The following is a 60,948-nucleotide window of genomic DNA, read 5'->3' on the forward strand; positions in this document are numbered from 1 at the left end:
GCTTGCAGAATAACACTGCTCAGTTGTAAGGAGATTGTTTTAATCCCCTGCCTGATACAGAACAGCTCAATCTGCGACTTTAAGGACTCCTGAATAAAAATCCTCCCAAATATCCAATACGACCAGCACAAGCACAATAAAGTCTGTACTAGGACACTGATATTTCTGAAGGTATTTCTGAAGGTATTTCTTCAGATCTGAACAAAGTCTGTATTTGAAAAGATGGTCTCAGAAGGGTAGTTCTGGTTGCATTAGGGGCCCTGCTAAACAAATAGCTGTCATGACTAATTAGGTCAGCGACTTATGGAAGTCGGTACAATGCCAAAGCTTTAAGAGGGATGAGGCAGCGCATTACAACTTCAGAAAACGCAATTACCAAGCAAATCTGACACAGAAAGGTTTCCTCCCCAGAGGGCAAGCCGCAGGGTGCTGGCACTTTGCATGACCCAGAGCCCTGTCACCTGGGGCAGGTGGGTGGGATTACTGCAATTCAGTTGGGGTGAAGCAATTTCAAGCACAAGACCTCGGGAAATTTGCATCAGAACGGAAAGAAACAATAGGGACCATTAGTAACATTTTCAGCCAAAAAGAAAACCGAAGTTTTTTCCACTAGGCCTAAGGCTCCGCTGCCGCGGCCGGTCACGTCCCACCTCTGCCGCGGCAGGCTCCTCACAGTTCCGTCCCGCGCTGGCAGGAGGCGGCCGCCGCTCCCCGGGGCCTGCTGAGGCGCTTCCTCACACAGAGGGGAAGGCCTCGGTGTCCCAGCCCCAACAAAACACAGCCCTGGCATCGGTGCAAGCATTTACAAAAATTCACAAGTTAAAAAGTCACACACTGGCCCCTTAAGCCACTGCCTCCCAGCCCCCCCGCAGGCTGCCCCGTCCCCTGGTCTGGCGGGAAGGTTCTGGAAGAACCCTCTGGCCCCTGCGCCGCAGCCCCTCCTGTGGTGTCACCACGCTGGGTAGCAGGGTCATACTCTTAAATAAGCTTCAAAGGTTTACATTTCAAAAGAAGCATGCTTGCTCCTTCACTTGTATCACATAAAAAGAGTCAAAGACATTATAAAGCAGGAACCTGCATAGTTTATCTGTTGAAAGTCATTATTTTATGAAAAAATCATCTGGTTTTATGAGACACCTACTTATCCACATACACAGCTCTCTCCTGCTCCCGGCCAAGCCCACCATTAGCTGCCTGGCTCTGGGAAACATCAAAACAAAGACCTGAAGCACATTTAAAACAGCAGAAACCTTTCACGCTAACAGAACATGGAAGCAGGTGGTACATAAAAAGCAGTACGGTAACAACCAGTAGTAACCGGTATTATGACTTGGTTAAGAAACATTTGTCTGTTTCTCACAGATTAGTACACACTATCATAATTCTCCATCTCAGCAGCCTGCCCTGGGGAGTACTGGAGACCCTCCATCCAACTGCACGAACAGTTTTTATTACAATTTCTTAAGCCATTAGCATATTCAGTGCCAGACATATGCTAAAACACTTAAAAATATAGTGAGACACTAGATTTAATGGTAGTTCACAAATTAACTTGCCATCTTGTGGCCCTAACCTATACTGATCAGCACCATCCTTTCATAGCTGCGCTAGGAGGTTCTGCTACAATGCCTGTAATGTTTCCTTAACGCTATTTCTGCTCATTAACCAGTTGCATGGGGTTTACCCCCTCCCTCCATTCTCAAAGTGGAACAAACTCCCTTCTATGTCAAGAAGCCTTTATCCCCCCTCTTATTTTATTACGCAACTCACAATATGAGTCTGGGCAGATAGCAGCATCTTGCATCTTCAGCTTTTCTGTAGTATGAAGCAGCTCCCCAAAGAAATGGCTCCTAGCATGGCCAGAACCGTCCAGCGGTAGCATGGCCTTTGCCAAGAGTGCAAGCCATGCTTCCATGGAAATGTGACAAGGAATCAGGAGTTCAGCATCGTGAGTTTAATATCTTTTGTTCTGGAAACTAAAATCAGATTATGTCCACTGAATGCAGTGTGGGATTTTATTTGGGATATTTTGGGAGGAAGGGCAAAGGGAATGGAGTAGGGAAGTCCAGTATATTTTATGTTGTAAAAACAGAAAAGTGATTCTTTGCTTTTCCTGTCCTCTTGAGAGTCCCCTTGGTTCGTATATGAGTAGAAAGTACCATGCTAAAATAACTGTATGTGAGAAAGGGTCAAGGTAATTGTAATCTCATTAAGAAAAGCGTGCCGCCCCCCATCCCCGGAAGACAGATGCAGCAGAGTACTATACTATTGCAAAGGCCAAATGTCTGTATTTTAATAAGTTAGAAGAAATCCAGATATAGAAGCCATAGAGTCACTGAAATGTTAACAAGTTAATATATTTTAAAGCAAATATAACACAGTGTACACATAAAAACCATTTAATACAAAGTGAAAACCATTAGATGCACCTACTAATGCAGATTTTTGGTTATTTTCAGCTCTTTCACTGAAACTTGGAAACAATGCTCTTCATTTCAGTTACACCAGGTTAAGTGGTGAAACTGATCTATAGCAGGCAAATCACTGCCTTGTCATTCACCTGGGAAAGACAGCACCACTGCAACTGATAGTCTCTCCAGAAGGGCATCCAAATGAAACAGGCTGTGCATGTCTGCCCCACTCGCTAAGCTATACAAGAAACCAGATGTGGATTGATTGCTGCTTCTGAATAGTAAAGCTCAGTAAGTGCATCCTTGCTGTACAAAAAAAAATAATTAAAGTGACAACATAGAAAACTGGCAACAGATAACCATGTCTGCCTAAAATATACACATATGATACATAATTATGGGCCATGCTGGCCAGTACGTAAGTCTGTTCAGGAGCAAAGCTTTAATTGCACAGATTAGAAAACCGAACAAATGCTTTTACAGAGCAAAGCACAAGCTTTGGTTTATGCTTAGACAGTGAACATTAAACCTTCCATTTTTATTATAACATCTATTATGAAAAATGGCTCCTTTCACTGCTACATGCAATAGTTGTTTATGAATAAGCACTTCATTCCATGCAATGAAATGAAGCTCAGTGTCTTATTCAATGAACCCATTAGCTGTATCTAGACTGGGAATGCATTAAATCTTTATGAAAAGCTACTGAATTACAAAAAGTTTTACTTATTTCCTTCACAGTTCCCCAGCCCTCCCCCCCATTTTTAAAATGCTGCACATATAAAAATAACTCCAATATGGCACAAAAGTGGGATTCTCAAAGAAAGGCAAAGGATAAAGGGGCAAAGGGAAGCCTCCACTGGCAACATCAACAAATTGCATACGGTCCAAGAGGAATTTGCACCCTATACAAAATGAGCTTCCCTGTGTTCCAGTTCTTGGATCCTTTTTGGTCTCAGTCTCTGGTAAGTAGGCTTCAGATCTGTGGGGTGAATATCCTCTGAGCTAGTTTTTTGTTCATTTGTGTTTTGTTCGGGATCACCTGATGGAAGTGCAGAGCTCCTAGCCAGTTTCACAGTATTATCCTGGTGAAGCACGGAGCTAGCACTGGTTGGTGCACAAGCTTTAGCGAAAGAACCCTCTTCATTTTGTTTTGATTTGTTAGAGGGTGGTTTATAAAATGTCCCTGGGGGTGGTTGCAATGTTCTTGGTGCCCTGAAGGCAGCAAGAGGATTGGCATCAGGACCATTCCCTTCTGTTGCTGTCCTTCCTGACCTGACAGAAACAGAATATGGCTTACTAGGAAGAATGACATTAGCTGAATTGTTACCAATGCTGCATGATGAAGATAAGCCACCTGCAGTTCCACTCTCAAGTGCTCGGTTCTCCTGGGGCACATTAGTCACGATCATTGCTGTCCTTGCTGTGATATCATACTGTTTATACTGCTTGTCCCAAGTTTTTCGCAGCATCTGGGTGTCGTAACAAGGAAGTCTGCAGCAGGTATTAACAGCAGGGAGCGCCTTCACTTCTGAAACTTCTTCAATAGTAGGGCTCCTGCCAAGCTTCTCTGGACTTACTGCTCCTGCATTTCGTGAATTTCTTTCATTCAAAACACACGGAGGAAGTATTCGGTCTACAGGTAGGCTCACAGGACGAGTAGCTGGTTTTGTCCTTAGAACCCGCAATGGAACTTTGGTAATCTGACGGTTAGGTTTTGCAGGAAATAAGTTAATTTTACAGCTGTCTTCACCTAGAGAAACAAATGAATCTTTGTCTCTCTCTGAAGCTGGACTCACAGCATGACCTAGAAACACACAAATAAATGTGACTGGATCTTTGTACCAAATATAAAGAGAAGTCAGCAAGACTTTCACCAACAGAACATGAACTTTATTAACGATCCCTTGACAGCTGGTATTTTAATGGGATAATAGTTTTTAGGTATACCTTGTATACATACTAGGAGTATCCTACTCTAACCAAATGCTAGCATTTCAATAGCAGTAAAACACATACTGTACAGATGTAACCGAGGAAGACACTAAGGAGAAAACGGGCAGAGACACTACACTTTTTTTTTTGGCTGGTGCTCTCCCATCCCTGAATATTTTCAGTTTTAATGTGTTTCAGAATGTTGCACTGTTAATGTACAGGACATGACTTAAATGGTAACATCAGCTGAAAATCAGCATAATTAAAAGGGATCATGTGTAGTTATGCCTAAATAAAGTAGATAAAAGCATACCTACATTAAAACAAACCACTGTAGTTGCACAGGCAGGTAAACAGAAAAATCAAATCTTATAGAAGATTTATAGTTAGGTTAGCAAACCTGGCTCTTTTGGAGCAGGAATATTAATATCCAAAATGCTGGTAGCTGATGATTCTGTCAGAGAATTACTCTTCCCAGAGCCTTCTGGTTTCGTTCCAGTGAGTGGCGATGATACACATTCTGGGGGAAAACAATGGTCAAAACATGTTAATTGCTTGATACTGGTTTGCAGCAGCATAGTGAATTTCAGAAATTCACAGTCACAGCATAATTATCTTTTTTTTTTTTTTAAAAAAGGGAGAAACCAAAACACTGTTGTATTCTCTTACCAAATACTTTAAGCTCCGATTCCATGAACACAGGTTTCTTGAAAGCCTTTAGAAAGATTTAATTCTGTTTCTCTTACAGAGATAAACAGTATATCAAGCAGTGATAAGCAGGTTTTATCACTTGCTTCTGTCTAAACTGAAGAGCTGCATGCACTATAATCTAATGCATCCATGACTGCTTATTCACCCACCCCAAGACTTAATAAAAGCGCACTAACCAGTTACAGATGTATCTACTTGTTCTTTTGTATTCTTGCTATTGTTTGATTCCAAAAACAATGCAGCCGTTTCTGAAGCTCTGCTTTCACTTGGAGCTATCAGAATACCCTGTTAATGAAAGTCAGAGCAAAAGTAAATGAGAACTCAAGAGGAAAGGCACTCCTTAACAAAAAAAACCCACAAAGATTTAATAGAAATGTGCTCTGCAACGCTGCAGCATTTGACGCAGAAGTTAAGATGGCACAGGTAGCATTGCAGCAGCATAAGAAAAGTCACTCACTTCCTTTACAGCAACAAACGACTTCCTCTGCTGCTGTGGCTCCCTCTCTTCTGCTGATAAAGCAGCTCTGACTGTAATGGCAGTTTCTTCAGACTGAGACGTGCTCAGAAGTGGTTTCAATGAAACATCAAATATCTTTTCATAGTATGTTATAAGCAGCTCCACTACCCGGGCCTGATATGGGTAATCCACAAGTGACGACAAAGAAACTGTAGCATCTGTTTGACGTGGCCTGATCAGAGTTGGGCCAAATATTATGCCAAGGTTGCTGGCTGACATTTTATTTTCATCAGACTGTTCGGTAACCCTGCATAAAGAGGGGGGAAAAAAACAACCCCAAACCCCAAGAGTTAGAGGGTTTTACTACTTCAGAAATATTTAGGTATTAAAATATTATCTTATGTCTGAAGAGGCTAAAAGGCAATAAAAACCTGAAGGTGGGTTAGGTAAGCAGGCAGAATGGTTAATGTTATTTGTGGCTATTTGGCATTTCTGGGGTTGAGGAAAAGAACGTCTCTCTTGTTCTAAGTAATAATATAGCTGTGGCCCAGTATTACCCATTTTTATTGGTAGTCATCAGCTTGGTACATCCTCATCACACATCATCATACAATCCAGCATTTGGAGGACAAGGAAGAGAAATGTAACTGGAGAATGGATATTAACAGACATAATACAAGTTTCAATTTTCTGTTAATAGCCACCAAATAACTGCCCTATCTGGGTCATATCCCGATTTAAATCACACCTAGATCCCTGCAGCTGCCACTAGTTACTACTTGCTGACCCCAATGCTAGCAGAGAATCAAGAATAATGGTGCTCAGCTCTTTCCACTTCATATTCTTCTCTCACCTGAGAATTCATTACATTGGAAAAAGAAACAGCAACAGAACAATGTCTTCTAAGGCATATGTGACTTCCTCCTCTACAGTCATCAAAAGGGTACAAGAGTTTCCTAGTATGCAGCATGTAGCAGTTTATTTTTCAACATCAGTTTGCATTTAAAGTCTTTTCTCACCTGTGAAGGTGTCCAATAAGGTACTGAAGAGTGTTATAGTTTGGTACAGGCAGTTGTTTCAGAAGATCTTTAATTTTAATGATGATCCTATTCAGTTCAATACAGATTGACTGTCTTTTCTTTGATTTGGGGCTAGCTTGTTTAGCGTCCAGTTCCTCATTAACATTCTGGCTTTCTTTTGCAAGTCCAATGAACTCATTGTAAAGCCGAAACAAAATCAAGGGTTCTGGAAGCTGAAGAAATAAGAGCATTTCAGAAATACACTCAAGCCTGAATTTTAACTTCTTTGTTTCCTTCCTGTTTTTCTTCAACTTTGTCTGGTCTAGCATCTTTCCTTAGATGATGACATTGTTTAATCCTTGTTCATTAGCTCAAACCGCAATTTGTCAAATCCAATCCCAGGTAACAAAACCACTGCTCCCTACACCTTTCTCCGGAAATCTTTTGCTAGCCCTTTCCTGCAATAGCTTCAAGACTGAGCATTTATCAATACAGGTACAGATTTCAAGAAAGTGATTGCTGTGAGGGAGGGTGTTACACTGCATATGCACAAATACCATGACAATAGAGTAGTTATTTTTCCAGTCTTTGATAGTATATTACATATGGTATCAAATTTGGTCCATATTCCATTTTTTTTAATTGGATTTTAGGCCACATAACATTCATTTTCATACTGAGAGAATACTTAAATCACAATTAAAAATGAATGTTAATAATAAGAAAATTACAAAAAAAGACAAACATCTCAAACCTGACCTGGCTATTTGCATTGCCCCAGCTTAGATAAAAGGAAAAAGTAGGAAGACTAGATAAACCTCAAAATAATTAGTTTTAATAATTAGTCTCAAATAGGGTTTAACTCAGGATTCTGTCTAAAAATGTCTTAACTGCATGTTTCTATCTCTGTTCCTGCATTTAAAATGAGCAGGTTTACTTAAATTACACACCAACAGATCAGCTACAAAGGAAGTAATAAGACCAGAAGAAAACATGTTATTTGACTTTTTTTTTTAATTATGAGCCCTATTCAAAATACAGCACAGTGCCTCAAACCGGCACCCCCGCATGATGTATATAATATGCTACCTTTTTACTTGAATAAGTAGGCCGAGTACATCTTTGTAATTTTTCAAAAGCACTTAACTTAATGGTGATGATCATAGGATTGGAATGCTCATCTCTGACAGCCAGTGTAAGGAAGAGGACAGGACCATGCAGCTAAGGATTATTCCTTTCGGGGTTAACAAGTTTTCAGAGTGACTCAGGAATTTCACTGGGCAACATCCCAGCCTCATTTTTTCAGATACATACTGAAACTGTTTTGGAAAACTCAATCATGAACGTTTAAAGCTCCATTTTGAAATAAAACGATGGATAATCCTTCCATAATGAACAAGTCATCATGACCACCATGAGCATCTCATGACATTTTTGTTAGCATATATTAACAGCAATATATTAGCACCTGTCTGCATGAGGAGGCAAGAATATGGGAATGTTTTAAACTTCACATAAGACAGGCAAATTCAGTAACCAGAAACATTTTAGGAATTAAAGCTTCACTACAAGTGGATAAACAAAAGCTTGTTCTGCATATAATACTAATATTTAAAAAGACATTATGCTCATGTGGAATACAGATTGTAATACCAGCAGTCAGTAATCTCACAGCTTTCCCTGCCCCTGTCACAGGCTCCATGTGAAAATAAAAGAAGCCTACTGCAAATATACAAGGCGCTCATTTAATCTGCTGCAGGACTGCTGAAAAGGACTTTTTTTTTTTCCCCTCTTGTACTGAAGAAGTATACTACACTACTTTGGTTTTCCATCTGACCTCTCAAGTACATACCTGTCGGAGATACAACTTAAGAACATTGCTGATATCATGTGCATAGAGTTCTGAGAGCTCGACCAAATCCTTTCCATTTTCAAAAGCTTGACAAAGCTTTTCAACTCTTGATTTGGCTCCATTCACACGATAGATGCCCTGAAATTACAAGACCAACACAATTCTATTTTAATTTGAAAGGCAAGCGTAAAACACAGATGATATCAACAGTACAGCATTAACATCTTAAGAGATTTTTTTTTTATTTAAAAGATCGTTCATACTTAAGTTTTAGAAACAAACTTGAGCATACCTTGACATTCAGCGCTCTGCTTTCAATTTCTGACGTACACTTTTTGATGATGAAAGGAATGCCATCGGGAACATTTTTAGCAGCTTGGGCAAATTCCACTCCAAACAAGTGAAGCCTTCCATGAAGTTTTTTGTGCCCACATTGAATAGCTAAAGTCTCTAAACATTTTTTATGGCATGCAAGTGAACACTACAGGGGAGGAAAAAAAAAAAAATCACGTGGTTTGATACAACCTGACACCGTAAGAAAGATCTCTGCTGTTTGTCACCCCATACGTGAGCAAAAGAGAAGATTTATTAGCCTGTTGTGCTTTTGCTTTGAGTTCATGATGATTCTACGAGCCACAAAGTCTGTACTTTTTATACAGAAAAAGAATGCAAGTTTCCAAAACTCCCGACTTTACATAAATCCCAAGCAGCAGTTTAAACTACTTTTCAGCTTACCTCCTCACATTCAGCTCCGTGAAATACCACTAAGCTGTCACATTCTCTGCATTTAGATGGAGCTCTCAGCTTCCGTAGTTTGTGTGTTTGTGCTGCTTTGGACATACTAGCATTTCTAAAAGGTCCTGGAGAATTTGCAGTTTCAGATGTCAGATCATTTAAACCTGGAGAGAATTTCTCTGTTACAGTCATTCTAATATCTACTATCGGGATAGGGTATATATTCTGATTTTTTACAACTGTGCTGCAGAACACAGAATTCTGTAAGTAATAGCAACTATCAAAGTAATCAAAAACATTTAAATCACAAGGAAGCAAAACAATGTTACAGTTTATATAATGGACACATTAACTATCAAATAATCTTACATAAAAGTAGAATCAAACAATCAGTTTTGCATTTTTAAGTATTTCAGTTTTCTCATTTTCATTAAGGGCATGTGAAAATATTAGGACATTTAATTCCATCTGCCCTGCAGTTCAAGCAACTATTCATGAAAGTTTCATTCTGTGTATTTCAAAATCCTGTACTACAGGATGAAAGGTGACATTATGGTTTGGCCTGTAGTGTTTCTGAAATACTTAAAAAAGAGTATTTTGCAGCAGGGAAGAACTAACACACACTCACAGTAGAACCCGTATAAAATAAAAAAGAATCACTGATTCTCAGTCTCCTATGATAACATCAAAATACTTTCCAGAGGATTCTAAAACAGAATAGCAACTGGTGCTTTTTGTGACCAATTTTTTTTCCAAGCAATTTACTTAAAACGCTATCAACAACTCTGTGAACCAAAGTCCTTTCTTTTACGGATAAAAACTTAAAATTAACACATACAGTTAATTGTCCATAAAGCTTCTTAAAAGCTCAAGTATTGATTAAACAATATCACTGCAAGTGAAAGTTTGCATTCATTAACGTGTTGCCATGCTTTAAATTTGGATCTAAATTAGTATTGTTAACCACAGGCTCATTCCTAGAAGGCAAAGTATATATTTAGGAAATAAGTATTAACTGAAGAATTTCCTAAAGGCTTTACTGAGCAAGTGCCACAAGTATTTCAGAACTAGTTTGTAAGTTCTGCAAACATCCCATAGAACTATTTCTGATAATCCAGTTATTCAGGTTTCAGTACCTGTGTCAACATTGTCTTTATATACTCAAAATTAATTTGAAAATTAGAAAAGGTCTGGTCAAATTTGGATCAATTTTTTTTTCCAATTTGCCAATTACCAACTCTCTGTATCTGTGCATTTCACTTCAAAGTTTAGAAGTGATCTTACATACCTCGGTGCCATGCAGCTAATTTTAAATGCAAATGTCTGGAGGGAATGGTTAGTGGATCATTTGTGTTTACCTCAGGAGGGTGAAGACACTAGAAACGTTCAAAGGCTGCCCATACAGTTAATCTAAACGTACGAAGACAATTCTGCACCGCTTCATTAAAGTGACCTGAACATTATTCCTCAGCTCTCAACCTCAAGTGGATGCACACTGTATTGAAAAACAATGCTGTTGGTAATCACAGCCTTGTTAATGTACTTTTCTTAAGCACATTAAAAAGAAAAGCCACACTCTACAACAAAAAGCATCTTCTGGGGACTTCAGGTATGGAAACAACATTACCACAGTCTGAAGGAGATGGTGGCTCTCTTTCATCAAGATCATCTGCAGATGACATAGTACCAGTGGAAGGTGTTCGGGGAAGTCGTCTTTTAAAATCCCCTAGCAGATGAGAAAAATTTTCAGGAAGCTGTAAGTATCAGTTCCACCCAACTGCTCATTTTCATTACAGGCTCTGTCCAACACTTGCTAAACTAACAGCGATGTCTTCATTAATGTAAAACAGTCCAAAGAAAAGACTTCAAATTAGTATAGCAGTGAGTGTAGCTGTACCTGGGCTAGCAGATGGAGAATCCATGGATCGTGACTCGCTGCTTCCCCCCGCGCTTTCAGAATCGCTGCACATTCCTCCACTCTGGTTGCCAACTGACCATGATCTGAACGGTGGTGGCCCTCGCACTGCTTTTGGAAAGAAAACCCGCAAATTCCAAATGTCAAGGACAAAATTACTTTCTTTTCTTTTTATTTAAAGACTAACTATGATTATATTCAAAATAGAAAAATGTTGCAAAAGTTACACGAACATGCAATATAGTGAAAAAAACCACAGCATGTATTCCTGTAAAAGCTTCAGGATGCAAGAAAATGAATTTCAGAAACTTGACACTTATGCTTTTGCAAAAGACCCGAAATCAACGTAGTATTTACAAAACCAATGGAATTTAAATTGCTAAAGTTAATTGAAATAATTTAGTACCCTGAGCTTGACAGTACCTGCTGTTTGAATTGCATCTCACCTTTCTTGTCAAAGAATCTAGGTATACATACAGGCAGTTTTCCATTTGTCCTTATGCTCAAGTACATGACTGTTTTTATAGGCTTCGAACTTTAAAATACAATTTTTTTAACCTCTTCAGTGCTACATTTCTGACAGTGAGACATCAAGCACCTGTTTTTTTCTGGTATTTTTATTTAGAGACTGAACTCCAGATGAAATACAGAAGAACTACCTTGGATATCTGTGCTGCTGGAAGATCTCTTCTCTCCAATCTTTTGCGAACGATGATAAATTGGGCTTCCCACATCATCTAATGTCTGAGCAGGAAAATCTCCTGAACACTGAGATAAGTTACCATGGGATGTATGGACACTGTTGGTTGATTGCTTATTAAAAACCCTTCAGAAAGAAGAAAGTAATTTGGAGAGTGAATAAGACAGAATTAAATGAAAAGCAATGTATTTTTTTATCCCTGGGCACTAAAAATACTTAATTGCTGTTCATGAACATACATATTTGACATGTAATTATTAAAGCCCAAATTAAAGGGTGGCAATTTATTTTTAATTAAACATGTACAATTTCCCAGTGCTTCCTCACCCCCTGTAAATCAGCTTTTCCACATCTCTGCAAGGTATTATGACCATTTCACAGACTTTGAAAAAAACAGCAAATTTGTTCGTCTAAAGATCAGAATAATTCAGAGGCTATTGCATCCTACTTCTATGCTTTCCTCCAAAGGATTCTCTGCCCAGCCATCAAGACTATTCACCTATAAACACGTAGGTGTTAAAATGCTGGGCTTTTTTTAAAAGCACAGAAAATATGTTGAAGCTGCCAGAGTGCTTATAGTCAGTCCATTGTGAAAATCTGCTCTCAAGACAAGGACAGAAAACTGTTAACAGTAGTTGATGTAAAATGCTGAAGCACCCTGTGGACAAAATGGTCTGCTAGCCAAGTTTAGCAGTCAGGAAGCTGTTCTTTAATCAGTTCTACCCTATCCAGCTGAAGGAAAAAAAAAAGCCTTAAAAACATTAAAATTTGCATTTGTCCAAGTTACTGCCCCTGAAATAAATGCAGACCTAAACAATAAAAATGATCACTTCAAGTACACGAAGAATCACAAGGCCATGTCAAAGAAAATAAAAGGTGGGGAGAGGGGAGGAGAAAAAACACACTCCTATAAATCTTAAGCAGTAAATAGCTGGGAGAGCACACAAAGAGTTTGAAATTTCATGCTCATCAGTTTCTCAGGGAGCTGCATAGTTAAATCCCCCTAAGTCAAAGTTTATGAGCATAGCCTAAACCAGTCTTAAAAGGCAGGAAATTTACAGACAAGAACTAAGAATCTCAGCTTTAACTTTGAATTTCCTGGCTTTTGTTGGTAGAAGTCTGACTCAAGCATTAGGTTTTTTGTATTTAGTTTCCTTTTTGAAAAACGATGACGACACTTTCCTGTAGAACTGCGAAACACACAGATTGGAATGGATATTCTGGTGCTTTAGTGCTAAGATGACTATTTTACAAGAAGTTAAAGGTGGAAAAGCATTTGGCATACTGACACGAGGAGTTGTCTTTTTGTCTTGTAGTCTTTACTTCCACATTAGCTGTATCTTTAATAGATTAACAGTAAAAACTGCCCTTTCACACGGGCTGGAATAAAAATAATTAAGTTATAACATAGGGACATGTGGACTCTAAACTTTTTTTAGTCACGTAGCGTGAGACAGAAATCGAGCAACACTTCCTGCCAAAGAGTTGCCAAATGTAAACAATATGAAAGAAGGTACTGTAGCAGCAAGGCCTGCAGAAGAGGAAAACTACCTCCTCAGACTTTCTAAACTGATTATCAGATACTACTGCCACACCACACTACAGAGTTCAAAATTTACATTTTTTCATATTAACTAGTATTTACATTAAAACAGTAACAAATCAATTCTGGCACAACTGTCAACATTTTAGCAAGTCTTATTACACAAAATGACATTCTGGTTCAGAATTTAAAGTCAGGTTTTAATGTCAACATTATATATGATCTACCAAAAGGTGAGTCAAAGAAATAGAGAATGGTAAAACACCGGGATTCATTTAATTCCTCCAAAAATGTTGTTTTACCATTGAACATGTGTGCCTAGCATTTAATTCTAAACCAAGCAAATGCCACCTGTAGTTTGGGACTCACCCATCAACCTGGGAACTCTGGGTTTCAAAAGAACCCGATTCAACAGGAACACTTTCCTTTGGCAAACTTTTCACAAACTCTGAATACTGCTGACCAGGGTCATAGAGTTTGGCACTCTCACAGAGGGACTGGCAGTTAACTGGAAGAGATACAACCTGAGCGTGCTGCAGCTGGAACAGGTTAACTGTTGCCTGTTGGGAGAAAGAAAATTTCAATATTTGTAGATCATTTACTAGGTATTTCACTTGCACTTTGCTCAACCCAAATTAATATCCCAACAGAAAATTATTTAACAGTAAGACTGGAAAAATTCTAGAAAATAGTAACATTTGTAGGGATGGACTTTGTGCAAGATTCCTCAAAGTCAAACACAAAAACTTAATCTGTAGCATAGATATTAGTATTCCTCTTCTCTCTAGGTTATTGAATCCTCCAGGTAGCAAAGGCAGTTCTAATGGCTTCCCACTTTGGGTTGATCCAGATAAACAGCAAGGTTTTTTGCTACCAAAAAGGCATTTTTCATGCTCTGGAGGGAATTTCAGTCACTACTACAATGATGAAGTAGTTGGAGTTCCAAACCCAGATGAGCTCCATATCACCCTGAGACAAGAAATGGACAAAACTCCTTGTCCCAATAGAACAGATTAACTGAACACTTTCTTTGTTAAATTACATAAAACTTCTAAAATATTTTATCACAAGGCAGAGACCGGGGAAGGGGACACTGCATGGCTGCTTCTTCAGCTTTGGGATTGCAAAGTAGTTCGCAATTTAGATATACCTGAACTGACAAGTTTGTCTAAGCTTCTACTGGTGTTATGGGTTGGTTTTGGGTTGCTTGGGGCAGGGTGTGTGTGCGTGTTTTTTTTATTTTCCCTCCCCACCCCAGCATTAAATTGTCTTTGTCTCATCTAAAAATGTACGCATCTATTGGCATAATGCGCTCCTAAAGCTTTTTTAAAAACTGTGTATGTAGATACACTGTTTTGACAACCCTTTGCTTATTTACATGTATTAAATTAATACATTAAATTAGTCACAATGGATCCTGTAGTAATTGAGACTGTCATCAGGATTAGCAGGCCCCATGCTGCAGCGTGTTAATGGCTCAAGCACAGAATGGACAAACATCTTTGCTAATGCACTAATGAAAATAGTGGGAATGGGAGCTGTAGTCTTAAGCAACAGAGTAACACTACTGCCGTCAATATTCTTCGAGAAATTTTACAAGAATTGTGTAGTCAGAGTTCTTGCAAGGCAACAGCTTATTAAAAAAAAACAAAACCATTCAAGACATGTATAAACGCCCCCCCCCCCCCCCTTTTTTTTTAAACTCCTAACAGAAAGAGAACACCACAAACATATTAAAAGTTTTCCTCCTTCTTCTATTGGCTTGTCCCCTGTCCTTTGAAAACTTTCTATTTTAAGGAGTTAACACTACAGATGGGGCTTTCTCTTAGTCTTAACAATATTTATATATCTGTGCCAAACGTATTTTAAAAAGCATGCTTACAGCTTTAAGAGTAAGATCACACTGGTAAATAAGCTCTCGAAGCTGTGTTACGACATCACTTTTAAAGCTTTCCAAATCATTTCTTTTTTCTTCAACCTCTGCCATGCTTGCTTTATAGTGTTCATTGGCCTCTTCAGCCTAGAGAAAAACACAAGTATAAAGGGATGATGGACTACAGGCCTTGATACTAGAAGCAAGAAAAAAACCACACAAGATGCTTTTAAGTGGAGATTCCCATTTAGGATAAAAGCCCAAAAGAGCATACCTGATTAAAATTAAGAATTACAAACAGAACACTTGGTCAAATGCTCCCATTGGGAAAGCATGAGTAAAATCAGTGTAGGCTTAACTTTAAAAGCAAGGAACAAAAACCCATACTTTTTGAAGAGCCTCCTCTTCTAGCCTTCGTTTTTTTTCCAGTTGCTTGCTGAAATCTTTCACAAAGCTTCCACTTGAGCTAAGATGTTCCTCCTCAGCACGAGCAGTGCAGGATTTTGCCTTTTCGTACTCATCTTGACGCTGTGTATATAGCAACTTCGCTTTTCTTAGAGCAGCTTCCAGCTCTTGCTGCAGAATGCAACAAAAGAAAAAAAGCAAAAGAATGAATGATTTTAATTTTCCAGTTATTTAATGTGATGTTTAAAGAGGCTGTTATGCCCAGGTCTATATGCTGCAGTTCAAAGCACACAGTCATAGAAAGATAACCTTATAAATACAAGTATGTCATGAAATTGACAGTTACATACTACATCCAAAAAGCCCTATAGATTCTACGTGTGAGTTTAAATGCATAACAGCCTAGTTTGAAAGTTTCGTCCTTTTGAAGAATTTCAGACTGAACACTATTAGATATGAAAGAAATACCAACCATTTTTTTCTGTTCTCGCTGCCAAAGCTCCTTGATATCTTTCCTTTGTCTGTCCAACTCATTCTTCCTTCCAAGAAGAGGCTAGATAGGAAACATTAATAGAGTACATAAAAGGCTTATAGGCTGCAAGTTTGTTCTTTTGAATAATCTGTGCTGTTACAAACTTTTTAAAAACCTAAATAATATCTTGGTCTTTTTCGTTAAGCTTACCTGCACAAATTTGTTAGACTGGAGAGCAGCAGCTGTTTGTTGCCAAAGTTGATTGTTCTCAATATCATTTTGAAAAGCATTAATGAATATTGATTGGAATGGCATATAATCCTAAAATTACACACAACAAAACATTAATGTTCTAGGTAAGGTAGAGGTATGCTGATATTCTAAATGTCTGCATAATTGAACTAGATTTTCAATTAAATTTAGTAAGGTATTTATGTGTGTGTGGAAGTCGGAGTTAGGTATGAATGTAGAAAATGACTAATTTCTCAGCTACCTTTCATTTTACTAGGAAAACACTCTGAAACAGAAGTCTACAAGTCCAAATCACAAAGCCTACAAGATACTAGACAGAAAAAAACATACTGTGAAAACTATAAGGCTATTCTGCATTTTCAACAAGAATATTTATATATCCAAATTTCCATAGGAGATGGGAAGACATAAAATACAGCAGATCTTTTAACCAGTGATTTACAGTCTAAATCAATTCTGTATCAACTCAAAAATCCATTCCTCAACATCCCCAAAGTTTCACTTTTAGGCAAGGTATCCAATACATATTTAAGACTCTAAAATAAAGCCCCTAAGATGTACTCACCTGGTGTCCAACAACAGCTTTAGCAGTTTCAGCCATTTTTGCTAAGTTTTTAGCACACTCCACTTCTGTTAAAAAAATGCACAGTTACTGTTTACACTAACAGTTGTACCACATGCTAAATACTTTTTACATTCTTCCTCTAACAGATAGGCTACAGAGGGGATCACCTTCATTTTGATACAGGCCTTTAATTATAGGAAATGCGCAATAGTTCTGTCCACTTCAGCGGAACAGCTACTAATTTAGAAATCACATTATTGACAGTCTGCAGCACAGAGGCCTGACAACAGATTTAATTTCATCATGACAAAGCTGATTAAATGCCAGAAAGAGCCACTCACCCAAGCTAAGCTTTTTTTCTACCCATGCGACTACATCCTTGGTATATTTTGACCATGCTTTAGCATAGGACAGAGCCGATTCAATTCCACTGTAATTTCTTAGGAGCATGCTATCAACCTCCTCTGCTCGAAGATGTCCTGAAAATAAAGCATCGAACACAAAGAAGTGAATTTTAGACATGACCACACACTGAGAGCAAAGCCAGTATTAGCCAACTGTGAATGCTTAAGCAGCTCTGATCTTGAGTTAGTCTTTAATGCTAGTTGACTCTAAACAGGACTGACAGAGGTTTTAGAACAAATTAAAGGGTCATAGTATTTTATCTGGAGTAATCATATGGTCAGCATAACTTTCTTAAAGAAAGTGACCCAACAAAACACCAATCATATGATGATATACAGAAGTGCTTCAGGCCTTGGTTCTTTTTTCCCCCCGAAAAACAACCCAGGTTGGTTATTCACAAAAGCATAAAACCTCTGCAATAGCAAATTTTTTACAGTGAAGTTTTAATGGCAGCGTAGGTGTAAAAAAGGGACCAAGCAACTTATTTATAACATTTTAGAAGATGAAAACACAGATACAGAATGGTGTTTATTAATATTGAATGAATGACCTACCTTGAATATCATCCCTTTCATGCAGTGAACCCCCAGACTCCACAGAAAGATTCTCAAAAGACTGGCGTACAAGAAACAAAACATCAAGTTAGTGAAGAAAAGCTCTCACTGGAACTGACAGGCTAACAAAATAAGTGGCATCATCTGCCCTGTTCTTTTTTTGCAGATAAAGCAACAAACTGTACTGTAACTCCCTCTCATCTAAGGCGCAATACCTTCTAAGCTCCCATAGCTGTTGACCGAGACATAATAAATAGCAAGGAATCATATACCTTTAAATCAACAATCTTGAAATGCTGTGATGAGAGAGTTAATTGTTTAACGAATCAGGTTGATATTTAAGTGACCTCCAGCTTTTCTTAGATCCCCACCTATCTTTTAAAAAGCATTTCATACAGACCTAACATCATATACGTATAACAGACACCATTCTACAAGCCATTAGAATCCTGTATTTCTTCCTCAAGAGAATAAAGTTATGATTTCCCCTAAATTACCTGCAGGTGTGCACTGTAGGCACAACAGCTGACAAGTAACACTTGCTCATGAAGCCCTGACAATCAGTACAATCTGACAGAATTTAATCCACTAATAAAAGGAATTTAGCAAAAGATTTCATCCCTACCTTTGTCCTCACACTGCATTTTGCTACCCCTTTAAATTGTGCAAGTTGAACTATTTGTAGGACTGTGCTGTAAACCAGGCCGCTGAACAAATTTAAGTGAATAAAAAGTTTACCTAGTAACCACCACCCCCTTTAAAAAAAAAATAAACCCAAACAAAACCCAACACAACCCTACATCATTTTAAATGAATAAACTACTCTTGAAAACTCGGAAGCAGAGAGCAGGCAGAAGACAAAGGCCGAGAAATAGCTGCAAAGTGGCCTTAAGCTTTGCAAGAACAGCTTGTTTCCATTTTAGACTTTACTGCTGTTTTATTTTCAGACTTAAAGCTAAAATGGAGCACAGTAACAACGATGAAAGTAGTTCTTTTTTGTTTGGTTGGTTTTTTAAATGTAAATGGAAACTAATCATAAATCACACAAAACCCCCTCAACAATCATTGTTTACTTCACAGCAAAAGCAGCTTTTCCATATGCCAAAACATGCACAGTATTAATCATCAATTACATTGAACAGAATCAAACCACAGCCTAAAGAACAGCTCCATTCCTAAGGAAGTGGAATACTAGTACAATTGCTGTCTAGTAAGAGAGAGTTTCAGTAAAATGGAAGGGCTTTTTCAGAACAGGGGGAAAATCCATCCAAAGCTGTCTAGCAACCAAACGGTAAAAAAAAAAAAAATCTGAATTTAGAGATGGATCAATATTCAGTTGCACAGGAAACCTGAGCATTCCTAGATTTAGTTCTGGTTTCGGTATGAAGTATTACTGTCTTCAAGTAGATTTTAAAGTGGCATACAGTTGTTAGGCAAGAACAAGTCAGAAGAGGAAAAAACCCCATACTTTATATTAACTCAGGAGGCACTCATAAGTTCTGGTCCTAAAAATTATTCCCCATTCTATAATACCTAAATTGTTTTGGTCCTGGGAACTGTTCACTCCTTTCCAGTAATTCAGGCACACAGTCTAGTTAGGGCAGCTAATCAACGCCCATCCATCCATCCATCCATCCACCCCACTGCAAATAATGTAATACCACGTTTTAAAAGCAAGCACATAGACAACTACTTTTACCTACGTCCTACAACTTATTATCAGAACTTGACCCATACAGCTTGCCCTCTCAAGCATCCAATGACTCATCTCAGTGAGGCAGCAAAAATAAAAAAAAAAGCCTGACTTCTAAATAGATTTCACTTCTCAACTTTAACCAGTCTCTTCTGCCTTTTTTCCCCATTACCCAAGAACTCTCACCCTGACAGAGGCAAACCTCTGCATGCATTTTGAAAACTTTATCCTTCTCCTTTATTATGCTCTCAGATCTACACAGCATTGAATAACATTCAAATAGCTTCTTGAGTTATGAAAGGTCAGACATGCCTGTCTCGTCTCTTCCAATGTATTCTAAAGCTCTTCTGTTCTTAATTAAGAAATATCTTTGCTTCCACCTTGTACTTCTGGTTGTACTACAAGGGCTAAAATGAGAACAATTACATTTGCTAAGAGGGGGTATACATATCATTTAACTTAAGCTTCCAAGTGGAATGCCTGAACTAAAGAATGTAGACTCCCCTGCAGTCAAGAGAAGCATGATCAGCCCCCCCACACACCTTCGAGCAATCCTCACCAGCTTAGTTAGGGAGGTCCCTAACTTAACAGGCAATTAAAATCTCTCTCCTTAGTTAACCCTCAAATCATTTACATGTCAAATTCTACCAAAATGTTACGCTCTCATCTTTTTAAGATACAGCTAGCTGTTCAACCACTGAATGTACACATCCACGAGAACGTAAAGTTAATACAGAGACCTAAATATTTTGCATTTAACTCCTCCTACACTCAACTCCTGGTTGGCCTGCAAATTGCTCTCTGAATTGCAAATCAAAGTGAAATGCTTCATCTGTTAAATGTGTATTTATTTGCCTGAATGAAAATGCACTTAAATTTAAGACAGATTTACAAGAAATTGAACCATATTATCCTACCCTCTGCAAAATTTATAACTGTTCCCTTCCACATTAGGAAAAGCAAATGACACTACAAAAAAGGGCTTTTAAATATGAGCTGGTGACTTCTGGAGCATCTAGAATAGAACTCCTTCTTCATTTTGCTATATTCTAATTTCCCCTTGGTCTTCCCCCACCTCCACATTCAGAAGAGTGATCTTTTAGCCAAGCATTCACTTCACAATGCAATATATGAGACCATCTCATTCCACAGGAACACATTTTTGCATTGCAAAGCCATTACAAGATTAAAATGTTGGCAAATTCAGCACCTTCCTTCTGCTGGTGAACCGATTAGCTGAAACATTGCATGAGATGCTGGCTTCTATGCTATTTTATTTCGTACTTTTTATCAACAACCTAATCCTCTGATTTTAAGTCTGCTGGAACCAGTTTTCTGAGCAGCCTCCTTCCCCTCCATGTTATTTGTGAAGATGAGTTTTGTAGCAGCTACAGAAGTAGAACTTCTGTGATCATCCATCTTTCTCACATGTGTGTTATCAAACTTAGTGAAAATTTAAAAAGACTACTTCTCAGCTGCAGCTGTAAGGTATTGCTATGATCAAGCCTGTGTGAAGGAATGCTAAGCCTTAAGTACGTTTCAACAAAGCCTTTAAAAAACCCCACAACCTAAAATTTTTAACCTTGTTACAACTTAGCCTGTCATACACACCAATTATCAACTGCATTTTCCTTGCATGTAACTTTTAATTTGACTTGATTTACTTGAAAGTCTGCTCCTAGATACACAAAAATTCAGAACAGAATTTGGTACTGAGCATTTTTTAATCTCACCTTCAAAGTGTTTAAAGGGGAGTTTAAAACGCTAATGTTTTTCTTTGACTACCTATAAGTTGACAGTGCTATTTCAGTTCTCTTAGTGAATTGTTGTTGAAACAGCTACAGCACAAACTGGGCTCTGGAAGAAGAAAAGGTTATTTTGTAATGTTTATTAGTCTTTGAAAGCCAAAACGAGGTCATTAAACCTTTAGCTTCTAGGTCTAACAGGTCTATTCTAACTACTCCAGCATGCAAAGCATTCAAGTATCTTAAGTATTTAGTTCTTTTCACTTAACCAATTTAAAAATCTCAAATACAATTACAGTGGGTTATCATTTACATATTTGAGTGCTAGCCCCGTTGAGTCATCACTGGCATTTAGAACTGAGAATACATTCAAGTATCTGAAACCTTGAATGCATTTTTTTCATGGGTTTAATCTTGTTTTAACACTCAGAAGATTCAAAGTGTCCCCGCCCCATGATGCACAGTTTCAGTGGAAATGAAAATCTCCTTTAAAAGATATCATTCCACGCTCCAAGAGAACATGTTTAGCCTACCCGACTTCTCCGAGATACAGGAAGTCCCAATGACGAGCCATTGTCTACATCTCCCATAAGGAAGTCTGAAACACTGCCAGAAAAACAAAGAACTGTGTTACTTCATTGCTTTACCTCACCAAGCAATTTCAGATCACCGAGAACAAAAATTCAAATAGTGTTTCTAATATCCTTTAAAAGTTCTGCAAACAATTTTTAGAAGTAGTCTTATATTCCCTGCAATTTCTATACCATCATCGTTTTCCTTGTTAAGAAAAAAACCCCCAACAAACACCCGAACAAAGCAGTAAAACTGTTCTGGATGTGGTTAATTTAAATTAGTTTATCAGCTAATATTTGTCCAAAAGAAAACTAAAGTTTTTGTTGTTGTTGTTTAGTCTTAATTTGATTCAGCTCCACCAAGCTCTTTACAAAATCCTTCTGGATTCCAACTTACACGTTTCCAAAGGTGAATGCCAATGTTTCAATGGAAGAAAATATTTCACTGAAGAGTTCTCTCTTGTTTTCTTCATTAACTTCTTTGAAGTTCACCGCTTAGGAAAAAAAATGAAACCCAAAGGGTGAGAGGTGGGGTCAATCAAGCAAGTTTACTAGGCCTAAAGACAAATTTTTATACACAAAGTCTCCTACAGAACACAGCAACATTATAATTTTCAGAACAATTGAAAAAACACAGTTTTAAAGAAGATTAGTAAGAAAGTAAACACTAAAGGAAAGCAAGTAACACAATCCAGATGCTTCCCACAATGAAATCACATTACTCTCTCACTTCCTATATCTTCTCACTTCAGAAGCAGCTATGTGTGGGAACACGATGGTAGTAACGTGAGGGGAAAGAGAAAAACAGTCATTTAACAGCAAGAGTCAAATCACACAGCAGCAACACCACAAAGCAGCTCACAAATGCAGTCAAATATTTGAAAAACTGTTTCTTTTCTGTGTAGAAATTTCAGAATTCGGAACAGGAGCAGTAGTTTATGGGGGTGCACCCCCCCAACTGTACGCGATCCTGTGTATGTGTCCAGAGAACAGGATTTCTGGCTTGAGTACAAACAGAAAGCTATCAAAAGGTAGTGTCCATTGCAAAACCCTTTAATTATTAGCTCCATAGTCTGGCAAAAGCTCCTCAGTTTTGCCTGTTAAAAGCGGGAAGAAACTCAGCGTAACTATCGTTGTTCCAAAAAGGAAAAGGAGCGTTCCTGGACAAACTAGATGGTTTAAACTGGTGATCAAGACAAGTATTTAGCCACTCAACACTGAGCCTTTAACATGCTTCCATGACAAACTGAAATAATGAGACAAGCAGTATGATTCACCAGAGTTTCTGTTAACAGCTACTGGACAAGGGGGAGGAGGGAGAAAGAAGACAAAAAGCACAACCATCTTTGTCTGTTTCCAACTTAACTCCTTAATCATTGGTGACTGGGAAATTTTTTGTAGAGAAGTCACGTACACTCCTTTGAGCCGAAGCTGAGCCCTCTGGATGGAAGTTTTCCCAGTTTTACATTGCAAGAAGTGACAATTTCACATTAGTATTTATTTTTTAAAAGTTGAATTTTTTTAAGCAATGCAATATTCTTAATTATCTAGATGCCTAAGTTACACTTACGCTCATCTGTTTCAGAGATACTGCAATGACACACATGCAGCTATTCACCCCTATTCATCACTTCTTGCAAGACATGTGACAATGTTAATTTGTGTATCCTCCTTACATTTCAAGTACAAATACGGGAATAATGGACCACAATGACTTCTAGAAGTAGCGAAAATCAAATCACATTAAAAAGTGTTGCCCATTCTATACACATTTTCTTAGCAAATTAAAGTAACAGACTTTAATCTTAAAAAGTATTCAAACTTCCTGCCAGGTGCCTAAACACTAATGGGTAACAAACAAAGAAAGTACAGTAATCTGCTCCCCCATTAGACTTCCTTTGTGAAAGGAAAAGTTTTTAACCAGTAAATTAACACAGTTGAATCCATTCCTTTTTAGACAGCATGCCAACAGGCCTGATCAACATTTTTATAACAATTATTTCTATACAAAGCTATTACAGAAAATACGTATTCTTCTCATGGGCTATTTTCACAATTACTTGCAGATCTGGAAGAATGTGTTGTAATAAGCCTACAGCAAAAAAAAAAATTGCCACGTATTACAAAAATATTAACAGTCTCTGTCGCCACAGTTCACTGCTAAATTAAGGCTTCTCCTACCTCTTCATTCTTCTACACTTTGTAATTACATTAAAAAAATGCCTCTGGCACCTTTGTTTGAAATGAGACTCAATAAAGTTCCACAGATAAAAAAAAAAATTAACAGCTTTGTAAATAGCAGTGGATTTCTTTATTTTTTTTCAATTCAGGTTTGTTGAAAACCTCGGCTTTCCAGAGATAACGCTGCTTATAAATCTAAACTTTGCATTCCAAATCATTAAGCAACAACAGTTACTACAAGATCTATTGATTACCAGCCACTAATGACTGGAAAAATCATTTGAGTGCCGGCATGAAACGCAAACTGTTTCAAAATTAAAAGGAACCAACAAAACCTGTCTATACATTCAAAGCACTTACCACTGAAACATTTGTATATCCATTAGCTGCAGTGTCTTCAGAGAAAGAGCACTTCTTTCACCTTGCTAACGAGACATTAATATAGATAGCCTCTCCCTAAAGAAATGCTGTCTGTTTCACTCTGCCTTCCTGTTCCAGGAAGAGTTTTGTTAAGCTTTACACTTTATATACCAGAGAAATCCTTTCTTTTCAGGATCCATCACAAATGGAATAACCAATCTCAATTTTTTCAGAATTACCAAATTTCAGAATTCTCCCAAAAAAAGGTTAGCCCAAGCTCTTAGTAATTCAGTGGAATACAAACTGCTTGCTTCTGGCTTACTACCACTGGAATGCTGATGTACTTAACATCAACTTTAAACCATGCACACTCTTTCCCCAGGACATCCTGACTGCACACAATAGCTACTGACAACAATGAACTATAGTAATCTTTCCATGTCTGGAAATGACAGGTATCTATCTATAGTTCTACAGATTTCAAAGCAAGTATACAACTTAACAACACTTTTAAGTAAGACTTCAGATGGCACATAATGATCTTTTAAAAAATCCTATGATAGCAATGCATTAAAATCTGGAATCTACTACCTGAAGTGCAAGCCTAGCTTGCATTGAAGTGCATCTGTATTTCCAAAGCCGGCAAAAGCTGTCTTCAAACTGAGGTGGATTTGGAAACCTCAAAATACTGCAGGACACTGCAAAGTTTCAACTCTTAGGTTATGCCATCAAAAGCTTTCTGAATCAAGTACGGAACGAGCTGGGGAACCAGCAACAGCCATGGAAGTTTTGGAAGCCAGAAGCTGAAGCAGCACCTGAGGACATTTGAGCAATGCTTCTGAAACTATTAAGAAGAGGCTGTCAGCTATCAAGACCAGGCAAAGTGCAACCAGGGCCTTTAAAAGATGATGCTTAGACAGCTCATAGCAACCACAGCTCAGCACACAAGCTTCTGCGATGCTCTCTTGTCCCCTTCCAGTCAAATTAAGACAGCACAGCCCAGGAAACCCAGGGGACACAGCCATGCCGGCGTCTGCAGGAGTTTGCTGGCTTCCTCCTTCCCCCTCCCCATAGACACGTGCAGGACTGGTAGCGGCAAAGCTACCTTGCCAGCTGTCTACAGAGCCTGAACAAGTCTAAACTACACCAGCTTGAAGAATTTACTCTTTGCAGGTCAATTTTCTTGTACCTAATACACAGATACGGTAACACCACCATCTATTTCCTTAGACAGGAATACATCTTCAATCCATACTTTACTAGTTAAGCAGTAAGCAGCTGGCTGACTTGTTGGAACTGAATACCTTTGCAACCAATTTTCTGTCCTTAAACTCCCAACAATGCTTTCAAGAACCATTTGGAACTATTTCAAAAACAAAAACAATCACCCAAGCAAACAAAAAACCAACCAAGACCAAAACATGCTCCCACTCCCAAAATGAAGACTTGTAATACTTCTTGTTATTACCTCTCATCTTTAAAAACAGGTGTAAAAAAAGGGGAGGGAGGAACCTGAGTAAAGAGCAGTAGTATGCAGACTGGAAAGAGGCGGAAGAAGAGTATTCTCAGGATCTCACAGCTAGAGAGGATCAGCAGGCTATCCAGGCCCCACGGTTCTGTTTCCAGTTCTCTGTGCCATACAACTTCACCAGCCTGTGCTTACTACCAAGTTTGGCAGCCTCCCCAACTTTAGCTAGATGCCACCAAGACAAGTTCGAGGAACTGCTTCCCACTCACTCCATAATAAATTTTGCTCTGAATTTACATCAGACACACCAACAAAATTGAAATTACTTCACCTTGCTAGAGGTATTTAACTTTGATGCAGAACTATTAGGAAAAAAACATACCTAAAAAGGGAATTTCTACAAGACAAGTGCAATTTTCAGCTTTACCAGGAATCTGCATTCATTCTAGTGATTCAGTTAAGTCAAAAGGTGCAATTTAGAGCAAAAGAACAGTACAAACTTGAATTCAGCATGGGATCAGGAGAACCACGTACTCTGGGGCCATCAACTATTTAAAGACACTGAGTGGGAAAATAACAACTATGAGTATGATGGTGTGCCAGACTGGGAAGTGACTTCCAGAAATAGGAGTCTAAACAGGTTCCAGGCAAGATGCTTCGGTAAGTCTCAATTCTTCCAGCTCAAGTGAGGTGTCATTTAAAAGACATTCTTCACGAAGCACTCGAGTAAGCACGTATAAGTAGTAGAGTCCAAGCAAAGAGGCCCGGTGAACCGTGTCATGTCCAAGATATAACCAGAGAAATCAAGTTTCCCCCCCCCTACATTTTCCTACAACCTCAGCCTAAAATGGTAAAAGTCTGACATTATCTGTTCTGCCAAACATCATTCTCTGTAGCAAGATTAAGATAACATGCTATAGGTAGTTTTTCCTCCAGTCTGTCCAAAAGGAAAAGCTTTAGATATCCAAAGCAGAACTACAAGCACATTCGTATCATTCCCAATGAAGGACCTGAGAAATGGCTGAGGGGCTCGAAGGAGCGGCATAAGCACTCTAATTTTTGCTAGCATTCAAAATATTCCCATTTGCAGTAATTTAAAGGGGGTGGTCTGTCTGCACTGGACATTACATTTAAATCACAGTGCAACTTGTCATACTTAGGAGAATACTTCACAAGCCAGAGTCACTGACAGTCACTGGTTCCAAAGTTGTTGTAACTGATTTCATCAAGAGCAAAGGCAGTCATTTGTTAAAATAACCATTTGCCCCTATATGAAGTTCCAAATACAAACTAGATTTGAAACCCTGGCATTATGCAAAGATTCAAAAAGGTCCTTCCAGAACCCAAACCAGTTATGCTTCTATTTCTGAAGGGGGGGGGGGAGGGGAGGGAGAATCACATGTAAATCCCAGCTTGTTTCTATTTCATCCTCTCCTAAATAAACATCAGAAATTTTCCGTGCCAGGTTAATCTTCTTCCTAGTCATAAATCTGACTACAGATACAGAGTGCTTCCACATCTTTTTATAGTTCTGTCCTCCAATGACAAGAAACAGATGAGTCAGATGAACTTCTTTCACAATGTCACATTAACGCGGCCTGGGAAGACAGAGGAAAAAGGATACTGGTTCTGTCCTACCAGCTCCTCACATTCTTGTAGCTTCCTGTTTATTCAAAAGTTACATTACTTTTAATCAAATAACCACAGCTGAAAACCTGTGAACGCCTGTGTTACTGACAGGCCACTGTAAGCAAACTTGAGGTCTGATATGATTACAATTCACCACAACACGCTGTATTTTTCTTCAGCTTCCTCAGTTCCAGCAGTTGTACACTTCAGTTTGAATACAAACATGGAGCAGTACAATCCTCACACAAAAACCAGCTGTAAAAACCAAACAGGTGCTAAAGCCAAACTGCCTTCACATTCACCACAGGTTATGCTGGGGGGAGGTAGGCTGTTTTCATACAGCACAAGTTTTGCTGTTCTCAGAGAAGTAGGACCGAAGTACCAGTCGGAAAGAGCTGAAGCCCTGTAACTCCCCATTGCCATCTCCAGACACGTGAGGAATACAATACATGGCTGAGCAAACACTGACAGGCTTTACTGAAGTCTTCATACGAAAGTATGAAGTATTGGGCCCCTCACTACAAGAAGGACATTGAGGTGCTGGAGCGTGTCCAGAGAAGGGCAACGAGGCTGGTGAGGGGTCTGGAGAACAAGTCTTAGGAGGAGCGGCTGAGGGAACTGGGGTTGTTTAGCCTGGAGAAAAGGAGGCTGAGGGGAGACCTCATCGCTCTCTACAACTACCTGAAAGGAGGTTGTAGTGAGGTGGGGGTCAGTCTCTTCTCCCAAGTAACAAGCGATAGGACGAGAGGAAATGGCCTCAAGTTGCGCCAGGGGAGGTTTAGATTGGATGCGAGGAAAAATGTCTTTACTGAAAGAGTGGTTAAACATTGGACCAGGCTGCCCAGGGAAGTGGTGGAGTCCCCATCCCTGGAGGTATTTAGAAGATGAGTAGATGAGGCACTTAGGGACATGGTTTAGTGGGTGGTGGTGTTGGGTCGACAGTTGGACTTGATGATCTTAGAGGTCTTTTCCAACCTCAATGATTCTATGATTCTAAGTACTTGTTTGTATCAAAGGCTACAAATATTGAGGCAGGAGTGACTGAGGCCACCTTCTTTAGTGTGATCTGGAGCTCCCTTTCCTTGCAATTAACTCGGGAACTCTGCGAGGCCAGGTCACACAGCGCTGGATCACAGGAATGACGATTCGCCACAGAGCAAGTTTGTGTTTGCTTTAGCCAAAGAACAACCAGGTAGTTTACGCCAGCCTCTCCGTTCTAGGTCCAGAACGTATGCTGCTTATGAGACAGATTAATAACTCAGTGAGAAATTAGTGAGAATGCTATGAACAGCAATTGCACGCCATAATCTTTTACTCCATCAGAAAACACTTTTTATCTATTTATTCAAGCTGGAAGAACACATTTGTATCAGATCAGCACTGTGCACCATATCATCACTGTACTCTGGATCCTGCAGCAGGAGTCCTAAAGCTAGATTTTCAGTACTGTCAAACCATTGCCAATGAGAAAATTATTCAGAGTAATGTAACCAAGGAGGGGGGGGAAGTCAAAACTTGAGCTCAGTTCCAGCTCAAGGACAAAGACCGTTACCATAACAAAATCAACTCCTTTCATGCCTTTTTTCTTTGAGAGGTTTCTCATCATACAAGATCATATTTAAGATAGTCCAAGTGAGCTATGGCTGAACACAGACTTTTCAGATGTACCTGAAGTACGGTCTTACAACTTGACCCACTTGAACACATTTGACAGAAAACTGGAAGACATGACTGTACGGCTTTTGTTTCAAGTGGCATTCTTACAACAATAAAGAGTAGAGTTTCTTTCAAAGTTCTGTAATTACACAATATGCACAGTGCCTTCCTAGCAGTAGTTTTTCTTTCCATATAGAAAATAATGCAATCCCTCCATGACTGTAGCTCCTCGTAAACTCAATATATTAACAGCAAGCGAACTCTACAACGCAAATGTTAGTAGTTAGTTTATTTCAAGTGCAAACATACTAATTATATGAACTAAAATCTGTTCAGGGGGAGAAAAGCTAAGAAGTATTTGTGAATATCTGTATTGCCAAAAAAAGGCTTAGTACTAAAGTTATTTCTTCTGCTCACTATCAAGAGAAATGAACGAATCCTAAAGTAACTATTCAAAGAACAGCTACTCAAACCAGGCAGAAACAGATGCATGTAAGAAAAATGTATGAAACACCAATGCATCCACCCAGGGTTCAGTGCTATTGAAACTGTATGATGGAACAGTGTGCACCGAGAAGAAAATATGTATGACATCAAATTCAGAAGGCTGCAAGTACTCTGGAGGAATGGATTATGTAATTCAACAAAGTGCTTAATTCTCCACTGCAGCAGCAGAAGGGCAGGAGGGAGAACACATAAATCTAGATCTGGAAAACTGGTTCAGCACTAGAACTACAGAAACTGACCTTGGACTTAACATGGGCTTTAAATCGAACACAAAAATTGACAAAAAGGCCAACATAATTATGGAATCAATCAACAATGTTACCATGTGAGACAAGGAAAGTAATTCTACTGCTTTACTCTGTAATGGAAAACTTGGACAGTCTAAACAGCGATCAATTTGGGGCATTGCATATCAAGAACAACCTTGATAAACTATGTAGTCCAGAGAGGACAGATATTGCAATAGTTTTTGGATTTAGCAAAGGTTGATGTAATTTGATTTACTTGCATACCTTAAGGCAGTTCTCCTCAACATTTCTTAAATTAAAGAGCAGTTGAACATTGTCCTGTGTCCACTGAAATTAGGGGGGAGTGGAAAACACAGAGTGATCTTACCATAGCACTTAAACATGGAAACAGCTTGTCTAAGGTGGATATAGAATTATTTTCACTAAACATTTAACCTGTTCTCATGTGTAAATATCTGATTACCATTGTACACGTGTAGTTAACTCTTCCCAAGATCAACAAGACAAACAGCAACCTCTCAGGGATACCCCGGGCATTCCTACTGTTACGTACAATTCTCTAAAGCAAGTTTAGAAGTTTGCAGTTATAACCCTGTGATCATTTCAAATACCAGGGACAGATCTATAGGAAATTCTACATGTAGCAGGAAGAAAATGCAAAGTGGGCTGCTAGTACCTGCCAAGATCAAACGAACTGGCAAAACTATATATCAATAGGAAAAATCCATAAGAAGCTTGGAAGAGTCCAAGATATAGGCATCAGGCAGCTAAATACGTTAGCATTTTAACCGATATTCCTACTTTACTGAATCAGCAGTGTATGTTCAGACATACTAAGATAATGAGGAAACAAGGGTAAAAGCCCTAGAACAAGGAGAAAAACCAAATTACACGTCCCTGAAGGAAGATGTTCTACATGATTTAACACAGGCAAGAGGTGGAGATTTAACCCTACTCAAAGCATTCTCCGTGCCACATGGAAGAAACTGTACTGGTTCCACAGTAATATACTGGACTTATTCCAGAGCAGGGAGAATGCAGTCAAAGGCTACACAGAGAAGAAAGAGCTATGGTTTACGGGGCTGGAGCAATTGCGCGCTTCACCACTCATCTGACACGGAGAGAACTGCAGCAGCAAAGGCCAGCAATAGAAAGTATTAACATATATGTCTGCAAAGCTTTTTTTGTTGCTGTTGACACCTTTACCATGCTTATGATCTCTTTGCGGAATCTATAACTGTTAGGCCATTCAGATTTGGATTGCTCTTTTAGATGTTTCTTCACTTGATACAAATCCAACACCATCCCTACAAATTCATAGAATGAAGCAAAGATTTTTGGCAAACCTCTAAGTGGATAAATGCGAGGTTTATTATTCTGTGATATTATTCTGCGATACACAGGTAAAGAAAAGCTCAAGATCAAAGGCTTGTGCTTTTGGAATTTGGTGTGGGTTTGCAGCTAGCTTCCTATAAGCAGAGTTTTATTACCTCAAGAGGAAAACAAGCTATTTAATATTACTTTTCATTTAGAGAAGGTATTTTTAAACAAGTGTTAAGGTATTACTCTTAAACCCCCCCCCCCCGTTTCTTCTGTATACATAAAATCCTATCTATAACTCCAAGCCAGTCAATCAAGTCACCAATTACAATTTTCCAAGAATATGAAAGGTAGTAATTCCTTACCTTTTACTTTTGCAATAACTGTTCCTGCAGCACTAAGAATATCAACTGAGTTTAGAGTCTGATGTTTATTTATCACTGCTTTTAAAACACGTAGCAACTCCCCTAGGCGTTCGTGTACTACCTGATGCAGGCCATCTTGATTTTCTGAAAAAAGTAAAGGAGAAACTACATTAAAACAGTGAATTAACACCCAATCACATTACAAACCACTTTGATGGTATTCAGCTGCACTGAACTCTAGGCCATATGGAAGCCGGGCCTGCTTAGAACAAAGACATTGTTTAAAAAAGTTATGCTAGCATTTCCCAACAGTTTACGTGCAATGTTGTATGCCATTTACATATAAACACATTTTTCCCCAAAAGCCAAGCAAGTATACTTTTTTAAAAAAAAAAAAAAAAAGACTCTACACCAATACCCTAGGGTTTCTGAATTAAACCATCTTCTTTTTCTCATGTTGTTAAATCAACCACTGTTTTGATAATTACATATATTCAAAAAAGAGTATCAACAAAAGCAGATTTGGATTGCTCATTAGATATTTCCTCACCTGATACAAATTCAACACCATTTCTGTATATTCATAGAATTAAACAAAGATTTTTGGCAACTGTTGGCTAGCTTGTAACTCAAATGTCAGTCAATTATTAAGCATCTTTAGTATATAAGCCTAGATCTACAAAGGTCTGTCTTTAAGCATGTCAGTCCTGATAAAGAAGTTGAACACCTAAATTATTCTGTGGAATTAGGCCTAATCAGAAAAATTCTCAAACAAGCACACATATAGGGTGACGGTTTTTACAGCATATGCCTCTTGCTATGCACCCTTAAATCCCGCCCCCGCCTCCCCCTTATTTTTTTAAAAAATAGTTCTTGTTGCATTCATGGCACAGGTTAAACCACAAGCTCTTCCGTTCTGTTACAGAAGAGGTGCTGGTGCACAGAATTAAAGTTTCCCATGCACTAGAGTGCTGCGTTGCAAGTTGTGGTAAAAAGCTTTCAAATTCAGGAAAGTCTAGCTTATGAAAAAGAAAAAGAGGATCTAATATAAGCTGACTCACTTCCCCACCGAGCAAAAAGGAATGGCAATTCTGTGTTGTCTGTGACCACAATAACAAACAGGTCAATACAGACAATTACAGTACAGTGCAAATTGATCCAGTGTTACTCAGAGAACAGTTTCAAATCTGAGCCATTTTGTTCTGGCTACAAGACATTATATTTAGGCTAGAGGCACCTAAATTTTTCTGAGGAATCAACAAAGTACAACATGACATATCAGTACAGTATATCACTACTGTCAGGTGGGTAGGTGGGGGGACTGCGTAGAAATTACATGCGATTGTATCAAGTGCAAAAGCAAGCCTTCTAAGGACCACTGTGCTTCAGGCTTTATCTCCCTAGATGTCAGATATCAGGAGATTTTTTTCAACTCAGACTAGCTTATACACGGTCAAAGGAAAAACCTTGACTCGGGAAGTGGACTAAGGCAAAAACTTTATCTACCATTCTCCGGCACTTTGCATGTTTTTTCCTGCTGGAGCGGAGTAGGAAGCTCTATCTGTAACAGGACACACAGAAGTCTAGGAAGACCCATCTTACACAGCAGTAAATTAAGAAAGCTCTACGTAATTTATTAAAGAAACATAGTTGTGGCTTTATCTTCATTTACAGGTATACGTACTGGTTTTTAACTGAGGACTTAAACACAGCAAAGGCAAAAAAAATGTCAAGAGGCTGGCTCTTGACACGTGGCTATGATTCAGTACATAAACCACCTCTGCTACTAGTGTGTATGACAAACACACATTGATCTAAAGGCATACTATAGCTCAGAGTTTGGAACTTAATGGGAAAGCAATCCAGGCTTGAAGCAGTTTCCATGCAAGCAACAATAGCGGAAGCTGGGACCTTGGATAAAAGACGATTTATAGGGGATATGAAAGAATATTAGAAAATCATGAAAGGCATGAAAATAGCGGGTAGAATCAATCGCTTATCAATGTCTTTCAGTTAAATATAACACACTTCAGATGATTAAACAGAGCAAGCAGGAGCCAGATTCAAAACAGAAAAGGCTGATTCTTCACGTAAGAGATCTGTGGAATTTCTTGCCAAAACAGCATTGAGACAAGAAGGTTACGTGGAAACAAGGAGAGACTGGACCAACTCTTCTAAGTTTCCCTGTGGGTTACTAATGAGACAATAAATACCTTACCAGGTCAGGCCATGGGTCCAGCTAGCCTGTGCCTTACACAGCAGTGGGCGATGCTGCTTAGGAGACTAGACAAGACTGGCCACTTTCTGCGGTCCAGTCCCCTAGCACCCACAACTGCTGCACCACAGTTGCTCCTGCGCACTCCAGTAACTGCTTACAGACCTGCTGTCTTTGAATACATTTAAGTCCTTTTGAAGCTGCCTCCACAACCTCTTTTCACTCAACTACTCCACTCTTTAGTCTACTGAACTACTAAGCATTGTACTAAAACAAACAATGTAACCTGCAACAGCTCAAGAACTCCCCTAAGCAGAAAGGGTTCAGAGGGTACGTCCAACTTAGCATTTTTACTTTTCTCTAGCTATTCACTTCTGGCAGTCATTGGAGCTCAGAGACTGAGTTAGACACAGCTTTAGTGTAAGCCAGCGTGGCCATTGCCACCTTCTAACACTTGCAGAAATTTTATAGCTGTCAAAATGAAACCAGGTAATTTTAATGGTCCCTTTGGGCTTTAATCCATCAAAGCCTCAATTGTACTCCATCAATGCAAGAATAAATGCTGTTGAGAGTACTGGGCAGCTCCAGGCAAAGGCAATGAGGAAAAGGAAAGACAGCAGAGCTGTACTGATGCCCACAAACCCAAAGTGAATCAGACAACGTAGAAAATAGATCTAAAAATTATAGTAACATTATTTTCAGGAAATAGGATATTAGATAGTTAAAGTTAATTCCAATTAGTTCATTAAGAAACATGTCTAGTGTGTAGACTTGAGTTTTGAAATACTTAAGAAGGAGGTAGTCTATGGAGGTCGTGTCTCATCTCTTCTTACAAACCTCCAGAGGCAGACAAATATTCCACAGTCCTTCATTTGGATTAATGATTTATACTGGCAGGACTGGGACAGATAGGCTTTTATGGAGGCATTTGAAGACTATCTGCCACAAACCTTCCCCATCAGCTGTCTCTGTCTAACCAGAATATATGCAGTCCTCACATGAAGGGCATGAATACTGTGGTCAACTGACTAGAGATGTGCTGCACAAGTGCACCATTTGACCAGAACTGTATCTCTTGCCTAGCCAGTATGAAGGTGTCCCTGTCTTCTGATGCACAGATGTTCACTTGTGGCTGGAGAGAGAAGAGTTCCTAACCATGTAATCAGGAATACCCCATGCACATACCCCCCAGCCGGGTCCTTTTGGCGACACGGTGGGCAGACTTTTGGTCCCTTAAACAAGCAGGGGAGGGGAAACAAGGCAGGAAAGCAGCCAAACCAATCTACAGATTACTCCCAGTTTGAGAGTCCTCAGGAACGAGTGCACAGGCATATGACAAACTGCATGAATTATTCTGGGGAGTTCAGCGTGACCCACAACTAGAGGCTTGTCATTACAGGATAAAACAGCCTCTTAAGGTTCCTTACAGGTTAGGTCAAGGCAAAAAAAAAAATCATACAGAAAACTAATTAAAGCATATCTGATCCCAAAATGCAGTTTCTTAGTATTAAGGTTTGATAATATCTTACCAGAGCAACAGAGTTGGGGGAAAAAAGCAAAATAAGTGGGAGGGGGAGGGGGGAGAGAAAGGAAAAAAAAACCTTAAGGGACACAAGCCTCTTCAAGTCTGAAACAGAAGCAGTAAGCTTCAAAGGGAAATGCAAGTTGAAAACAACTGCTGAGTTGAATTAATGTTTATCATACCATCCAGGAGAACACTATCACTAAAATAATGCATTCAAGCATGAGATTAGTTATTTGTAGTCTCAAAAGCAAAGGTCTGGCTACACCCAACTGAGATGTCTTTGTATTCCATCACTGTATTATTTGTTTACAAAATACCTGAAACATTGTTTCTGTGCCTCCAGAAGACAAAAGGTCTGTGACACAAGTAGTGCTTGGGGAGGGGTAGGGGCAGAAGCCATCAGGAACCACAACTACACTACATTCAGTGACTGATACCTACCAGACAGACACTAAAACAGAGATTTCCTGTTCAGGATAGATTTATAAGCCTCAGGTAGTAAAATAAGCTAAATATGCCAGATTAACAGAAACACAGTTTTAATACTAAGGAGTCCGAAAATGGCTAAGAGACCAAAATAACGGTAGAGCAAGCACTGTTGACAGTGAAAAGAATGCATGAGGAAATGTCTCCAACAAATTCCTGCAGTAATTCAATCTGACTTAAGCAATCATAAAAATTAATATTTACTTTCAGTTTTTCTTCTGTCCCTTGTCTCACTGTACACATTGATTTATCTACAGGAAGTCAAGCAGGAAATTCTTCCACCAATGGATGCTATATCGGGTTTTAAATCTTTCTCAAGCTTAATAACACGAATTGCAATACCATAGAAGACTAGTTAGTACTTGGGACCAGAGGACTGCGACTGCTGGTGACCTTGCAGCACAGAAGACCTCTCTGGGCACGTGAGTTCAGCTGTTTGCTTAGGTGACTACAGTTTCCTGGAATCTCCTGGAAGAACCAGTGTGCTGGTTTTGGCTGGGATAGAGTTAATGTTCTTCACAGCAGCTAGTGTGGGGCTGTGGTTTGGATTTGTGCTGGAAACAGCATTAATAACACAGGGATGTTTCCGTTCCTGCTGAGCAGTGCTGACACAGAGTCAAGGCCGTTTCTGCTCCTCACCCCACCCCACCCGCGAGCAGGCTGGGGGGGCACAAGGGGTTGGGAGGGGACACAGCCGGGACAGCTGACCCCAACTGACCCAAGGGATATCCCACACCATATGACGTCATGCTCAGCATGTAAAGCTGGGGGAAGAAGAAGGAAGGGGGGGACGTTCAGAGAGATGGCGTTTGTCTTCTCAAGTCACCGTTAGGCGTGATGGAGCCCTGCTTTCCTGGAGATGGCTGAACACCTGCCTGCCCATGGGAAGGAGTGAAGGAATGCCTTGTTTTGCTTTGCTTGCGCGCGTGGCTTTTGCTTTCCCTATTAAACTGTCTTTATCTCAACCCACAAGTTTCCTCACTTTTACTCTTCTGATTCTCTCTCCCATCCCACCAGCAGGGAGTGAGCAAGTGGCTGGGTGGTGGTTAAACCATGACAATCAGTCAGCCCTCTACCCCCCAAAAGAAAAAAAAAAAGAGCTCTTAAAACTGGGGGGCGGGGGGAAGGCTTGAAGAGAGCTTAGTAGCCTACCTGCAAATCTTCTTTCATTGGGGTTTAAACTGTCCTTTACATTAGCTGAAAACAAGCTCTTCCAAAAATGTAAAGCCAACAACAGGAAAGCATACTCTGTAGGAGAAGTGGAGCAAGAATAGGGTGACAAAGCGTGTATTCAAAGCTGACAAACTTAATGCACAAGAATGATACAACAAAGCAGCTGGGAAGCCTGTCAGTGTTAGCCAAGCCATCTCAGTAGCACACTGTTGTCATTAGCATCCCACTCCGATGTTTTCGGTCACCACATTTTATAACCACTCATCCATCTTTAATGTAAAAACAGCATAAGCTACCTATTTTCTAATTTTAGGTATTTCTCAACAGGAAGCCTTTGTTTAGAAAATTTTAGCAAGCAATAACGGCCTTACAGCTATGGATTCTGTTCATGCAAAACAAAATAAAATTTGCTCATCAAGCTTGTCAGTGCCAGTCACCCTCCCTGCCAAGTCAGGGCTGGTCACAATACATGCAGTCGGGAAAGGCACTGCTGTGTCAGTTGGCTGGTATTCTTTTGTCTGACCTGATTTATTGTTGGCCCAAACATTTCTGAAGCTGTTTATTTCAACAAATGTTTGCCAGGACAAGTTTAAATACAGACTAACATACAGTTTTTCCCCCTCCATGGCCATCGCATATCCTACGTGGCTGTTCAGACCCATACAGAAGATGCATGCATCATTCTGCTCACTGCTTCTCCACTTAGAACATTAACGCTTTCTAACAGCAGCAGATTCTCCCTCTACTTCCCAACTTCCACCAGCCATAAGAGAAGGGGAACCACTAATACAACTATTGTTTTGCTGTGGCTAAAAGTCTGTTTAGAACTGAAGTTAGTCACTCTGATGAAGAGGAAAGATAAGGTATTGATCTAGATAAACCAACTGAAAAGTACCACATCCGTGAAAAATTCTTGAAGTCAGATTACATACAAGACTTTCAAAGCAAATATTCTAGCTCACACCATCTAAGAAGGTCCTGCTTTCCATACGCTTTTTACAAGTAGAAAGATGTGATTATTTACTTCAGGTATTCAATAGCTTTCGAGAATGCTATACACAGTGAGAGATACTATCAGTGTGGAACAACCTGCCATGCATACTCTACAGCCACAAGTTTATATACATAGACCATTCTTTTGACTAAGAAGGAATATATATAAACTCATCTCACTTGTGAAAAATCTTACTATAAACAAGGTAACTGGTATTTTTGCACAAATAGTTTCTCCATCCACCCTCACGAACACGATTAAATGCCTTGTCTTTGGTAAGTGTCTACCACGAACTCAGTCACTCTATGGATGTTACCACTAGTTTCAGAAGATGAATAAATGCAACTGGATGAGAACACTTAAATGCCAGTTGTGCACAAAGCCACGGGGCCATAGCCAGTGGCAGAAACTAACCATCGCCCGCACTAGGTCTAGTCCCCAGTTTGAGAACTCCCTTTGTAAACTGCTGCTTTCCTGGGATCAGCTGAGGAGCATGTACTTCAACTCCCCTTTTACTTCCACTGCAATACAGGAGCCTCAGTTCTGGTTTTAAGTACCACTTCACATCATCTGCATAAACCCCAATCTCCTTCAGAAGAAAGGGAGAAGCCAGACAGAACAGTTGCAGGGTGGTGGCGAGAACAAGCACACAAACTGGGAAGCAATTTCCCCAATATCTAGATCCAGAACTTTTTATTAAAGTTTCACCTTATGGAATGCAAACAGTCAGCTCCTCATCACTTTCGATCTTGGAAGGATTCAGAAGAAATAAGTTTGAGTAACCAACATTTCAATCTGCAAGACCAACATCTTGCCTAAAAGGCTGTCAACACTTATTTACTAATAACCTCATTTTTGGCATTAAGGTAAATTACATCCTGTTTCCACTATGTTACACAGAAGGATTACATGGTATCAGTAGTTATGCCACCCAGGTCAGGGGAAAAAAAGTCAGCATTGGAATGAAGCTGATCCAACGTAAAACAACTTTCAACTAAAATCACGCTACTGTCATCTTCATCAATGTCCGTATTGTGTACTAGGAAGCTGTCAGCACTCAGTTCTGAACCTGATCCAGACTATGAGACTTCCCAGTGAGCATCACAGAGTAGGCAAAACAACCATACAACAATGAACCATGTGGAAATCACCTAATTCCTACATCTGCAGTTTGGGAAACAGTCCCAGATTAACCCATCATTTTATTTTTGCCCTCCTCCCCCCCATCAGCCCCATTCTAACATGATTAACAGCCTGCCGTATTTGTCTGATTTGACAGAGGTCACTATCACACTCAAGACACAACAAGAACTAATCAAACACACAGTGAAAGCATGTTTTACACTTTGGTTTGACCATGGTAAAGTTGACCTATGTCACTGCTGTCTAGTCTGGTCTCAAGGAAGCTTTTGTAAAGCAATAAACGTATGGGCTAGATGTGATTTTCATCAATTGTACAGATATAAAATGAACAAAACTTTTTTCCTTTAATGGTGGTGTAGATATTTTATTTGCTGGTGGCCACAGTTCAGGAGTGATAAGGAAACAGCAGTCTTAGCTATCATATCTCTTCCTTTATTTGGCTGTATAAACGTGCTGCAGATGTAAGGAATGAAACATTTTAATTCACTGAAAAACAAAAACTCAGAAGAATTTCTGGAAGAATTTATCCTTGTAAAATCTCTAACAAGGCTGGAAGCTGCCAAAGGCACCAGTGAAGTAATCACATTTCAACCCTGTGTTATGATGCAGAATTAGAAGCTACCTACTCATCCCTATGTCAAGAAACATCGTACTTGAAGCTTTCAAAATAGCAAGATAGCCAGTCCTAGCTTTTTTGTTAATCAGTATCATGGCAACCCTTGTTGTCATGGCATCATTAAAAGACACTACACCAAATTCATAGAGTCTTTGGCAACATGTGCTCCAGAATCCACTGCAACCAATGTTTTAATCACATTATATTGCAGCAAAAGTGACAATGTATGGAAAATAAACTGTTAAGCAATTACTTCAGTGAAGAAAATCTAAGGACATGTGACGTTTCATTAGGAATGAGGAAAAGAAAGGCATAAAAATAGTAACCCAAATCCCTATTTGACATAAAAGCATTAAAGTTTGGGAGGTTTTTTTGCGAATAATATACAGATCCAATTCAGTGAGAATGCATGGAAGTTTCCTCCAAATAGCTTATTGAATACAGTATATTCAAAGTAGCAGTGTTTGATTTCATTTATTATACACAAATGATGTTTTTATAATACAAGAAAGGATTTAACATTTGGCAAGTCAGTTGCCTATTTACTGCTAAGCTACTAAATTTGATCTTAAAATTAGGTTGCACAAATTTAGGTTAAAATTAAAAAGCACCTGGTATTTACAGTTTTTTGGTATTTTAAGGGTGGAAGTTCTCTCTTGACTATTTGAAATAAGCAGGGTGAAAGTGCAGGCTTGCAATTTTTGCAGAAAAAATTGCTCTTGGATAAAACACAAAACTATCCCTCGTTAGTCTAGCCTTCCAGGTAAGATTTCTAGCATGACGAGCTTTTGTTGTGTACCACAAATACCCAAACAGCCCTTTCAGATTTGTCATTTGCTATCAGGGATTGGCCAAAATACATCAGTCTATCCATTTAGATTCGGCCATTAACCATGCTGACCAGCCTCTGATGTGACCTTAAGCTGTGGTGGTTTTTGTTTGTTTGTTTTTAAAATTGGGCTAACATTCCTACCCCATTTTAATTATGGACCAATTCTGTACTTCTGAAAAGTCAAAGCTTATGTAAGAAGTCCTTCTTGCCTATGTAAGTAGGGCAAACCAAGACTGGATTCCTTTGCAGAAATTAAAGGAAAGTTATAAAAATCAAGATGTCTTAAAAAAAATCTTTTCAAAAAGTCAAGAAAATAGATGGTGTACATGCAAAATATATCAGAATAATCAAAATCTTATAATTCTGCCTACACTGAAAGCAGTTAAATATTTTCATTATGTTGGTTTGCCAATTGACATCAGCAGAACAGTTGTTACTTCACATTCATTTCACATTTAAATTCATAGATGAATTCCCTATTTGTGTATGTGGGGAAGCCTTTTGGAAAAAACCTATCACAATGCAGCTTTTCATTAATCTATTTCAATATGCTGTACGCTACATTCCTTCAACTTTTGTATTCTACTAGCCTTGAGATTCCAGTCAACTAACCTAGATGTGTTCAGCCATGCAGTTTAATCTTTAGAATACATTAATCTTTTATTAACCCAAAATTTAAAGACCAAAAACCAGTAATGAAAATTTCTGGAGTTTCCTTATTTATCCGTTTCTGATAAATGAGAGCGAACACACTACATGACCATTTTAGCCACTGCTCGTACCATTTCCCCGAGTCTTCCAGAAGTTTAAGAATAAAACTAGGTGAGGATAATGCTTCAGCACTTTCAGAACACATTTTAAGTTAGAATTATAAATTGTCATGTGGACGTAAGACTACATTCTTTATGATGAATACATTTGCAATAAGTCTGATCAGTAACATTTCACCAGAAAGTCGTATCCATCAGGATTAGTGACTATACTTTTAGTAGTATGCTACTTATTTCTTATTCAAGGGCATTGCACTAAAACTTAGTAAAGCAGTCCCTGGACTGAACAGCTGCCAAAGGAAGACACTTAAAATAAAATGAGAAAACTTTTATGCTTTAAGCAACTATGTTGCTTGCATACTGGTTCAAGTTCTGAAAACATATGAAGTAATACTCACTCAACTTTCACAGCACAAATTTCTGAAAAAAGAACAAGTTGGAAAACGAAAGACTATCCCCAGAAAGTTGATCCTACCACATCAAACTGGCACACAGAAGGGGTAGTATGAAAGTGTTGTTTTATTCATTCAAAAGAAAATAAGTTTAACCTTTGCTAACCCACATCAAGAGATTATAAAAAAAATACTTAACCTTTAACTCATTTTACTTTTAGTCTAAAATACTATTTGTTCTACATGGCTGCTCCTTCCACTTTTAGCCTAAGTCACTGATTGACCGAAGAAGCTATTTTATTGCTGCCAGCCCACCTAGTTTTCAAAAGACCACACAAAGCCAGGATTATGAGATTATATGGTGTTAAACAAGAGGTGCATTACTTTGTGCATTTCTTTTAAAGGATCTTTTAAACACAATTACGGACTGCTATAGGATGTGATAGTATTCCATTTCTGTTTTGCTGATTAAAAGAAAAAAAGTTATGCAAAATCACCTTAGATTTTAAGTGGGATTCAAATCACTAAAGCAGCAGCCAGTGCCACTAGTTGTCTAGAAAACTGGTGAACATAAAGGATTAATAATTTGAAGTTCCAGCATTGAAGTCCTGCTGACACAACCACCCAAGAGAGTAAAGCCTGACTATGTAACTTGCACAGGTGAGAGAGTGATGAGCCATTTGACTGCTCAAGAGGAAATACTTTCACAATCTTCCCACTTCCTAGACTCAGGAATAGTCAATCCCCTCTGCAATATAATGTTTTGGTGTCAGATATTTCACACCAAAACACCTCTGACGATTACGTATGAAGAGAAAACACTACAGCACTGTCATTATAGCAGTAACTGATGTCACACTGGCACTTGCACACCCCAAAAGACAACAGTAATCCACTGCACAGCTCACTATGCATTTTTAATTGAGTAAGATTTCTTCACTAATACCTTGCAATAGAAAGGTGAAAAAGACAAACCACAGAATCTGTTTGCTTTACGGTTCTGGATTTACATAGCTGTTTCCCCCTAGTACCACTGAAGTAGTCATTCCAGCTAGTCAATGCTAAATTAAAAAAACAACCAAAGGATGTGCAAGCCAGTAAAAGCTACAGAATGTGAAGATTATAATAGAAACAGGCAGAACTTGGTCAACTACGTATTTGAATAGTAGCCCCATGCATTTGATTTTTCATCCAATGGCATGCAGCATTTGATGTTGTATAACAAGCCTCTTGTTATTAAGAATCCAATTTATTTATACGCTCCAGACCTATTGCTTTCTTTCCAAATTAAGTTCTCAGCCACTTCTCTAAAATCTCATGTCTAGTCATCAGCCGAAGCCAGCTACAGCTAGAAAGTTCTCCATTCCTTGCTGAATTTGTTTGCTTGTTCTTAACACAAGGGCTTAAACATGAATACCAGAGAGCATTTTATTTGACCACTCTGCAGTCTTAATCCTACTGTTACTTTCCCCTTCTTCACCACTGGCATAAGCTATTTATCATGGTCACTTTCTCAAGGCCCTTCACAAACTGTCTTCACTCAACTATCACAATTCATGTATGCTACTAAGCTTTCAGATAAACAATCTGCACCTTACCAAATGAAGCACAAAACATACAGGACTATCCCTCCAAAAAGCTGCCTCCTCCTTCAACTGCTCTTCTGCTGGCAGCAGTTAACCTACTTGTGCGCTGAGACCACAGCCCATTTTGTTAGACCAGTACTGTTCTGCTTCTCTGCACCTCCACTTTAGTGACTCCAGTAAACATTTTTTTCCACTTGTTGTCAGCACTGAAGAACTTCTGGACAGACTTTTTACTTCCATAGTTGTGGTAGCATCTAGAACAAAGTACATTATATGCTCTATATACAATCAATGAATGAAAAAAAAGTCCCCAGAAAAAAAACAAAAAGGCAAAATAACTTAAGCATCCTACTAAAGAATCCATTCATATCACTATCAACACTAAAACAGCAATAGGAATTTGTGAACATTGAGCAGTCTTTAAGTTAATGCTTCAGGAATTCCCTGTCCATAACTATTTCAGCAACATGGGATCTTACAAATAGAGCTAAGAATATGCTGTAGTCCAAAAGTAGAACGTCAACTGTGATGTTAAATTTGTTCACAACAGAGCTCTAAACTGATCACACCTGCATGAACTGGAAAAATTTCAATACAACGCTCAGGGAAGAGCGCCCTTTGGAAATCCTGTGCTACAAGACTGAAGTTTGGCCCCAAATCCTACAGATGTCAAAACCTCTTGTTGAAAAGGCATGGGGTGAGAGAGGACACACTTGTGCTTTAACTCCACCGTACAAATATAATTCCTGCAAATTATTGATCTATAATCCTACAATTCATTTTAATCAAAGGCAGCATTATTTTCAATGCATCTTAGCTGAAACTTCCTCACCAGGCCTTCCACACCTTGCAGATTCCTAAAATGAGAAAAGGATTAAGACATTACAAGAGTTAGAAGAAACACTTTATTGTTTCCAAAATAAGAGCCTCCCTTTCCCTTTAGTATTCACAGTATATATATCAACATACATAATACCACAGTCATTCTATGTCTCATAGATAAGTAGTACTAACAGAACTTCAAAAAATGTAATGAACCCACCTGTGGGTCCTGAACCCAAGTTAAACAAAGCACAGAGAATCAACACATTTGAAAAAGGGAAGATGCTATATTATTACAATAGCTCTTTGGAACTGCTTAAGTCATCAAAATTTGAACCTTAAGCTTTCTTATTTCTCCCATACATTCTCCAATACCCATTTACGTTAAAGAAATAAAAAAGTCTGTATGTTATGTCACATACAGACGCGCAAGAAGGTGAGAGACCAAAGTCCCAGCATTCATTCACTGACCATCGTTCTAGACCAAAGCAACCGGAGCCATTTTAAATGCTGCTTCACAAGCAAAAGGACTATGTAACTGAGTACCCTAACCCCAGAAATAAGAGTCTTGTAAGTTCCTTTAAAAGCTTTTCACTGCTCCTTGCATTAGATATGTTTTCATTGCCATTTGAAATTTAAACAATAACAGGGCTTTCATTGTCACTTCAGATTTAAGCAATAACTGGACTTGCTCAAATATCTGAAGCAGTTTAGTCATGACAGAACACAACTTGGTCTTAAGTTGACAGGGTCTCCAAAATAAAGTTAACCAAATTTGACAAATAAGAATTCCTACATATTTTTAAAAATTAGCCTAAGAACGTACCTTCAAACAGTAAACAAGGAAAAAATGGTAAAAAGGAAAAACCCTTTGTTCAGTTAAATCACAGCCTCTACAAAAAAATTCCTCAAGTCCTGTTTTTCAGTTACACTGTTCTGTAATGAATGTCATTAAGATGAAAGTTTAACCCAAACATAACTATGTTCTACAGCCTTACATGAGTCACCTCAATCTTCTATAAAAAGCAGCACTTTAGGGAGACAAAGGGATGAGCCCCCATAAAATCCCTACTTTCCTTAAAAAAGGGAAACAGCTACCTACGAAGATCAAGGTGCAGGCTCTGTATCAAATCTCCTACCCTGCCACACAGTTCTAACTCCAATCCATTAATGAGACATTAGATCTAACATTATCAAACCACTGCAACTGCCAGATTAGGTGAACACTTGCTTGGAATTAAGGAACAAGTCAGCTTCAGTTCTGTGACCTAGCTACATAAATAGGAAGAACAAACACTCCCAATGAAACTGGTGAAAAAGGAATGATTAGGCAAGATCATTAAGATGACAGTCACAACTCATAACTCTATGCTCTTAGGCATACAAAAATTACTAGTATTGATGTTCTTGTTTTATGTTGCAACTTTGATAAATTGGTACATCAGAGAAATGAGAAAATGGAGTACTTTTGTGGATACGATATAATACATTTTACCAAGAGTAGGAAACTAATTTAGAGCAAGGGTTTTTTGTTTCGTTTTAAAACACAAAAACTCCTACATATACACAGGAATTGCTGTTAAGAACACAAGACTTCACACTGGATATGGATCAAATCCTATCTTTCAGGTGTTGGGGCAGAGCTCTTTGAGAGATACAAGTTTTTGTGTCCAAGCATTCCCCTGTTTCTTAAGCTGCAAAGTATATTCGAAGAATTTTTGTTGTTGAAAGGCCTGGCTTTACATTTACATTCAAAAAAGAAAATCTGATTATTCATCCTCTTCCTCACTACTCACCTTTCATCTTGCTAATCTTGTAATTTCAGTTTCATTAGTCTAGTTGCTGTGACGAAAAGGAAAGGTAATTGTAATTAACAAACTAGCTAAGGTTCTTTAAGTGTTTTGAGCTTCTTTTGTACATCAGAAATGCAGTAAGGAGGAAGAATGCAGTTTTGCCTTGTATTACATTTTTTGCACTTCAAAAGCAACATAAAAACAGAAAATGCCTCTGCTCACTTATAAATAGTTCAGAGTTTTCCTAAAGAGAGATATGCTAATTATTTAAGTCAACAAAAATATCCGGACTGCACATAAGGATTGATTTTACATTTTAAACACTCACAGGCCTTCAAGACACACACACAACCCTCCTGACTGCTGATCTTAGACACTATAGCAACAAGTGAACATTTGTTCTGAAGGAATGTGGAGTATGCAACTGGGGGAGGGGTAGTACTATCAGCTACAAACTTATCTGCTGGTCCACTAAGTTATTATTTAACTTCAATCTTCCCTGAAACTGAAGAAACAGCATTTACTATCCAGCATTAGCAACCTGCATTTAACGGGCAGCTTCCACTTTGACTATGAAGAACACAGCTTTGCTTGAACTGAACTTCAAGAGGAGGTTGGGTTTTTCCCTCCGCTTGTTCAGAGTACTGGAAACAGCACAGTTGTTCCATGACTGCAGATTAATTAAGCAGTGCTCTAATATTGCAAACCTGCAAAGCAAAAGAAAATGCCCAGCTCCTCTGGCTCCGGTCACAGTGTCTGAAAGTCCAAGACTCCCTAACAAAAGCCTGCAAGATGGCAGACTTGTGGAAAACAAGAAGCTTGGGCAAAACAGGTTGTGGAATGATTTGGAGTGAAATAAATAAAGGTGGAAAGTTCTCTCTCCCAGCTTAAGTGTAACATTCCTGGGAAAAAGCATGGTCCATAGCTATGGCTGTCTCCCATAAACTCTGGCTGTAAACTACTTTTTGTTGGATTGTTGTGGGCTTGCCTTCATTCAGGCTTCACTAGTTCTTTTATGGACAGAGTTCTCAGGAGTACATCAAACTTCAGCGTTCTTTGCAGAACTTCTCAGGTTTGAGGAATCTGGCACTGGACAGGAACAGGATTCACAGCCAAGGATCTCAGTGCTTTCTACTCATGAGAGAGACCAGGAAGAAAGGACAGTGTGAAAGTAAGCGAAGCATGGGAAAATGACCAGGAGGTCTCTGGCTTGCTGTGGTCCTAGAGTTTGACTAAGAGAAGCAGTTTACGTGCCTATTTCTCCCCCTCCCTCCCCCCGAGTTTTGCCATAAAAAGCATCAGAAGCTGTTAAAAAAAAAAAACCAATCACTACTATTGGCTTTGGGTTCTTCGCAATAATTTTACTTGTTAAAAAAAATTTAAGGAAGTATTTACTTTCTTCTTACCCTTGTTTACATCCTTTATATCTCTTAACTTGAAAGACTATTTCACATTTGTCAAAGAACAGTTTTGATTTTGGATTGACAGAACTAATATTTAGAAGTGACTACTACTTGGAGATATGTGAAAGGGTGCACTAAGGAATTTCCAGGTCAGAAAGACTGGAAGCACATATGTCTGCATATAAGAAGCAGGTTTTAGGAAGGCAAGTTTGAAAGATGACTGTCAAATTCAAACATGCCAAAAGATCAGAGCTAAGAAGGCTGATTAATTTGTCATCTACAAAGGGCATTTTCTGCTCGCTGTTCTCTCCACCCCCACCTCCCCTCCTTCATATGCCCGTCAAACTTAGCATTCAATAGAGGAGACAAAATAGTTGATACAGGGTTTAGCAGTGTATGCTGTAATGCCAAGGTGGAGTGCCACACCAATTTTGCCTAGACCCTCACAGTCTTGTTCCATTTTAACCTCTGGCCACTCGTTCCTTTGCCAGCCGCCTTCTCCCTCTTTTGCTGGTACTCAATACAACCTTACAGTCAGCTCACGGAACTGATCTGGCTGAAAACTAGTTCCTTTCTTCCTAGGACTAGTTTTCAGGCAGATCTGCCCCCAGAACTGGCTTGCAGTCACCAGAGAACTACTGCCAGGAAGAAGTGGTGAGATCACAGCAGCTCACACTTCAGTTTCTTCTCTAAGCTGCTGTGGAAATACACTATTAGCATGGTTTAAAACAGAGCTCTAAACATAACAAGCTTTATAATAATAAAAAAAAAAAAATTTTAGATGCATCTTGTAGATTTTTCAACAGTTACGGAACTGTACCATCAATTCAGCTGTTGGTGGGGAAGGAAAACCTGTAATTTCTGCAGGAGCACCTTCAGAAGTTAGTCTTTCCAGCTGCCTTACACCTGCCCCGGTCTGGTTTAGTCCTAGCTTCCCTGCTACTGTGGCTCACAAGGTCACTTCTGCCAACTCTGCCGTGGAAACAATAACATCCAAAGCAGCAAATACAAATTGTCAGAATTCACCTCTTAACACCTTATTTGGTTCAGCAAGAGGATGGACAATGTTATTACAGGCTAATACATTTAAACATGCAGTTAGTTCCTTGTGGACCAAGTTTGAGTAGAGCTACAAAGTACAAAAAAAGGTCATTTTTTAATAATAAATTACACAATTATTCTTCTGATATTACAAGCATATAACACTTCGGTAGATCCTGGAAGTGATTAACACTAAAATTCCACTTCAGACTATTTGTCAACATCTTCAAATGTTGTAGATAAATCCTATTACAGAAATCACTAGACAATTTGTTTTCCCCTTTTTTTGTGCTACATAGAAGACGACAAACAATGTGCTACGCTTTACATGAATTCCTCTGCCTTTTCCCGAGGATTCTTGAAGGTCATTTAATCAATTCACAAGCAGATTGTTTATGCATTTGATAATCACTATGTTCTCACGGTCCCCGAAAGTTAGCTGCCCTAACAGCATTTTACTTTCCCTTCTTCCATAAAGGTTTTTTGTTTAAGACACAAAACACTATCAAACAGAAAACCAGCACCATCTTCCACAAAAATTTTAAAGAAATCAGTCCAACTTCCCTCAAAACAAAAAAAACCCCAAACATTCCTTCCAGAGACTGTTGCAAAGAAAGGTAAACACTTTCTCAGATCCTTGTTTAGAGCAGTTTGCCCACCTACCAAGCATTCTTCCTATGAGGTGTCATTAGACAGGTAAATACATCCAATTTAAGGTGTATCAAAGACAGCACCTTTCATTGAGAAACATCAAAATTGGAATAAAGAACAAACAGCAAAATTACACCTAGTATTATAAATTATCATAATTTCAATCTGTAATCTTCACTGCAATAGCTAATGAACTTCAGATTTCCCTAGCAAAACAGGACAAACTGACTTTCAAAAAAACTGCCCCAGAAAAAGGACATTAATGTTTTACACTCTAAGAAAATAAAGAAATAAAAAAATCAAATGCTAAAAATACTACAGTGCCTTAATCATACTAAAAAGACGGACAGGACTGAAAAAGCACACATTATCAAGCCTGGGAGGGCTGAAGAGAAATCATTCATCTTTGACCCTCAGGCACTATATTCAGTAGACAGCTTCTGGCTTCTAACGTAGCATGCGATTAATACCAATCTCCGTGGTGCTAAAACAAGGTTTTGAAGTCACTAGAGATTACAAGTTCCTTATTTTGAGGAAACTATTTAACTTGACACACCTTTAAAATTGTCCCACTGGGCTGAATATCTTATCCTTCAAAAATAGGCACCTGATAGGTTTCAAGTTAGGTAGCATTCCTGATCCTTTTGAAAGTATTGGTGCTACTATAAAGAGGGTGCAGACATTCCTGACCAGGCCATCCAGCTTCACCAGTATTTTTACCTCTGCTTCAGTTTTAAAAAAAAAAAAAAAAAACAAAAAACTTATCAAACTCTAAGAAACCAGACAGCAAGATTTGATCCTCAAAGAGAAATCTGCAATGAAAGGTAAGAGCTTTATCTTGCTATTCTGTTTCCTAAGATCTCTGGAAAAAAGCGTATATTAACATTTTAGAATAAGCTACAGTTTACATTAGTTGAAGATAGGATGAACTTGAGGAAAAAAGTTTTTGCTCATGAAAAGGATGCAGAGTTACCCACATGAAGCACACAGTATCACACTTTGAAGATTACTTCAAAGTTTGTGATAAACCAATAATTCAAAAATATATTCTGAAGTACAGTCAAGAAGATTATATATAAACATATAAAGTATAATTACTCCTGCACTTTTAAACCACATGCAAATGTTACCCTTAGAGCTATTCATAATGAAACACAATATTTCCCACAGTCCCAAGGGCAGACCTTACAGTATGAAGCATACATTACATTCCTTAAAAAAAATAAATAGCAGATGTCACAAAACTAGTAGCTAACTATCTTCAGACTAGGGAAACAGGAATGTTTCCCCCATCTCTGATGTGATACAAGTAAAAGCTACTACTTACTGTTTAAAAGTGAAACACTTAGTAAAATATCTTCTAATTAGGAACTCAGATCATGTCCTAAATATTCTTTTGTGTGGTCCTTTTAAACCTCAGTAAATGAGTTTCATTTGAGCAAAGACCACACAGTGGCATCATTTGCTTAAAGCAACAGTGGAATTTATTATATGCAGTAACAGCACAGGCTGTAGTGTCACCAATCTCATACATAAATATCTGTTCTTAAATAGACTCTCAACTTTGCATATCTATGCAATAAGCAATACTATTTTTGAATGGATAACTTCTCTAATAGAAGTTTGTAAGAGGTAGGTCCTGCATGTTTTGTCCCAAAAAGTGGCTTACATGCTTTCTATACAACTTCTATGAGGTACAGGCATCCTTATATTTTGAAAAGATTGGACAGTATATAGCAGTTACCCATATTTCCTATTCTCCAGAAGAACATGGTATGCATGTAGAAGTTACCCAGCCTCAAAATTCAACATCGCTTATTTGCAGACGCATTAAACCCATGCTTTGGGACGAGAATTAACCTCTTTAAGTTACAGGATTTACCTTAAGTATACCTCATACACTTCAAATTCTTAAGTACTTTTTCAGTACTGTGGGTCAGGTTGTTAAGCCCTCAGCAGGTCTCCGTGTGAGGCAAACAACGTCTCAGTTCCTAAAACATTCTCTACCATGGAAAGTTACTTCTCTTCTTGAGTGCCACCTCTACCTCTGAAGATCAGAGATGGCTCCAGCTTTTAGATTGTACTTCACAGTATGTCCTACCTTTTCAAAGAGGGGTGGCAAGTTGAAGGCAACAATTAGGTTCCCACACTTAACCTACGGCTGAAAAGTTACTATTGGAACTCAAAACACAAAGAGAAAACTTACCAGCTTTCAAGCCATTATGTCTTAACAGTTTGCACTTAGGATGTACATTAAAACTGAAAGAAGAACTAAACCTGGGGTACAACAAGAATACAGAATGCCACCAATAAAACTGAAAAGTCAAATTAACAGTCTTAAGAGTAGCACGGATTGCAGGTAACGATCCGAGTCTTCTAGGTATTAATTCAATGTATACTCTCAAGTTTGGTCTTGCAGGCAGGGGTTTCTGAGGAACTGTTTTCATTTTCTTGTTATCAGAAAGGAAAGAAGATTGACTTATTTTGAGTCTCCTCAATATATTTCAACTATCTCTGATCTCATAAAGTACGAATGCTACAAATGAAGACAACCTTTCACTTCAAAACACAAAGACGTGATGACAATATAAGGATGACAATATCCTTACTAATATCAGCCATATGACACAATCTCGCTCATCTGGAAATTTAACTGAAGACTGGACCAAGAGACTGATGCACTAACTGTTTGTGCAGTTCAACCACTACAGGTTCAGCCTGTCATCAAGTAGAATTAAATAAAAAAATTTATTGTGAAACAGCACTGGATTCATTGACCTAGGTTCAAAAAATGCCCAGATCTCTTCTTTAATGAAGACATTGGTAAAGTATCTTGATCCTATGCCTCAGGCTGAATCGCTAATAACAGATCGTTACATCCAGTGAGTACAATGCCTAGATTCAAAAGGGAATTTAAAAAAAAGACAGCAAGAACTGAAGTGTATGGAACACATGGTATTTCACTCAACACAAGAGGCAACTGCAGCTCCCTCATGTCCAAACAGCTGACAAACTTTTCAACTCTACAGTTATATTCAGAGGGTTTTTTGTTTGCGGGTTTTGGGTAGGGTGTTTTTTTTTTTGGGGGGGGGGGGGGGTTGGAGGGGGTGGAGGTGTTTCAGGTTTTTTATGTGAAGCATCATTAAGAAACAAGTTTCCTACTTGGTGCCAGCAAGGAGATTCCAAGTTTTTTAGATTTCAGTTTATACAACAAACATTGTTGGGTGAGAGTCCGAAAAACAAAGTTACAATGCTGGGTTTACCTTTGTTGAAAAGTAATATCCAAAATTTGTTCAGCATTATGACAATGAGACTACTGCAAGAAATTAAATTATATTAGCATAAGTAATGCAAAGAGAAGTAGCCTTGAAATCTACAGAACATTTCAGTTATATAACACTCTCACCTTAAAAGAGATCTTAACTTACTCTTCATGTCACATATCAACTTGCATTCATACCATACAAAACACAGTACAAGTCCATAATCCAAAGCTGCTTATGATCTAGTTTAGACACGAATACATGTTATAATCCAAAATAGCTTAGATTTTTCATCCAAGATAGTATCACCACATCAGGAGAACGTTAAGTGAACCATGGGTGAATAACTGCTAGGCTCTTCCAAGGCAGCTCAGATAACACAAGCGGGGAATACAACCATCAGTCGATATGAAATTCAAGGCATGCACCCACTGGAATCAGCCTACCTGTTGAAGCAGACCCCAGCAGTGGAACAGCCGGCCCCGACAAACGGGGAGCCGCATGGTCTAGAGTGAAGTTACTGTGCATAGAAAGGAGTTTTCAGACAGATCTGCCAAAGTGGCAATACTACGACTAACAGTAGATGTAGAAGCTAACTGAGGGAACAGTGGTTGGAAGCTGAAGGACCTACAGCAGACTCTAGGAACACTTACCAGGCAAATACAAGAGCTCACTGATGCAACCCTGTTGCACCACTTATATTTGCCACTTTTGAACTGCTTGAAGATGCATGCAGCATATACACATCAAAATATTTTTTTTTCCGGTAGCTAGTAGCAGAATTTATTTTTAGTTCTTATTTCATAAACTTTAGAGCAAAGTTTTACTATTCAACAAAATCTACACCAAGTCAATAGATTAATGCTGTCCAAAAAGGAAGAAATTAATTTCCTATCCCTGCAATTGATTCCACCTTGGAATAATTCACACAACTAATTTCAGGATGGTGGTAAGCTGCAAGCATTGCAAGCCAGAATTTTATGTGTAAGAAGCCTGTTCAATCACCTTAGTAAGTTTTTGTTAATTTTTGGACAGACAACTGCAAACATTTCCAAAGATAAATAAGATGGAGAAATGCAATCCAAACTATGCAGCTTCCAGGAGGTTGTCTCCAGCCAGCAGTAAGCAAGCCCAATATTACAGAACTCACTATATTATGAGATTTTAGGGACAGAGGTCAAAAAGAACACTCGCAACTGTGGAAAAGAAACGTCTCCTTTATAAATTAACAATCCGTTAAATGAACAACACTGTTTCACAAATTAATTCCACAACGTAGTATAAAACAAGACGACAACTCCTGTCTTCCATGTCAGTTTTTTGGATCTTCTGAGGCCAAAATTTTAAACTGAATATTAAATTAACAATTGCTGCATGGCAACTGGAACACTTCAGTATTTTGATAGTCCTTTCCTACAGGATACCCAGTTCAGTGTCAGCAGGCACCAGACAGCCCACCTCACAAATAACTCCACTCATCCTGTGTGCTCAGCAAAAACACTGTTGACAAAGTGATCACTAGTCTCAAATTATTGCTCTGTTAAGATTTGTTCACACCTTTTGGCAGAGCTATTTCAGCTGCGTGCTGACTCACTTGAATCACAGAGGTGACTGCAAATGCTCAGCACTCAGGACATCTTATACAAAACTGCTCTGGATGTCATTTCAGCTATTAACATGATAACATTTCTGTAGAAGTTAGATAAAAGCTTTCCTGCTGATGATCAAAAATGGACTAATACCATTTCCCTAAACGAACAGGGACACACACTCCTCATAAGGAAGAAAATTTGCAGTTTCCACCTGCTGGCAGAAGATGGTAAATACTTGATTTGTAGAGGAAGAAAGCGCACAGTTATTCTACCTTAAAACTCAAACTACTAGCATATAAGACTTTCAAAAACCAAACCGAAACAGCCTAGAAAACTGAAACATCACCAAAATATTAACAGAATTCTTTGGAATTACAAAAAACATTCAGGCAGTTAAAAACTAACCAGTTGATGGTCTCGCTAGCTTTTAGCATCAGCCTAGACAGCCTGCTAAAAGCCTATTTTCCCTTGTTATGATTATGAAACAGATTGCACAGTGTTCTGATGAGGAAATACAGAACCCAAACTAACAGCCACCATTTCCCGTAATCATCATGCTGGGGGGGCGGGGGGGGGAGGAAGGGAGGATAAAGGGGGAAGGTAAAGGGCAAGGGGAAATAACCACAGTAAAGACTAGTTAAAAACATATGAATGGAGTCGTGAGAGTTTCAGAAAATCTAAGAATTAAGAATAAAGAACAACTGACACACCTTCGGAAAGAATGGCTTCCTTCAAATAGAGTAACACATCTGCAAATTTTCTGACATCATTCACCAGTTGCATGATGTATTCTGGATCCACAACAGGATTATCGTAGCAGTCAGAGTTGGAGCTAATGCTGCTCAGAGAGCTGCTCTTGGTGCTGCGCCCCATTCCCCAATTTCCTGAATTAGAGATGGTGAAGAAGTTGGAGGTAGACAGTCGGGCTAATCCCAAACCACGCTTGTTACTTCCACCGTTCTGTCGCAACATCCCAGCAGCCGCTGTGCTGATAGAGCTCTGCAGTTAACACTCAGTGTCACTTAATGTCCATTTGACAAGCCAAAGATGAAACCCTTAAAAATTGGGGGGGGGGGGGAGGAGGTGGAGGAGAAGGAAAAATGCTGATTAGTATAGAAATATATGTGAAGTAATACTTTTGTACTGACAAGAGCCAAAACCTCTTTCAAGATGATACTGCTTTACATTACGATGCTTAAGTATTATAAAGGTTTTTGACTGTTTGAAGTTATTTTAATTTGTACAGCAGATACAGCGTTGCATAAAAATCAATGGTATGCAGAAATTATTTCAAAAGCTAATTAGGATGCATGCTTATTTCATGAGGAAAGTTTCTTCCCTGAATATTTATTCTGGAAACCTTCAGAACCAAGTTCTTTACAGTTACCCTGAGACCTGTTCTTTACCATGAAGTGTTACTACAACTGAATACAATTGCAAAAACACTTGATAGGATATAGACCACGAGCAACAGCCCCGCTCGCATCAACCACCAAGCTGCATTCAGCATCCTGTCTCTTAAGATAATAGACAGCCTTGATCTGATAGGATGAATTTTCTTTCTGTAGATTGTGCCAAGCAAGAAACCATGGCCTATCACAGTTCCCCTCAGAAAGAAAAACATCCTGAAAGAAGTTATGCGGGCTTTTCAGCCTGCTATCTTTTAATATGAACGGCAATCAAAGGAAAGACGTAGAAAAGTGAAGAGATTTAAAAATATTTTAGTATCAAAGTTTATCTGCAAATCTCAGTGCAGTTATCTTGAAGGGTGTTGCTCTGCTTTAGTACACCTTAAAAGCTCCACCATAAAACTGCACAAAATTTGGGGGAGATTATATCGGTATAACTAAGCAACTACCTGCATTCCTTTCGTTTAGGAAAAACAGGATGCTACCGCAAATTTCCCCATGTCAGGTTAAGCGATTCATTTCAAAGCAGCAAACTCCAGGTGGCAGAGTCAGGTATGGTTCCAGCAGCTCGCACAATGCGTGCTATTATTCTCTCAACACCAGGAGAAATTCTCAGTGTTTACACTATATGGTAAATACTACAGGGAAAAAAAAAAAAAACAAACAAATTGGAACATGACAGCTAAAAAGTTAACATGGGTTGCAGACGTATCTGCAGCAAAATCTCAAATTCAACTATTTTTAGCTAAAAATAAAAGTCATTATGGTCTAAAAACACAGGTTGAAACGGGTTATCCTGCCTATGTTTGTATTTGGTTAGACCAACTGAAGAAGTAGCACCTTTAACATTTTGAACACTCCCACTATGTATTTCAACAGGTGTTATTCTAACACACTTCAATTATTTTTCCATTATTTCTGCTTTATTTCTCTTTGCAATTTAAAAATATCACAGGAAATGTGGTCAAAGCAGTTGTGTTTGTAATTAATCTAGCAGGCCTTCCAGGGAGTGTGCGCTGGGGGAGGGGGAAGAAAACATCAGAATTTAACACAAATTAGCCGCTCTAATTTCTGTTTACCGTTTAAAGTCAGTACCTGTAAGAGTACACATGAGACTATACAAATAACGCAGATAATTAAGCAATTCCAAAGACCTCAAACAGATTGAAGTGAGGTTTACATTAAACATAATGTTTAAGCAAGTTTCTTCTATTCCCACATATAATTCTCATGGCTACAAAGCTACTTTGCAATTACGCCCTGCAATTACAGGAAAAAAAAGCCACATAACCTTCTCTCCTTTTAACAAGTGTGATATCTATTTATATTAAGACAGAGATTTTCATATTATTTAAAAGACATGCCTCTTTTAACTCTGGCCAGCTTCAGAGCCAACTTTAAGTAGCATGATGTTAGACCTGTTCCCGTAGCAAGTCCACGCTTTTAAAGCTGTGTTATTTTAGAGATATGTTGCGTATTTTTTTTTTTTTATTCAGACAAGCAACAAGTAGTACAATAATGCCACCACTCTGAAAATCGTGACAGCGATGACAAAGTGTTTCTGAATGGGAAAAACTTGAAACTTTTGCTGCAGAGTAGCAGCAGAACCAAAACTGAACAGTTCAGTACAAGTCACCTCCTCCTCGTAAATATTAGCCCTTACGTCTGCTCCTCCTGCGTTACAAGGCAGATGGGGAAAAGTTTCCCTCACAGAACAGATGCCTTTCATTACCGAGAAGTGTTTCATATTTCTTCAGGAGGCTCTGGCTTTGAAAACGAAAAGCGTCCACCAGCTTTTTCTATAAACGCCTCCAGACTCCTCTGGTTAAGAGCGAGCCACTGCCAGTCCCGACGGAAAAAGGGAAAAAAAAAAAAAAAAGCGCCAGATATTTCAGAAATTTGCTCTCCGAGCACAATTTCCCCGGTAGGGAGGGTAACAAAAAAAAAAAAAAAGAAAAAAAAAGGGGGAAAAAAGGAAAAAAAGCGGAGAAGACGCTCCCGAAGGGGCCACCTCGCTCGGCCGCTGCCAGCCCCCCGGCCGAGGGCAGGGCCGCGCCCCGGGCGGGGGTCGGCGCTCCGCCCTGCCCCCGCCGCGCATTCCTGGCGGCCCGCCGCCGCCGGACCGCACGTCCTCCGCGGGCAGAGATTTCCCCGCAGCCGCCCGGCGGCGGGGGCAGCGGCGGGGCGGCAGGTAGCGGGCAGAGGCGGCGGAGGCGCCGCCCGGAGCCCGCGTGAGGTGAGGTGAGGTGCAGGGCAGGGCGGAGGTGGGCCCTCGGCCCCCGCCCGGTACCGCTCCGGAGAACCGCCGGGCGGGGAGGCGGGCTCGGAGGGGCGACAGCCGCACCGGGGACCCGACGGGAGCGGAAGAGGGGCGCCGGGCCCCTCCAGCCGTCCCCGCTACCCCGGCCACCCGCCGCCGCCCTGCCCCGCGCTCACCCGCCGCTCCTCCCGGCGGCGACGAGCGGCGCCCCCCCGCCCTCCCGCCGCGGCGCGTCCCACCTCCCCCGGCGGCGGCCCTTACCGGAGAGCGGCGGCCGAGCAGAGGCAGCAGCCGGGCCGCCGCGGGCCCTGCGCGCTCCCGCCCCGCTCCCATGGAGCGCCCTCCCCACAGCGCGGCCCGCGCCACCGCCGCCCCCGCCGCCCCCGCCCCCGGGGTCGCCGCCGCTCCCAGCACCGCCCCCTCCCGCCCGCGGCCCGCCGTTGGCCGGCCGCGCGCCGCGGGGCGGGGCTCGGCGCCTGCCCCGCCCGGGGGCGGTGCCCGGGGACCCGCCCCCCTCCCGCCAGCCCCGGGGAGCAGAGCGGCCCCGGCGGGGGGGGGGCGGGGCCGCGCGGCCGGTGCGCGGCCGGGGGGGGGGGGGAGGGAAACCGGCGTGCAGCGCGCCCCGGCGCTGGGGAGCGGCGAGGGGAGATCGGGCCGATAAGCCGAACAATGGCCGGCGGGAGACGGGAAGGGAGGATTCGCCCTCCGGCTCCCTCCGCATCGCCCTCGCTGCGCCGGCGGCCGGCCGGCCGGGGAGCACCGCACAGCGGCTGCCCCGCCGAGCAACGCCCGCTCCGCCGCGGCGCCGCCGCTCCAGCGCGAGGCACAGCCCGTGCCTCCTCCCGAAAGGAGCTGGGAGCTGGCGGGCGTTGAGCCTGTCTGCACGCAAAGCTCGGGGAGAGGAGCTGCGCCGAGATAACCGGCGTGCGCGAAACGAGCTTCAGAAGTGGGGAGAAGTCCACGTTCGGGCTACGTGGCGTTTAGCAAACGGGATTTACTTTCAAGTCATTCGCCTAACAAGAAACAAAAACTGTGGGAAGGGGGAGAATGTATTTCTCGTACTCGGCCTCCCACGCTTTCTGCTCCTGAATCTAGTACGTCGTTCATTGTACAGCTTCCAGTATTGTTACGAGTGGGGAAGATGTGCGCGTCCACACGCGCACGCTCTCCTTTCCACTACACTCAGCTTGCTTTTATTTCTGGATGAGCTCTGTTGCCTACTTCGGGAAAATAAAAGCAGTAACAAAATCAAAATGTAACCACGTCGGACTATATCCCCGGGATGGGAGTGGGTTCAGCTACCCAGGCAGCCCAAATTTTGGCATAATTTAGCTTCTGAATTTACCTGCATGTGCACATATATGCACATTTTTCTGGTTAAGAAGAAAAAGAAGTTGGAAAAGCAGAAATCTGCAGCATCGTACAGAAACTCAAATAGTTCCCGGCAGCATCAGGACCTTTAGACCTCTGTACAGGCTTTTGTAACGTCAGCTCACAGCGACTGAAGGCAGCGGTAGTTTTTCCATCTTCTAGAGGCAGGGACTACAAACCCACGCTTTATTCCTCACTAATAAAAGGCCATTTAAATTCAGCAATCTTAGATCCGATGCCCAAGCTCTGGAATGGGGCATACTTTTGATAACGTAGCAAAGCCCTCAGCAATCTAATTCTTAGCCCAGTTGCTCAACCCTAGCAGTTTCAGGCTTTACATCTTGAAATTCCCCATCCTTGCTCCAGTCGCCTTCCCCAGCCACTCCAGCATTCAGGATTTTGTGTCAGAGCACCAACCTTCTCCTTGGTCCATTCTTCCTCTCCATATATGCCATAATTTCTTCTACTGGAGGAATTTTATTCCGTTTCTTTTGGAATTTATAAAGCCTGAAACTAAGCAACCAAACTAAAACAAGTTGTGACATTACTTATCTCCAGCGTCAACATTAAGCACTGTCCAATAACTTTTCTTTACCTTAAAAAAATCCTAAATAAAATGTGATGTAAATTTAGAAATCCAATAAATGGTTATAAATTCTTCAAGTCTTCTAAGTATGGAGAAAAGCAAACAAAGAAAACAATGCCCTGAGCTTCAAAAGATATTGATCATTCAGGTGATTGATCCAGCAGATGTCAAAATCAGGCCAGAGTAAACAATTGTAAACTAATTTAACGTGAAAGCAAGGAACTACGGTAGGGAATGCGAGTTAAATAGTACAATCAACAATCACATCATCAGAAAAAGTATTAAAGGTTTATTGTGGGAAAAGTCATTGAAACCATTAGATAAGTGTCCAATAGCAATAAAAAAAGATAAACAAGAAGTTCCACTTATCAATAAGTTCTCCTTATCAATAGATAGAATACAAAGCAATGGATACTATTTGGTCTGCCAAACCTTTGTTAGAAAGAAAAGCCTATAGCTACAGCAGACTCTCTCTCTTCCTTACAGACACTTTTTTTGAAGACAGAAGTGGCTTGATCTTGCCATAATTACACCATTCCCAGGCACATTTTGGAAAATGCAAGGAAGAATGAACTCAGCTGTTTGGAGCACATACCCAGCTCTAGGCCTTTCACTGTTTCTGAAGTAGGCATACGTTTCGTTACGCTTCAGCCCCTCCACGCGTTCATCTTCTCTCTCTCATCTTGGCTCCCACACAGGCTAACCTGTGTCTATACAAGAATTCAGCAAATTTTTTTTGGTGAATCGTTTATTTGGGGAAAAAAAAAAAAAAAATAAATCCGTTCCAGAGGTCAGACTGAAAGTGACAAAAAGTAGAAATACTAGGATTACATGTTTTTATGCTTCTGAAACATTTTGTTTCAGGCACTTTTGATTTAAAACATAAAAATGTTCTACATTGTGGGAGGCCTAGCTTCAAACATCTTTTGAAAAAAAGGATTTGAGCCCGCATCTGCCACATTATGTGGCTGTTAAGTGAAGTTTTGGGTTTTCCTCAAAGTAAAACAACAAACAATTGTCCTTTTTCATTTTGGTTGTTCACAGCTTTTTCTTCCTCCCCATTTTCAGTTTGGCTGCCAAATTGAATATAGAGTCCTCTGCTTTCCCCCTGAATCAAGACCAGCACAAAACAGCTGCAACCATGGCCCAGACCGTGCAGTGTTGATTACCTCCTAAACTGCGTTGGAAAATATTACCTGAAAGAGAAATGGAAATAACAGATCTACCTTCAAGAAAATTCGGCTTGCATGAAAGGCCAGGTCTACACCGCAGCTTGCAACTGTTGCTGCAGCAGATAAACTGGAAGGAGGATTAAGGGTCTGACAGCTGCTGTGTTTTGGTCATCCTTTGCTACTCTGCAGGGCTGATGCCCCTTTTTAGCCAAGTGTAACGTACAGCATCACTAACGCAGGCTTCAGGGAAGCAGCAGAAGTTGAGCAGGTGAAAGGTTGTTTAAAGTCACCTTTTTTCTGCGCTT

The 60,948-nt window shown here is 39.7% G+C and overlaps 1 protein-coding gene across 6 annotated transcripts; it reads right to left on the bottom strand.

Annotated features, from left to right (window-relative positions):
• Positions 1-2,268: 2,268 nt before the first annotated feature.
• ARHGAP29 (Rho GTPase activating protein 29) lies at positions 2,269-57,841 on the bottom strand. 6 transcript variants are annotated; one of them, XM_076337772.1, is made up of 24 exons: positions 57,776-57,841; positions 54,556-54,900; positions 31,549-31,692; positions 22,212-22,308; positions 21,776-21,848; positions 17,805-17,865; positions 17,187-17,324; positions 16,846-16,910; positions 16,239-16,349; positions 16,029-16,109; positions 15,539-15,727; positions 15,161-15,298; positions 13,648-13,838; positions 11,695-11,861; positions 11,018-11,146; positions 10,751-10,846; positions 9,121-9,284; positions 8,678-8,866; positions 8,386-8,523; positions 6,534-6,766; positions 5,515-5,821; positions 5,234-5,342; positions 4,747-4,866; positions 2,269-4,218 (listed from the first exon to the last, which is right to left on the bottom strand). In XM_076337772.1, exons 2-24 carry the CDS (start codon positions 54,815-54,817, stop codon positions 3,317-3,319), a joined length of 4,104 nt encoding a protein of 1,367 aa, XP_076193887.1. In that variant the 5' UTR covers positions 54,818-54,900; positions 57,776-57,841; the 3' UTR covers positions 2,269-3,316. The 6 variants fall into 6 exon arrangements, with proteins under 6 accessions (XP_076193887.1, XP_076193889.1, XP_076193886.1 ...); XM_076337774.1 differs by having other exon boundaries at positions 2,269-4,164; positions 10,748-10,846; XM_076337771.1 differs by having other exon boundaries at positions 10,748-10,846.
• Between the last annotated feature and the right edge of the window lie 3,107 nt (positions 57,842-60,948).

The sequence above is a fragment of the Aptenodytes patagonicus genome, chromosome 5, assembly GCF_965638725.1.
Source record: "Aptenodytes patagonicus chromosome 5, bAptPat1.pri.cur, whole genome shotgun sequence".
In the NCBI taxonomy this organism is placed as follows: domain Eukaryota; kingdom Metazoa; phylum Chordata; class Aves; order Sphenisciformes; family Spheniscidae; genus Aptenodytes; species Aptenodytes patagonicus.

Excerpts from the sequence above, each read along its gene's own strand:
- ARHGAP29 (XM_076337771.1), bottom strand. The coding sequence starts at position 54,817 with ATGTTGCGACAGAACGGTGGAAGTAACAAGCGTGGTTTGGGATTAGCC. Across the intron at positions 22,309-31,548 it reads AGTTATTGCAAAAGTAAAAG|CGGTGAACTTCAAAGAAGTT; the intron begins GTAAGGAATTAC and ends TTTTTTCCTAAG. Across the intron at positions 16,350-16,845 it reads AAGCTGTTGTTGGACACCAG|GATTATATGCCATTCCAATC; the intron begins GTGAGTACATCT and ends GTGTAATTTTAG.